General features: G+C 42.9%; 1 protein-coding gene across 2 annotated transcripts; it reads right to left on the bottom strand.

The window, feature by feature from the left end:
- Positions 1 to 26731: 26731 nt before the first annotated feature.
- On the bottom strand, positions 26732 to 70071 carry LOC141078926 (aldehyde dehydrogenase, mitochondrial). Of its 2 annotated transcripts, none has more exons than XM_073565274.1 (13): positions 69931 to 70071; positions 55535 to 55639; positions 41810 to 41950; positions 40710 to 40789; positions 39149 to 39260; positions 38845 to 38973; positions 37476 to 37589; positions 36528 to 36630; positions 35455 to 35639; positions 34532 to 34696; positions 33871 to 34028; positions 27276 to 27390; positions 26732 to 27100 (listed from the first exon to the last, which is right to left on the bottom strand). In XM_073565274.1, exons 3-13 carry the CDS (start codon positions 41882 to 41884, stop codon positions 27068 to 27070), a joined length of 1269 nt encoding a protein of 422 aa, XP_073421375.1. In that variant the 5' UTR covers positions 41885 to 41950; positions 55535 to 55639; positions 69931 to 70071; the 3' UTR covers positions 26732 to 27067. The 2 variants fall into 2 exon arrangements, with proteins under 2 accessions (XP_073421375.1, XP_073421358.1); XM_073565257.1 differs by lacking the exon at positions 69931 to 70071 and adding an exon at positions 69092 to 69432.
- Between the last annotated feature and the right edge of the window lie 2018 nt (positions 70072 to 72089).

Raw genomic sequence — 72089 nt, 5'->3', positions numbered from 1 at the left:
CCCAAGGCAGATTTAAGAAAACCCGGCATGGGCTTTTATTTTCGGAAGCGCGATGGTGCAGTCGGCCATGACAACCGGTCTCTGATACAGACTGTCTTGATTCCCAGCTGCGATCCAGAGGATACCATGTGCTGTTTATTTTACCTCTATCCCTTTGGCCTCCTTTACCCTTTGTGTTCCCCATTTTTTGCCCATGTACTCTTGTGGTCATTTGACTCACATCCCATTGTTTTCCGGTTTCCTGTTAAATCATAATAAAATTGTATTTTATATTTTCCTAAATATGTGGTTTTGGACTTTTTTGATCGCTTCTTTTCTCTCATATTTTTGATTTGTTTTGCAATTGTCCTCTTATGTCCATATGCAAACCCATTATATATGACTACACTTCAATGTATGCTATATAATTAATTTGTCACAATTGTTTTAATGGGTTTTGTTTCCATGAAATGGTTATGATTAATAAAAGGCTGTCTAAAGTAGAAAATCATTTTATGATCGCTATTTCGGACTTGTTTGCCTTTATTAGTGCGTAAATCTATATATATAAAACTGAATGTATGTATGTGTGTATCACCAACCGATCACGAAGCAACTTTCATTTCACCAGAGCTGTTCAAAAGAAGCTGAGCTGTGATTGGTTGCTATGAGCCAGTTTTCCCACTTGACAACACCTCAGCAGACACTGACATGGTGGGAGAAATCTAGCATCCCTGGGAACATAAGCTTTCAGCCAGTCTGCTCCCCAAAAAGGAGCAGAGAGCACATGACAGAAATGAATCCCCCCTCCCGTGCCCATATGCACATCACATATCCTCCATCCTATAGGCACATCTTCCCTCTTAAAGGGATCATTGGTATGGAAGTCAGAGCAAATCCATCCAGTGCTTTGGTTTTGACCCCAGGTCTCTCTTAAAGGGATCCCTGGTATGGAAGTTAGGACCGTTCCACTCAGCTCTGTGGTTCTGACCCCAGGATCTTTTAAAGGGATCATTGGTATGGAAGTTAGGGCAAATCCACTCTGCGCTTTGGTACTGACCCCAGGCTCTCTTAAAGGGATCTCCTGCATGGAAGTTAGGGCAAATCCCTCAGTGCTTTGATTCTGACCCCTGGGTTCTATTAAAGGGATCATTTGTATGCAAGTCAGGGCAAATCCACTCAGCGTTCTGGTTCTGACCCAAGGCCCCTCTTAAAGGGATCATTGGTATGGAAGTGAGGACAAATCCACTCTGCGCTTTGGTACTGACCCCAGGCCTTTCTTAACCCCTTCCTGACATGAGACGTACTATCCCGTCCACGGTACCCGGGCCCGTATGACCGGGGACGGGATAGTACGTCTACCGCGATCAGCGGCGCCCACGTGGTGAGCGCCGCTGATCGCGGCCGGGTGTCAGCTGATTATCACAGCTGACACCCGGCACAATGTGTCAGGGGCGGTCATGGACCGCCCCCGACACGTTAACCCCTTGCACACCGCGATCAAACATGATCGCGGTGTACCGGGGGTTAAAGGGAAGCATCGGCAGGGAGGGGGCTCCCTCCGTGCTTCCCTGAGCCCCCCCACGGCAGCGCAATGTGCAGCGCTGCTGCGGGGGGCTCCTTTCCTCCAGGCCCCCGAATCCAAGATGGCGACGGGGGCCTTCGGGGGCCTGGGGAAGCTGGTTTCCTCAGTGTCTGCAAAGCGCAGGCATGAGGAAGCCTTGTGCACTGCCTGTGACAGATTGCTGATCTGTCACAGTGATCTGTGATGTGACAGATCAGCGATCTGTCACAGGACAGTGATGTCCCACCTGGGACTATGTAATAAAGTAAAAAAAAAATTAAAAAAAAGTGTAAAAATAAATTTAAAAAAATCGCCAAATAAATTAGTAAAAAAAAAAAAAAATATTCCCCAATAAATTCATTTTTTGAAAATAAAAAAAAAAAAACAAAAACAATAAAAGTACACATATTAGGTATCGCCGCGTCCGTAACGACCTGCCCTATAAAACTGTCCCAATAGTTAACCCCTTTAGCGAACCCCTTAAAAAACAAAAATAAAAAACGAAGCAAAAAATAATGATTTATTATCATACCGCCAAACAAAAAGTGTAATAACGCGCGATCAAAAAGACGCATATAAATATCCATGGTACCGCTGAAAACGTCATCTTGTCCCGCAAAAAACAAGCCGCCATACAGCATCATCAGTGAAAAAATAAAAAAGTTATAACTCGCAGAATAAAGCGATGCAAAAATAATTATTTTTTATATAAAATAGTTTTCATTGCATAAAACCGACAAAAACATAAAAAAACGACCTAAATGAGGTATCGCTGTAACCGTACTGACCCGAAGAATAAAACCGCTTTATCAATTTTACCGCACGCGGAACGGTGTAAACGCACCCCCCCCAAAAGAAATTCATGAAATGCTGGTTTTTGTTCATTCTGCGTCACAAAAATCGGAATAAAAAGCGATCAAAAAATTTCACGTGCCCGAAAATGGTACCAATAAAAACGTCAACTCGTCCCGCAAAAAATAAGACCTCACATGACTCGGTGGGTCAAAATACGGAAAAATTATAGCTCTCAATATGTGGTGATGCAAAAACTATTTTTACAATAAAAAGCGTCTTTTAGCGTGCGACAGCCGCCAAACATAAAAACCGCCATAAATAGTAAATCAAACCCCCCATTATCACCCCCTTAGTTAGGGAAAATAATAAAATAAAAAAAATGTATTTATTTCCATTTTTCCGTTAGGGCTAGGGTTAGGGCTAGGGGTGTGTTGGGGTAGGGTTAGGGGTAGGGCTAGGGTTAGGGCTAGGGTTAGGGCTAGGGTTAGGGCTAGGGTTAGGGGCGTGTTGGGGTTCGGGTTGGAGTTAGAATTGGGGGTTTCCACTGTTTGGGCACATCAGGGGCTCTCCAAATGCAACATGGCGTCTGATCTCAATTCCAGCCAATTCTGAGTTGAAAAAGTCAAATGGTGCTCCTTCCCTTCCAAGCTCTGCTATGCGCCCAAACAGTGTTTTACCCCCACATGTAGGGTATCAGCCTACTCAGGACAAATTGCAAAACAATTTTTGGGGTCCAATTTCTCCTGTTACCCTTAGGAAAATAAAAAATTGGGGGCAAAAATATAATTTTTGTGGAAAAAAATGATTTTTTTATTTTCACGTCCGAGCGTTATAAACTTCTGTGAAGCACTTGGGGGTTCAAAGTGCTCACCACACATCTAGAAAAGTTCCGTGGGGGGTCTAGTGTCCAAAATGGGGTCACTTGTGGGGAGTTTCAATAGTTTAGGTACATCAGGGGCTCTCCAAACGCACATGACACCCGCAGACCATTCCATCAAAGTCTGCATTCCAAAACGTCACTGCTTCCCTTCCGAGCCCCGACGTGTGTCCATACAGTAGTTTTCTCCCACATATGGGAAATCAGCGTACTCAGGACAAATTGGACAACAACTTTTGGGGTCCAATTTCTCCTGGTACCCTTGGGAAAATAAAAAAATGGTGACTAAAAGATCATGTTTGTGGAAAAAATACGAATTTTTTATTTTCACGCCCGGGCGTTGTAAACTTCTGTGAAGCACTGGGGGGGTCAAAGTGCTCACCACACATCTAGATAAGTTCCTTGGGGGGTCTAGTTTACAAAATGGTGTCATTTGTGGGGGGTTTCCACTGTTTAGGTACATTAGGGGCTCTCCAAAGGCAACATGACACCCGCAGACCATTCCATCAAAGTCTGCATTCCAAAACGTCACTACTTCCCTTCCGAGCCCCGACGTGTGCCCATACAGTAGTTTTCTCCCACATATGGGGTATCAGCATACTCAGGACAAATTGGACAACAACTTTTGGGGTCCAATTTCTCCTGGTACCCTTGGGAAAATAAAAAAATGGTGACTAAAAGATCATGTTTGTGGAAAAAATACGAATTTTTTATTTTCACGCCCGGGCGTTGTAAACTTCTGTGAAGCACTGGGGGGGTCAAAGTGCTCACCACACATCTAGATAAGTTCCTTAGGGGGTCTAATTTCCAAAATGGTGTCATTTGTGGGGGGTTTCCACTGTTTTGGTACATCAGGGGTTTTCCAAACGCGACATGGTGTCCAATCTCAATTCCAGCCAAAAACGTCAAATGGCGCTGCTTCCCTTCCGAGTTCTGCCATGCGCCCAAATAGTGGTTTACCCCCACATGTGGGGTATCAGCGTACTCAGGACAAATTGCACAATAACTTTTAGGGTCCTGTTACCCTTGGGAAAATAAGAATTGAGGGTGAAAAGATCATTTTTGTGGAAAAAAATATGATTTTTTAATTGTATGGCTTTATGTTATAAACTTCTGTGAAGCCCATGGGGGTTCAAAGTTCTCACCACACATCTAGATAAGTTCCTTAGGGGGTCTATTTTCCAAAATGGTGTCATTTGTGTGGGGTTTCCACTGTTTTGGTACATCAGGGGTTTTCCAAACGCGACATGGTGTCCAATCTCAATTCCAGCCAAAAACGTCAAATGGCGCTGCTTCCCTTCCGAGCTCTGCCATGCGCCCAAATAGTGGTTTACCCCCACATGTGGGGTATCAGCGTACTCAGGACAAATTGCACAATAACTTTTAGGGTCCTGTTACCCTTGGGAAAATAAAAATTGGGGTGAAAAGATCATTTTTGTGGAAAAAATATGATTTTTTAATTGTACCGCTGTACGTTATAAACTTCTGTAAAGCCCTTGTGGGTTCAAAGTTCTCACCACATATCTAGATAAGTTCCTTGGGGGGTCTAGTTTCCAAAATGGGGTCACTTGTAGGGGGTTTCCACTGTTTAGGTACATCAGGGACTCTCCAAACGTGACATGGCGTCCAATCTGAATTCCAGCCAATTTTGCATTGAAAAAGTCAAACTGCGCTCCTTCCATTCTGAGCTCTGCCATGCGCCGAAACAGTCGTTCCCCCCCACATATCAGGTATCTGCGTACTCAGGACAAATTGCACAATAACTTTTGCAGATCAATTTCTCCTGTTACCCTTGGTAAAATAAAAAAAATTGAACCTGAAGTATTTTTTTTATGAAAAAAAGTTAGATGTTCATTTTTTTTTAAATATTCAAAAAATTTCATGTGACGCACCTAAAGGGTTAATAAACTTCTTGAATGTGGTTTTGAGCACCTTAAGGGGTGCAGTTTTTAGAATGGTGTCACTTTTGGGTATTTTCTATCATATAGACCCCTCAAAGTGGCTTCAAATGTGATGTGGTCCTAAAAATAAAATGGTGTTGTAAAAATGAGAAATCGCTGGTCAACTTTTAACCCTTATAACTTCCTAACAAAAAAAAATTTTGGTTCCAAAATTGTGCTGATGTAAAGTAATCATGTGGGAAATGTTAGTTATCAAGTTTTTTGTGTGCCGTATCTCTGTGATTTAAGGGCATAAAAATTCAAAGTTGGAAAATTGCGAAATTTTCAAAATTTTCGCCAAATTTCCGTTTTTCTCACAAATAAACGCAAGTTATTTGAATGAAATTTTACCACTAACATGAAGTACAATATGTCACGAGAAAACAATGTCAGAATCACCGGGATCCATGGAAGCGTTCGAGAGTTATGACCTCATAAAGGTACAGTGGTCAGAATTGTAAAAATTGGCCCGGTCATGAACGTGCAAACCACCCTTGGGGGTGAAGGGGTTAAAGGGATCTCCGGTATAGAAGTTAGGGCAAGTTCACTCTGCGCTTTGATACTGACCCCAGGCCTCTCTTAAAGGGATCTCCGGTATTGAAGTTAGGGTAAATCCCTCAGCACTCTGATTCTCACCCCAGGCTTCTATTAAAGGGATCATTGGTATGGAAGTCAGGGCAAATCCACTCAGCACTCTGGTTCTGACGCCAGGCCTCTCTTAAAGGGATCCCCGGTATGGAAGTTAGGACCATTCCACTCAACGCTCTGGTTCTGACCTCAGGCTGATGTGGGATATTAGGGGGAGAAGTCTGGTGGCTCTGGCTGACGGGATGATGTGGGATATTAGGGGTAGTAGTCCGGTGGCTCTGGCTGATGGGATGATGTTGGATTTTAGGGGTAGTAGTCCGGTGGCTCTGGCTGACGGGATGATGTGGGATATTAGGGGTAGTAGTCCGGTGGCTCTGGCTGACGGGATGATGTGGGATATTAGGGGCTGTAGCCCGGCAGCTGTGACGGGATGATGTGGGATATTAGTGGTAGTTGTCCGGTGGCTCTGGCTGACAGGATGATGTGGGATATTAGGGGTAGTAGCCCGGCGGCTGTGACGGGATGATGTGGGATATTAGTGGTAGTTGTCCGGTAGCTCTGGTTGACGGGATGATGTGGGATATTAGGTGTAGTAGTCCAGTGGCTCTGGCTGATGGGATGATGTGGGATATTAGGTGTAGTAGTCCAGCGGCTGTGACGGTATGATGTCGGATATTAGGGGTAGTAGTCCGGTAGCTCAGGCTGACGGGATGATGTGGGACATTATAGTGAATGTGGCTATGCAGAGTGGGTTGGGCTCTACACTCAGCTTTATATATATAGATATAATCATTATAATTTTTTATAACTAACCGTAGTTAGTTACTATGCCCGGGCACCACCGGGCTCTTCAGCTAGTGAATAAATAATGGTGATATCAAGTTGAACTTGAGGAACCTCACATTACTGGGTACTGTAGTCTGCAGGGTTTACTTAACAGGAAAAAAATCCACAGACAGGACATTGTTAGCTTTTGTTTTCGTATTCAAATAGAAGCAGATAAGATTCATAAGAGGATCGGTTCGAATGTGTTACCAGATAATTATAACAATAGAATTCAACATAACAAAATTATGTTCTTTTCCAAGGTACAAAACGTCCTCCTAACATCACAACCCACCACAATCTTTGTTTTCTTTCTCTGCCTTTTTATGTCTGACTGCTCAGCTTAAATGTAATCTAATCATGTTCCTGTTATGCACACAATGCAATAATTCATTTATTTTGCAACAGCACTAGAATACATAACAAGACTAATTTAACATTTTTCCCAGCGCATTCAGTACTCAAATGTATGCATTCAAATATATTCAAAGGCCAACTCTTCCCTGCCCAGAGTGTACTTCTGGCCTTTATGTGTTGGCAGGGGCAGGCTTGGCCGAGAGACAAATGCCCATTGGGCTGCCCTGCTAGTAACAGTTCAGGGATGCCCGACCCCCGGGTGCCCCAACAGTGCTGCACTGCGCATTAAATCACCTGAGGGTGAATCACTATCTGTGTATGATCCCACTATGATGCAACTGCAGGTGATTTAATGCAAGGTACACCACTGCTGAGGCACTAGGTGGGCCCGAACAAGGATGTAGCGATCGAGGTAAGAGAGGATGCGACCGAGACCGTGCAGTAGCCAGATGTCCGACGGTATGGGGAACATTAAACCTGGAAGGAACCCATGATGGGAGACATTATTGCTTGAAGCTGCCAAGGATGGTGGACAATACAGGAAGGAGCAAAGGATGGTTGAGATTATACCAGGTAGGATGCAGGACAATATGGTAGGATGGGACAAAAGGATGGGAGATAGTACTAAATAAAGGGGCTATGATGGGGGACATTGTTACAGGAAAGGGCTCACGATGGCAGACAACATTACCGGAAGAGACCCAGGAAGGGCCTCAGAATGAAGGATATTATACCAGGAAGGGGCTCAGGATGGGGAAGATTATTACAGAATGAGGTGCATTATTACCGGAAGAGGCACCTGATGGACAAATTATACCAGGATGGGGGACATTATACAATGGAGGGCTCCTAGACGGAGGACATTATTAGATGAAGGACAAACATTAATGGGGTTGTCCGGTCTTCAACAACAGGTCTGCACTCTATGTGACTGTAGACTTGTGAATAATCATGTTGCATGCAATGCAAAATGGCCCAGCTATGCACTGGATCTTTTGGGATAGGAATATGGCAATTGAGTATGTTAAAATGTATATACACACACACACACACACACACACACACACACACACACAACGCACTAGGGCTGCACTAGCATCTCTGCAACAGAAATTGACATTCTGGGGTCTTGATAGATGCACTACATGTCAGTGTCCGCGGGTGATCAAAAGGAGACTATGCACGCTTAGTGGACATGGGATTTCTAGAAATCCCATCCACTATGCTGTAACATCGGGCCGATGCAGGTTTGATGTTGCATAAATAAGCAAAGTCAAACCCCCAGCAGTTTCTGATCGTGGGCGCATACCATTATATTGCCAGTAAAGCACTCTTAAGGCCCTGTCTCACATAGCGAGATCGCTAGTGAGATCACTGATGTGTCACCGATTTTGTGACGCGCCAGTGATCTCGCTACATGTGACACATAGCGGTGACCGCCCCCCGCTGGATACCATTGATCGTGCTGGAATGTCCTGGGCCATTTTTTCATCGTCGGCGTCCCGCTGGCCAGCATGCATCACTGTGTTTGACGAGTGACCTCGTTGGCGATGCAGAACTCAGGGACGCAGTTTGGAATCGTTCCGAATAGCTGCTGTGTGTCAACGCACCAGCGATCCTTACCAGGTCGTGTCGTTGTCGGGATCGCTGGTGCATCGTTGAAAAGATGTGCCTGTTTGGCAGCTTACTAGCGACGCACCAGCGACCCCTATCAGCTCGTAGCATTGTCGGGATCGCTGGTGTGTCGCTATGTGAAACAGGACCTTTACACAAAACAGGAAGTTCCTGTTCACTCTGTTTAACTGGAGCTCATTTTACTTTAACTTTGTATGCTGATAAACAAGATGGTAAGAGCTAAGCTTTAAGAAAAAACAATTGTAAGCGGTCTTATCTTTGTGCCTGAATCAATATACACTCCTAAAAAAAAATAAGGGAACACTAAAACATCTTCGATATCACTGAATTAAATATTTCAGTTGCAAGTTTCTATTCATTTCATAGTGGAATGTGTTGAGAACAATAAAACATAAAAATGATCAGTGTAAATCAAAATTAACCCCTTTACCCCTCAAGGGTGGTTTGCATGTTAATGACCAGGCCAATTTTTACAATTCTGATCACTGTCCTTTTATGAGGTAATAACTCTGGAATGCTTCCTTGGATCCTGGTGATTCTGATATTATTTTCTCGTGACATATTGTACTTCATGATAGTGATAAAAACGGAAATTTGGCGAAAAATCTGAAAATTTTGCAATTTTCCAACTTGGAATTTTCATGCCCTTAAAACAGAGAAATATGTCACACAAAATAGTTAATAAATAACATTTCCCACATGTCTAATTTGCATCAGCACAATTTTGTAACCAAAATTTCTTTTTGTTAGGAAGTTATAAAGGTTAAAAGTTGTCCAGCGATTACTCATTTTTACAACACCATTTTTTTTTTTAGAGACCACATCACATTTGAAGTCACTTTGAGGGGTCTATGTGATAGAAAATACCCAAAAGTGACACTATTCTAAAAACTGCACCCCTCAAGGTGCTCAAAACCACATTCAAGAAGTTTAATAACCCTTCAGGTGCTTCATAGGAATTTTTGGAATGTTTAAAAGAAAAAAAATGAACATTAACTTTTTTCACAAAAAATTAATTTCAGATCCCATTTATTTTCACAAGGGTAACCGGAGAAATTGGACCCCAAAAGTTGTTGTACAATTTGTACTGAGTATGCTGTTATCCCATATGTGGGGGTAAACCACTGTTTGGGCGCATTGCAGAGCTCGGAAGGGAAGGAGCATCTTTTGACTTTCAACACAGAATTGGGTGGAATTGAGATCAGACACATCGCGTTTGGAGAGCCCCTGATGTGCCTAAGCAGCAGAAACCCCCCAATTTTACCTCCAACCCTAACCCCAACACATCCCTAACCCTAATCCCAACCCTAACCATAACCCAACCAGAAACCTAACCCTAATCTTAACCCTAACCCTATTCCCAACTTTAGACCCAACCCTAACTTTAGCCCCAACCCTAATGGGAAAATGGAAATACTTTTTTTTTAATTTTATTATGTTTTCCTAACTAAGGGGGTGATATTTTTATGTTTGGCAGCTGTCACAAACTAAAAGACGCTTTTTCTTGCAAAAAATAGTTTTTGCTTCACCACCTTTTGAGTGCTATAATTTTTCCATATTTTGGCCCACAGAGTCATGTGGGCTCTTGTATTTTGCAGGACGAGTTGACGTTTTTATTGGTACCATTTTCGGGCATATGACATTTTTTGATCGCTTTTTATTCTGATTTTTGGGAGGCAGAAAGAACAAAAACCAGAAATTCATGAATTTCTTTGGGGGGGCGTTTATACCGTTCTGCATGTGGTAAAATTGATAAAACAGTTTTATTCTTCGGGTCAGTACGATGACAGCGATACCTCATTTATATTTTTTTTATGTTTTGGTGCTTTTATATAATAAAAACTATTTTATAGAAAGAATAAAGCGATGCAAAAATAATTATTTTAAGAGCTATAGCTTTATTTACTTTTTCAGTAATGGAGCTATAAGGAGGTTTGTTTTTTTGCGGGAGAAGATGACGTTTTCAGTAGTATTTATGTTCAATCTATTTTATTGAGCATTTTACAAACAAAAAATATATTATATGCAAACAGATAATATATATAGAATCATAGAAAATATCTAGTATTCAAAAATGAGAATACAACCATCTATCAGTAAATCAAGCATACCATGGTAGACAATAACAGTAGCCATACGGCGAACGCCAACAAGGTATTCAAGAGAGGAAGTATCCTCTATATTATGCAGAGGACAGACATAGGGTAAAAAAAGCAGGAAAGACAAGGGAAGAGGGGGAAAAAAAAAAAAAAAAAAAAGGTTATGGATAAAGCAGTCCTTAAAATCATGTATATATTAATGTGCAAATTCCTATGTAACTGAAACATTCAGCGGAACACATTATGGAAATCAGGTGAGTCCTGAAACAAAATCCATCCACTCCAAATCCTTCTAAATTTATCGTTTGTGCTATTGCAGTCTGCAGACAGCTCCTCCATTCTACACAGATTGACCATTTCCTTATACCAGTCTAATATGTCAGGGGGGTTTGTAAGTTTCCAAAACCGCAGGATTACCATTCGTGCTGCTGTTAGACAAAACCGAAGAATATCTCACTTGTGAGTCCCTATTGAAGGTGGTAAAATTGACAGAAGAGCTATTTGAGGGGACCTTGCTACACGGTTTCCCGTGATTTGTTGATAATTGTCGAAAACCTTCTCCCAGAATGGCTTGATCTTAGAGCATTGCCACCAAATGTGAATCATAGAGTCCACCTCCCTCTCGCATCTCCAACAAAACCCTGAAACTGCTGGATATATTGCATGTAGTTTAGAAGGGTAATGATACAATCTCATAAGTATTTTATAGTTCTTCTCTTGTGCAATCCCAGCGCTAGCAAGTTTATGAGTGAAGAGAAACCCCCTTTCCCATTCCTCAGGAGACAAGCTTATCCCCAAGTCTCTCTCCCACGCCTTTCAGCAGTATTTATATCCATCTTTTTGATTGCGTGTTATTAAACTTTTTGTTCGGCGGTATGATGATAAAGTATTGTTTTTTAATGGTGTTCACTAAAGGGGTTAACTAGTGGGACAATTTACGGGTCGTTACGGTTGCGGTGATACTAAATATGCAAACTTTTGTTTAGATTTAATACAAATGGAGATTCAGTGGCGCTTGTGTATGAGTGTAATTCCAGCAGCAAACACTAAGACACCTGTCACAAGGGTGTCAAAGAAATAAGGTAAAATAACTAATAATATTAGTGTGCGCTTGGAACACTCAAAGAAGAGGGAAATCTAAATTGGGTGGTTATAGAAAAAAAAACAAAAAAAAAACCTCTTATAAGTGCTCTTTATGTAGCTGGATAATAGCGAGAAAATAGCAATTAGTAATAGTCAATTGTAAGACCTCAGAAGAAGTGCTTAAGGGAAAAAGAATATATATAGATGCTGGTGGCAATCTTAGTTCCAACCTGAACAATCACAAACTAAAAAGGCATGAGTGAGGGTAAAAACCTAAAATCACTGAACAGGTTATATACTGCAGGGTAATTCTCCCTGATAGTAGCTTAAAAAAAAAAAAAAAAAAAAAAGTCAAATTGCAGCCTGTGAACGGCTGTGCAGAGTAGCCGCAATACTAAATGCACAAGTCAGAGAGCGGTACCTGTAAAGATAATGCGATGCGAAGTCCTCACTCCAGTAAGCGGTGCAGGTTAAAATAGCGCTTTTTGCTCCAGTGATGTGAGTCAACACATGACCACGTCAGTTTCACTTGCTGGTGGTTGCGACGGGGACCAATGGACTTTCCAACATGTTTCAAAGACTAACTGTCTTCTTCCTCACGGATCCCTGAGGAAGAAGACAGTTAGTCTTTGAAACATGTTGGAAAGTCCATTGGTCCCCGTCGCAACCACCAGCAAGTGAAACTGACGTGGTCATGTGTTGACTCACATCACGAAGGTCCTGTATACCTGGAGCAGCTCACAGATGCCGGGAGCACGAGAGGCCGCTCACGTCTGCTCCACAGCTGGAGGTACACTGACAGGAGGCTGCCACCGGCCGGGGCAGGCCCTGTAACTCGTCTATACCCCAGTGTACAAACCCCCCCCCCTCTTTTTCCAAGCGCTGGAGCAAAAAGCGCTATTTTAACCTGCACCGCTTACTGGAGTGAGGACTTCGCATCGCATTATCTTTACAGGTACCGCTCTCTGACTTGTGCATTTACTATTGCGGCTACTCTGCATAGCCGTTCACAGGCTGCAATTTGACTTTGACTTTTTTTTTTTTTAAGCTACTATCAGGGAGAATTACCCTGCAGTATATAACCTGTTCAGTGATTTCAGGTTTTTACCCTCACTCATGCCTTTTTAGTTTGTAATTGTTCAGGTTGGAACTAAGATTGCCACCAGCATCTATATATATTCTTTTTACCTTAAGCACTTCTTCTGAGGTCTTACAATTGACTATTACTAATTGCTATTTTCTCGCTATTATCCAGCTACATAAAGAGCACTTATAGGAGGTTTTTTTTTTTTTTCTATAACCACCCAATTTAGATTTCCCTCTTCTTTGAGTGTTCCAAGCGCACACTAATATTATTAGTTATTTTGTTTAGATTTGTTTATTCAAATATTGATTTAATGATATCATATTGATTTTTTTATTATTTTTTACATTTTAACAATTAAAGTTTTTTTTTTTTAAATTTCATTCTTTTACACTGTGTCCCATTACAGTTGTGGCCAAAAGTATTGACACCCCTGCAATTCTGTCAGATAATACTCAGTTTCTTCCTGAAAACGATTGCAAACACAAATTCTTTGGTATTATCATCTTCATTTAATTTGTCTTAAATGAAAAAACACAAAAGAGAATGAAGCAAAAAGCAAAACATTGATCATTTCACACAAAACTCCAAAAATGGGCCAGACAAAAGTATTGGCACCCTCAGCCTAATACTTGGTTGCACAACCTTTGGCCAGAATAACTGCGACCAACCGCTTCCGGTAACCATCAATGAGTTTTTTACAATGCTCTGCTGGAATTTTAGACCATTCTTCTTTGGCAAACTGCTCCAGGTCCCTGATATTTGAAGGGTACCTTCTCCAAACTGCCATTTTTAGATCTCTCCACAGGTGTTCCAGGTCTTTCCAGTGCTTTCTCTCAAACCATTTTCTAGTGCTTTTTGAAGTGTGTTTTGGGTCATTGTCCTGCTGGAAGACCAATGACCTCTGAGGGAGACCCAGCTTTCTCACACTGGGTCCTACATTATGCTGCAAAATTTGTTGGTAGTCTTCAGACTTCATAATGACATGCACACGGTCAAGCAGTCCAGTGCCAGAGGCAGCAAAGCAACCACAAAACATCAGGGAACCTCCGCCAAGTTTGACTGTAGGGACCATGTTCTTTTCTTTGAATGCCTCTTTTTTTCTCCTGTAAACTCTGTGTTGATGCCTTTGCCCAAAAAGCTCTACTTTTGTCACATCTGACCAGAGAACATTCTTCCAAAACGTTTTAGGCTTTTTCCGGTAAGTGTTGGCAAACTCCAGCCCTGCTTTTTTATGTCTCGGGGTAAGAAGTGGGGTCTTCCTGGGTCTCCTACCATACAGTCCCTTTTCATTCAGACGCCGACGGATAGTACGGGTTGACACTGTTGTACCCTCGGACTGCAGGGCAGCTTGAACTTGTTTGGATGTTAGTCGAGGTTCTTTATCCAACATCCGCACAATCTTGCGTTGAAATCTCTTGTCAATTTTTCTTTTCCGTCCACATCTAGGGAGGTTAGCCACAGTGCCATGGGCTTTAAACTTCTTGATGACACTGCGCACGGTAGACACAGGAACATTCAGGTCTTTGGAGATGGACTTGTAGCCTTGAGATTGCTCATGCTTCCTCACAATTTGGTTTCTCATGTCCTCAGACAGTTCTTTGGTCTTCTTTCTTTTCTCCATGCTCAATGTGGTACACACAAGGACACAGGACAGAGGTTGAGTCAACTTTAATCCATGTCAACTGGCTGCAAGTGTGATTTAGTTATTGCCACAGGTAAGTTATAGGTGCTGTTAATTACACAAATTAGAGAAGCATCACATGATTTTTCGAACAGTGCCAATACTTTTGTCCACCCTCTTTTTTATGTTTGGTGTGGAATTATATCCAATTTGGCTTTAGGACAATTCTTTTTGTGTTTTTTCATTTAAGACAAATTAAATGAAGATAATAATACCAAAGAATTTGTGTTTGCAATCATTTTCAGGAAGAAACTGAGTATTATCTGACAGAATAGCAAGGGTGTCAATACTTTTGGTCACAACTGTATGGGACACTCATTTTGTGCAGGCTGATCGCTTATATGGCATGCAGATCTGACATCGTGACACTATGTGAGTGATCGGGACCTCGCGTCATACCGTGGGATCTCTGATCGAAAGGCAGAGGGGCTGTCAGAGCTGACAGCCCCTCTGCCTGCTCTCGGACGCTGCAATCATATTTGATCGGTGTTCCGGGGGGTTAAAGTGCCAGGTGTCAGCCATAGCTCCCAACCGTCCCGATTCTCATGGAACAGTCCTGTTTTTGACCCCACACCCGCGTCCTGCCTGGGACGCTATTTTTCCCACATTGCACTGAGCCGCCACGCTCCCCCAAGCACCGACCCCTCACCGTCCCAGAAAGCCACCGCAGCCTGCAATGATGTGGCTGGGATGCTCTGTGGCTGCGCACACAGGACCTGTGATGAGGTCTCAGGAGGGGAGGCGTCAGGGGTCACATGATCAGGGGCCTGCGTGTCTGCAGGACTCTGCTGTGCTGGTTGTCATGGTTGGTGCTAGATGAGGTGAAGTTTCTGTGTGGGGTCAGGAGGGGTTTACAGTGTGGATGTAGCACAGCCACGTGTGTACGAGGTGTACAGAGCAGAGCCGCTTGTGTACGATGTGTACGGAGCGGAGCCGCATGTGTACGAGGTGTTCGAAGCGGAGCCGCGTGTGTACGAAGTGTACAGAGCGGAGCGCCGTGTGTACGGGGCATAGAGTGGAGCCGAGTGTGTACGGGCGTATGGAGCAGAGCTGCGCGTGAACGAGGTGTACAGAGTGGAGCCGCACGTGTACAAGGTGTACAGAGCGCAGCCGCGCGTGAGCGAGGTATACGGAGCGGAGACACGCGTGTACGAGGTGTACAGAGCGCAGCCGCGCGTGAGCGAGGTGTACGGAGCGGAGACACGCGTGTACGAGGTGTACAGAGCCACGTGTGTATGAGGTGTACGGAGCAGAGCTGCATGTTTACGGAGCGGAGCCACGCGTGAACGAGGTGTACGGAGCGGAGCCGCGCGTGTATGAGGTGTACGGAGGGGAATCATGTGTGTACTTGGTGAACAGAGTGGAGTTGCGTGTGTATGGGGTATGCGGAGCAGAGCCGTGTGTGTACCGAGTGGAGCCATATGTGTACGGGATATACGGAGCGGAGACAAGTGTGTACAAGGCATACAAAGCGAGCTTTTCCCGCGGACATAGGAGTACACAGCGGAGCCCCGAGGAGCACTTTAAAACTCGCACATGACGGTCCACCGGAAGTGATGTGCTGGAAGCTGACCAGAAATTAGGTAATTTCATGAGGAGATTGTGACGGAACCAGGAATGCTTCAGATCCATCACCATGTCCTCCTCCGACAGCGCAGACAGCAGGATCGCATTGGAATCGGGGAAGCCGGCCATGTGAGCGGATCATGGTAAGTCCTGCATCGGGAGGCTCAGGTGGGCATTACAATGGGAGCCAGGCTGCTATATTATCTTTATAGAATCTTTATTTCTTTCGTTCTTTCTCGCTGTTTCTTTCTTTCTCACTCTGTTCTGTCTTTCCCTCTCTTTTTCTTTCTCTCTGTTCTTTCCCCTCTTTCTTTACTTATTTCTCTCTCTGTGTTCTTTCTCTTTCTATTCTTTTTCTTTCCCCTTTCTTTCTCTCTGTTCTTTCGCTTTCTCTGTTCTTTTTTTCTGTCCCCTTTCTTTCTCTCTAATCTTTTTTCTCTCTGTTCTTTTTTTCCCATCTTTCTTGCTCTCTCTGTTCTTTTTCTTCCGCTGATTTTTTTTCTTTCCCCTCTTTTTTTCTTTCCCATTTTCCTCTCTCTTTGTTCTTTCTTTCGCTCTCTGCTCTTTCTTACCCCCTCTTTCATGTTCTCTGTTCTTCCTTTCTCTCTGTTCTTTCTTTCCCCTTTCTCCCTCTCTCTGTTCTTTCTTTCCCCTCTTTCTTCTCTCTGTTCTCTCTCTCTCTTCTTTCTGTTTTTTTTCTAGTTGTGAAACTGGTCTGGTTGGGCGTGGCCTAAAATTTGCAGCGGCACGCTGCGCGCCCCTCAACCTTTGTCCCTCTTTCCCTTCAAAAGTTGGGAGGTGTGTCAGCTGTGCGAATCAGCTGACACCCGGCCGCGATCAGCCGCGCTACCCCCGTGAGTGCGGCTGATCGCGTATGACGTACTAATCCGTCCATGGGCATTAAGTCCCAGGGCACATGGACGGAAAAGTACGCCCAATGACAGGAAGGGGTTAATATCCCATGGAGCTTTAAATTTGGAATGATACTCAAACTGAAAGTGGAAAATAAAATTACAGGCTGATCCAACTTCAGTGGAAATGCCTCAAGACAAGGAAGTTATGCTTAGTAGTGTGTGTGGCCTCCACGTGCCTGTATGACTTCCCTACAATGCCTGGGTATGTTCCTAATGAGGCGGTGGATGTTCTCCTTTTTTTTGATCCAGTCTTATTTATTGGTGTTTAAACATGACAAAAACTGACATAAAAAGCATCAGTGCTACAACATTAGCACATAACATGTCAGAAGAAGACATAAGCATTAACATACAGTAAATGTCTTGCATTAAAATTAAAACAGGAATAACAAAAAAAAAAACTCAGGCTTATCTCCCGGAAGGATAGTGTAATAAGTCTCTTGCCATCGGATGTATTTCAAAGGTAGGACCCAAACCCCACATACTAAAACAGTAGAACCAGTTTTCAAACGTATGTTATACATCACATGACCTCGACACATTTGAACACCGGCTTTGCAGCCAGGGATCCCATATACGCTGAGTCTTCTTTTTTGCAGAGGCTGTTTGAGTAAGGGCTAATTCATGCTCACAGTGAAAGTTAATTTTTTCAACTACTTCTGTAATGGTCGGAACTGTAGCACATTTCCATTTAGCCACCACTAGCAATCTAACTGCTATCAGTATGTGAGATAAGGCCCCCCTAATCAAAACTCCTCTGTTCCAATATGTATAATTACCAGGCTAGGAGACAGCGTCAGGCCTACCCCAAGGACTTCTAGTATTAATCTGGCAATGTCCTTCCATAGATTATTCAGAGCTGGACAGTCCCACCACATGTGCTCTAGTGTCCCCTGAAGCCCACATCTCCTCCAACATAATGGGGATTGGTCCAGGCCAAAGTGAGCCACTGTAGTCTCCATCTGAATGGGAACCTATGAAAAATCCTCTGTTAGGACTGAAGTCTATATCTCTTTTTTTCTTGAATGTATATGAGTTGATGACTCTAGGTTAAGCACCTGTTCACACTATGCTTATGCTTGGATGTGACGGTCAGTTTTTGAAATTTGTATTCATTTAACTTCTGACTGAGCACTCCACCTGTTAGCTGCAGGCATTTTTAATCAAAGCAGGGCCATTTCCCCTCCACAGAGATATAGACTTCAGTCCTAACAGAGGATTTTTCATAGGTTCCCATTCAGATGGAGACTACAGTCTTAGTAAGGATTAGCATAGAATAGGGACCTGGAAAACGAGAAATGCCTTAACGTGGCTTCCAGGTACACATAACTTGGCCATTTTATGCACTAAACTTTCTCAATTTTTCATACTTCTAATGCAATTCATTATTAATTTTTCATGTTTGCATGGTTTGGCGCTACAGTGTGCTTCCTTTTTTGCTTGAATGTATATGAGTTGGTGACTCTAAGTTAAGCACCTGTTCACACTATGCTTATGCTCGGATGTGACGGTCAGTTTTTGAAATTTATATATGAAATATGTGCCTCAAGAGCTCTCAGAGACACAATACTTAGGGGGATTTAATTAGGGACGGGGCTAATTTCCTCCATTACTGTAATGCGGCTACCATTGTTGGCAAACCTGGTGTAAACTGGCTAATCTTAATAGCTTCAGCTTCCAAAACTAGGTGAGGAGAGTTCCTTTTAGCATAGAATATTTCAATTTGAAGCCATCTGTGGTCCCTGTCCATATGCCACCAGTCCCTGAGTCCAGTTAGAACAGATGCTCTGTGATATGCCAAGAGATTTGGCATGCCCATCCCTTCAAGATCACATGGATAATATAATAGGTTACTCGCTATCCTTGGCCGTTTATGTGCCCAGATATAACAATTGGCCATTCGTTGAAGTAACAGGATATTCCTATTAGGGTTTTTAAAAGGGATGCACCTAAAGAAATAGATAATACTTCCCAAAATTATCATTTTAAAAATATTGATTCTCGCTATCCATGAGGTCATAATATTATGAAGTTTATCTAACTCTTAATAGTTTTAGCTAGATTAGATAAGTTATTCACTACATTTTGGGAGCTTGTTAGTGTAATTCCTAAATATGGGATACCGTCTGGCATACACTTAAAGGGGAATCTATTCTCAAAAGATCTGCACAGTGCATCTGGGACTGCAACTGGATATATCAAGGATTTCGTTTCTAATATGATATTTTACCAAATTCCTCCAGCACGGACATGACAGCTGAGAACGATTGCCCAATATTCACACACGAGATTATGACATCGTCTGCACAAAGTCCCACTTTATGTGTTACCAGGACCCGATATTGGAATCTAATCTTATGCGCTCAGCCAATGGTTCCATACATAGTGCAAATATAATGGGGGATAGGGGGGCAGCCTTGTCGTGTTCAGTTTATTTGGAAAATTCCAGACAAGAAACCCGACGACAGTACCCTAGCACAGGGAGTCGAATACATTGAACTAATTGCTGAAAAGATGGGACCCACAAAGCCAAATTTAGTCAAGACAGCCCGTAAATATCCCCAGTGCACCCTGTCAAACGCTTATTCAGCATCCAGTGACAGGAATGCACTGGGGACACCAGAAAGCTCCGCTACCCCTATCAAATCCAGCATTCTCCTTGTACCATCTTTTGCTTCGCGTCCAGCCACGAACCCTACCTGGTCTGGAGAGATCAGTGATGGAATAATCAATTTCAAACATGACGCCAGAATCTTTGTGAATAGCTTGACATCACAGTTCAAAAGTGCTATAGGTCTAAAATTGCCTGGGACCGTGGGGGACTTCCCCGGTTTAGGGAGGGTAGTGATCGTAGCCTCCAACCCAGGCGTAGATACTTTGCCCGTTTCTTTCCACGCTGTAAATAGACATAATAGAAAGGGAATCAAATTTTGTTGAAAACATCGGTAATAGACATTTGAGAATCCATCCAGACCAGGGGCCCCATATCGTTTAGTATGGTTTATAGCAAATTGAACTTCTTCCTCAGTGAAAGGGGGATTCAAAAGCGTTAATTGATCTGGGGAAATATGGGGCAGATTGATTGAAGATATTTGTCTATTTCTTGTTGATCAGGTTGCGGAGTAGATGTATCGTCTTTTAAATTATAAAGATGGTTATAGTATTTGGAAAATACCGTATTTTTCGCTTTATAAGACGCTCCGGATTATAAGACGCACCACAAATTTTGAGGAGAAAAATAAGAAAAAAATGTTTTAATAAAATGGTGGTGCCTCTTATAATCCTTGCATCTTATTGCTTACCGGGGTTGGTGGCTGCGGTGTAGCGGGGTCCCAGGCTCGCTGCTGGAGCAGGCGTGGAGTGATGCTGCAGGCCGTATTCAGGGATGAGGGGGGGCTCCGATGTGTGCCGTTGCTGCAGGGTCTTGTGCTGCTGCAGGGTTTCTCCACTTGTCCGGCGGTTGCTGGCCAGTGCTGCGGGTGTCTCCGGTGCGGCGTTGTGTGCCCGTCGATGCCCGGGGCTCTGCCGACATTGTGTGACATGCCAGAGCCCCGGCATTTCCTCGGTTCCCTGTGTGCGCGCGCTGTGGTGCCTGCAAAACAAATGGCACCACCAAATCTGAAATCTCATCTCTCGAGAGCTGGGTCCCGAGATCCCATCTGCACACGCGCCGGCGGCCATTTTTTACCGGCACACAGGGAACCGAGGAAATGCCGGGGCTCTGGCCTGTCGCACAATGTCGGCAGAGCCCCGGGCATCGACGGGCACACAACGCAGCATCGGCTAGCAACCGCCAGACGCCCCCAATCACAGCCTAGGTAAGGCATGTCCGCTTTGTAAGACGCACCCTCGTTTTCTCCCCAAATTTTGGGGAAAAAAAGTGCATCTTACAAAGCGGAAAATACGGTACTTCTACAATTTCAAATCGGATTTCTAACAAGCCGTCCCTCAGAATCCACTAAATATTCCACTCTAGATTTCACTTCCCTATGGCGAACTCTACGAGCTAGCAGGGCACCCGCCCTATCACCTGTGGCATATACTTTAGTTCCAAATTTCTTTAGATTATGGGCATATATAAGACAGGAAAGTTTCACGTAGTTTAAATCTAATCTGGAAAATTTATTTTGAAACAGCAAGAGAAGGATTAGACATATTTGTGGACTCTAGATGGTGTAAGCGGGATATAAGGTCATTTCTGCTTTTTTCCCTTTTACGTTTTAAAAAGGACGCCTGTTGTAGTAAAATTCCCCTAATCACTGCTTTATGAGCGGCCCATAGAGTCTCATCAGTGATCTCTTTGGAATCATTTGTCTGGAAATAATGCTTCAGTTCAGATTTAATCTTTGCAACTACCATTCAGTAATAACAACTCATTCAATCGCCACCTGAAGGCTGAGCTAACCTGATCATGAGAGAGTGCTAGCTGTAGAGAAATAGGCGCATGGTCAGACCATGTGATTAGGCCTATGTCCGTAGATATACACCTCCAGAGGACAGCACTGTCTATCAAGAAATGATCTATCCTGCTGTATGTACGATATCGGAAGGAATAGAATGTATAGTCCCTTTCACTCGCATGGGAGTATCTCCAGAAATCGTGATAGTGATATTCATGTGTAGCAATCTTAGCTCCCTCCGACTTCGCCTTTTTCCTTGTGAACAATCCAAATTTCTATCCATAGGGAGATTAAAATCCCCACATACTATTTTCCCCCCCTTGTTGGAGGATGTGGCAAGCAGCAGAACGTTCTCCTTGGCATCTCTAAACTCTGTCACATGTGCTCAGTGTGAATCTGCTCTCGTCTGTGAAGAGCACAGGGTGCCAATGTCAAATCTGTCAATCTTGGTGCTCTCTGCCAAATATCAATCACCCTGAATGTTGTTGGGCTGTAAGCATAATACCCACTTGTGGACATCGGGCCCTCATGGAAATCTGTTTGAGAGTTTGAGCAGACACATGGATGTTAGTGGCCTGCTGGAGGGTCACTTGGCAGGGCTTTAGCACTTCTCCTCCTGTTCTTCCTTGCACAAATGAGAAGGTATCCCTTTTAAGGCCCCCTCCATGTCTCCTAGCATCTGCTAGATGCTCTGGACACTGTACTGATAGACACAGCTACCCTTCTTGCCACAGCTAACATTGATATGCCATCCAGGATGAGCTGCACTAAGTGTGCAACTTCTGTGGGTTGTAGACACTGCTTCATTCTTCTGTACATTACGTCTAGGTGTGAGAGCAATGGCAAAATGCAAATGTGACCAACACAACAGCAAAAAAAGGATGAGAACAGAGAAATGGTCTTTGGTCACCCCCTGCAGAACAATGCCTTTATAGGGACGGTCTTGCTAATTTCCTATCATTTCTACCTGTTGTCGGTTCCATTTGCACAACAGCAGGAGAAATTGATTCACAATCTGTGCTGCTTCATAATTGGACAGGTTGATTTCACAGAAGTGTGATTGACTTGGAGTTACATTGTGTTAAGTGTACCCTTTATTTTTAAGCACTATATATTACACATACAGGTGTGAAAAAGTGTTTGCCCCCTTTCTGATTTCCTATTCTTTTGCCTGGAGCGCATGCAAACGTCACTTCCACCCACATGATGGGCTCCATGGAGACGCGTCCTGTGGCGGGTACTGATGCCGGCAACACCATGCATAGTATACCGCACAAAGCACCAGCTGCTTCCGATTTGTCAGTACACATGATTGGCTGCTTATGATTTAACACACTTTCCCTCCGTCAAAGTTCAGGCGAAACGTGCATCGGGCAGGTGCAGGCTGCTGCGGGGGTCTTTCTTTTGGTCAGTATACTGCTCCTTATTCCTTGCATATGCACTTTAATATATACAGTCACCTTATATGCTATACACTCTTTCCACCACAGCTGGCTTTTACTGCCATAAGTTATCCCTCATATATGGATTTGACTCTGATCTACTGAACATCTTCATTACCCGGTGGTACTAACATTTATTCTGTTAACCATCCATACTGTGGTCCTTATTATACATAGTCAGTGCTTTTATTTTCTCAGTAGCTGACTGTGTTCTTGCCAACTTTGCATAATTATCGTACACACTTCTGACCTCGACTCACATTGATCCAGTACACTTGATGCATTTTAGATTTGTGCCGTTTCTTTACCAAAACCATTTATTGAATTATTTATGTATAGACTGTCAGGTCAAATTAATCATCATTTACTATGCCTATATTTGGATCACGCATGTGATTTTATCTTTGGTTTTTGCTTATATTTTATTTTTGCATATACTTATCCCGCACTCCCCTGCACATTTTTTCCACCTGTTGGTCTTTCCCCTTATTCCTTTTTCTCTGTTATGCCTCATAATTTAAAAATTTTTTTTTCCAGCAATTCAGTTGTGTATCATGTGTATAGGTTTTATAAATTTAAAAATTAGTCAAAGATAACACAGAATGCAGTTTTTAAATGGTCTTTTTTTTTTTACTAAGGGAGAAAGAAATCCAAACCAACAGGGACCTGTCTGAAAAAGTGGCTGCTCCCTTAACGACAGCCAATACGTCTTTTTACTATCCTGAGATTTATGGGGATGCTATTCTCTTATAAGTGATAATCTAGCAGCTGTCGGCAGTAGACTATAGCTGACACCATGCTGCATCAGCCACAGCCAATGTTGTCACCGTCCATATCTGTTTAACCCCTTAGAGGCTGCTGTCAATAGTGACTACATCATATAAATAGTGTGGGGGCTCCCTTTTTAACCCCATTGGCACCCTGAGATCATGATTCTGTGGTCCTGTTTGCCATGGCAATTCACAGCCAAATAGCAGCCTTAGAGTCTGCCGGCTATAGTGGCCTGTTCAAACGTTAGCGACATTTAGGTGGTAAAAATACCATTTTTCATTCCTGTTATGCCACTTTGCATTCATTCCTTAACATCACCTGAAGGGTTAATAAAATACCTTACAGCAGTTTTCAATGTCGAGGGGTGCTGTTTTCAAAATGATATCACTTTTAGAGATTTTCCAATATCTAGGATCCCAAAAGTCACTTCAAACCTGAATAGGTCCTTGAAAAAATAAGTTTTGTAAATTTCCTTGAAAAAATTAAAAATTGCTGCTAGGTTTTTAAACCTCCTAAAATGCTAACAAAATAAAAACATTTTACAAATGGTGCTGAAGTAAAGCAGACATGTTGGAAATGTAATTTATCAACGTTTGTGTGGTATGACTATATGGATTAAAGAGATAATCAAAGTTTGAAAATTGCACATTTTTTTTACATTTCTGTCAAATTTCTGAAATTTTTTTATAAACACAAAAACATAGAAATAAATTTACCAGTAACATAAAATACAACATGTCAGGAAAAAAACAACTTAAAATCATTGGGATCTGTTGAAGCATTCCAGAGTTATTACCACATAAAGGGACACTGGTCAGATTTAAAAAACTTTGGCCCTGTCACTAAGGGGTTTTAAAACATAAATTAAATGTTGTTTACCATATCTTTGGAAAGCGGTGTTCAAATTCCCTAGCCACACACAGGCCTGATTACTGCCACAACTGTTCTCAATCAAGAAATCACTTAAATTGGACCTGACTGACAAAGTGAAGTAGACCAAAAAATATCCTTAAAAGCTAGGCATTATACCACAATCCAAAGATTCTGGAAGAAATGAGGAACAATGTAATTGAGATTTATCAGTCTGAAAAAGGTTAAAGCCATTTCTCAAGCTTTGGTACTCCAGCGAACCACAGTGAGAGCCATTATCCCCAAATGGCCATAACATGGAACAGTGGTGAATATTCCCAGGAGTGTACGGCAGACCAAAGTTACCCCAAGAGTGCAGCAATGACTCATTCAAGAGGTCACAAAAGAACGAACAACAACCAAAGAACTGCAGTCCTCACTTGCCTCAGTCAATTTCGCTATTTATGTCTCCTTCATAAAAAAAAAAAAAAAAAAAAAAAAAAGAGACTGGGCAAAAATGGCCTGCATGGCAGAATACCAAGATGAAAACCACTGTGAGCAATTAGAGCATAAAGATTCATCCCAGTTTTGCCAGAAAACATATTGATGACCCCAAAGACTTTTGGGAGAATATTCTGTGGACTGACAAGACAAAAGTTGAAGTTTTTGGAAGGTGTATGTCGAATTATATCTGGCGTAGAAGAAACACAACATTTCAAAAAAGGAACATCATACCAACACAGTTAAATATGGTGGTGGTAGTGTGATGGTCTGGGACTGTTTTGCTGCATCAGGACCTGGAAGACTTGCTGTGGTAAATGGAACCATGAATTCTGATGTCTACCAAAATATCCTGAGAATGTCTGGCCATCTATTCGTGACCGCAAGATCAAGAGCACTTGGGTTATGCAGCAGAACAATGATCCAAAACACACCAGCAAGTCCACCTCTGAATGGATTAAGAAAAAAAAAAAAAAAAATTTAAGACTATAAAGTTGCCTAGTCAAAGTCCTGATCTTAATCCGATTAAGATGCTGTGGCATGACCTTCAAAATGTGGTTCAGTCTTGGAAACCCTCCAGTGTGGCCGAATTACAACAATTTTGCACAGATGAGTGGGCCAAAACTGCCAGAACGTTGTAAAAGACTTATTGCCAGCTATTGCAAGTGCTTGATTGCAGTTGTTGCCGCTAAGAATGGCCCAATCAGTTATTAGGTTTAGGGGCAATCACCTTTTCCACATAGGACCCTGTAGGTTTGGATTTCTTTGTCCCTTAATAATAAAGGCCTTCCTTTAAAAAAAACTGTATTTTGTGTTTACTCGTGCTATCTTTGTCTAATATTTTAATTTGTTCAGTGATTTTAAACATTTAAGTGTTATAAACATGCAAAAGAACAGGAAATCAGAAAGAGGGCAAACACTTTTTCACACAACTGTATACACGCACGCACACACGTCTCACCATTTTCAGAGAATTTTCTGTTAGGGCTTAAACAAAATTCTGGCATTTCAATTTTGCCAATTTTTTTTTTTTTTTTAAAAACAAACTTATTTTTTAGTTCGTACAGTGGATTTGAACATGCAATCGTCTTTTTGTACTATATACAGCAATACTAGTTTTGCTGTAGGTAGCAAAAATCATGGTCCATTGTGAACAACAGCCACAGGCTTTCATAGGAGTACTGTTATGGCAGGCTAAAGACCCTCAGCCGTCATGGTCCCCTGGGTCGTGAGTTGTAAATACCGCGGTCACAGACTGACTTAAAATATTAACAGCAGATGAATAACTGTGCCATCATCTGCCAGTAAAGATGAAATCTCAGTTCCTGGACCCGCATCAAGACATGGAAGGGAGCTATGACACACCAGTATGTCACATGTCAATAAGGAGTTGCGATATTACATACCCACACATGCTGCCGCCGCCGCCGCCCCCCCCCCCCCCCCGAAGAAAAACAAACCTAAAAAAACACTAGTAGGGCAATCTTGCGAATTGTTTAGGTGTACTAATAAGAGGTATACAGTACACATCATTGGCTTTGTGCAGATTGAGTTATTCCCTATTGGCTGTAGATGATAGAAGGCCAGACACTTGAGCTGGGTAATACATCCCAATGCATAATATACACTGCTCCTGTTCATTGCCCCAATGCCAAACACTAATCATCCATCATTGGCACAGAATGTCAGTAGGACTCAAATCTTACTTTTTACAGAAACCTTTTTCTAGTTACGTAAAAAGGATTATTAGTGCAGAGACAAGATAATTACATATCTGGTAAATGTCAACTGTACTTTATTGTAACAAAGTCATTTTTAAACTTGTACAAAGCTTTAGATACACAAGTGCTGAATATGCTACTTGACAATCCTACAATGCGTATATGAATCATAAAGACACCCCCCCTACCAGTGGAATAACCTACAGTATTCTAACTCCTGGTTCCTTTATACAAACACACATACTTCAGACAAGTTGAGGGACTTTGTTCTATTTATGTGAGCAAAGTGATCATGGAGAAAAGATTGAAAATATTAATGAAATAAATGCTTCAGTATCTTAAAAAAATGCTCCTGAACTTCACATTTTTTAGATGATGCAACTTTTCAAGAGTTTAGGAGTTCTTCTGAGGAATTTTAATTGTCACCTGTAAAAATAAAGAAAATGTTGGACGTTGCATGAGAATTTAAAAAAATATAACAGTAGAGTTGATGTGACAGCAGTGATATGACAATGGAGGTTGTATTCAAAACTACCATCAGAAAAAAAAAAAAAGTTGCATTACTGCCACATGAGCCACACACGGACACTTGCGGACTTACATTTTTCACTTCTGTATACGCCTCCAAGCCATACTCCCCAAGCTCTCTTCCGGTGCCTGAAGCTTTGTAACCTCCAAATGGTGCTTGAGCTCCAAAGACATCATAGCAGTTGACCCTGAAAAACGTAATGAAGAACCTCCATAAAAGTAGGATCCAAAATGCTGATGCTGTAAATTACCAAAGCTATGGCAGATATGTAACCAGCTGTGCAGTGATAGATTTTGTTAAGAAAAAGGGAAGATAAAAATAAAGTTCTAATTGATTGTTACAGTTTCAGCAACATTGATGGTTAGTTTGATTTTTTTTTTTGTTTTTTTTTTTTTTTAAAATAGATTATTTACGTTCGCTAAAGAAAAAAAGAACATGGTCATAAAATAGTGCCAGTACTTTGGACGGAATCTGGTAACAGCTCCATAATCGTGACGAGTGAACGTGCTCGGATGACGTCTTATAATCTTAAAAGGGAAGGTGCCGCAATTTTATATAATTTGCAAAAAAAAGAGTACCGTATATACTCGAATATAAGCCGAGATTTTCAGCCCGTTTTTTGGGGGCTTAAAGTCCCCCTCTCGGCTTATATTCGAGTCATGTACACCGGGGGGTCGGAGGGGCGGGGGTGTCAGTTCATACTTACCTGTCCTGACGCTGTCTCTTGAGCCCCCAGCTTCTCCGCGCTCTCTCTTCCTGCCTTCAGCGGTCACGTGGTACCGCTCATTAAAACTCATGAATATGCGCATATTCATGAGTTTTAATGAGCGGTATCACAAGACCGCTGAATGCAGGAAGAGAGAGCGCGGAGAAGCTGGGGACTCAAGCGACAGCGTCAGGACGGGTAAGTATAGCGATACTCACCTGTCCTGCGTCCATGGCTGCTTGCTGCTGTCTGTCATCGGTCAGTGACTTCAGACAGCAGAGGGCGCGGTGATGTGATTAGTGCGCGCCGCGCCCCCTGCAGTCTGAACGTCACTGACCGATGACGTGGCAGATAGTGGTGAGCAGCCATGGACGCAGGACAGGTGAGTATCTGACACCCAGCGATGGAGAGGTATGTCATTTTTTTTTATTTTTACATGCAGCAGCAGCACATGGGGGAATAATCTAAGGAGCTTCTTATGGGGGCAGTATATGGGGGAACAATCTATGGAGCTTCTTATGGGGGCAGCATATGGGGGAACAATATGGAGCTTCTTATGGGGGCAGTGTTATGAATGAGTCACCGTAGGAGGCAAAAGCAGAAATACAAGCTAAGTCCAGAAAACCAGAGAAGTTGGCAACTATCAGATTGCAGACCCCTGAACCTATCAACACAACTAGCAGTAGCCGTGGGGGGTTCCTACGATGCCCTAGACCCCTCGATCACAGCCGGAGAAATACATAGGCCTAAAGAAAGAAAGGGGAAATCTAAACTGCCCCAGAGCAGACCCCAAAGCAATAGGCAGCCCCCAACATATAATGACGGTGAAGCAAGATGAAAATACTAACACAGACAGAAAGATAGACTGAGCAAAGACGGGGCCCCAAAACTACCTAGATAGGAAAGGACAGGAAGGCTGCTGTCTGCAATCTGCCAAAACCCTATCAAAGACATAAGCCAACCAGCTGATATGAAAAAGGCCCTGAAGCAGCTAGGCTTCAAAAACTGAATCAGCACTCAGGTATTTTCAGAAGACAGAGCTAAATGAATTCAGCACACCCCAGCAGGGAATGGCAGAAATCCAGAAAAACAAAGCAAAACAAAGTCAAAGCACAAAAGCAAAAGGCCGAGCAGCAAACTTAGCTTTGGAGGAGCAGGAATTCAGACTGGTCTCCAAGGATCCCACAGAGAAATCACCCGCAGGGCAGAAGGGCGTCGGCAGCATTATATCCAGTCCGTAACTCCACTCAGCCAGTCACAATCATCAGCCTCAGGTGTTTGACAATCAGGCTCACTACCTTTCTTTACCAGAAGAGGGAGTTCCTCGGGCCTCAGTAATGAAGGGGAAAATGAACTCACAACAGGGCAGCATATGGGGGAATAATCTATGGAGCTTCTTATGGTGCAGCATATGGGGGAATAATCTATGGAGCTTCTTATGGGGGCAGCATATGGGGGAATAATCTATGGAGCTTCTTATGGGGGCAGCATCTATGGAGCTTCTTCTGGGGACACCATATGGGGGAATAATCTCTGGAGCATTTCCCACCCTAGGCTTATACTCGAGTCAATAAGTTTTCCCAGTTTTTTGTGGCAAAATAAGGGGGGTCGGCTTATACTCGGGTCGGCTTATACTCGAGTATATACGGTAAGTAATAAAACATGTTGTTTCAGCAAATGTTGTACTAACCAGGATTTATGGTTTGTTTGTAATAATGTTTTAATGTAGCCACTGGGAGCTGCCATCTTGATTTGCAGATCTGTGGAGGACTAATACAGTCTGCAAATATGGCCGTCCCTGGACATAGGAGACTGTGGTCGGCTCCCGACCCCACCATGCAGCCTCATTAGCAGAGAACTGGGCACGCCCCTGTGGGCTGCACCATTCACTGCTGTAGGTGTGGCTCGGCGCCATTTTACTGTAGCCCAGTGCTATCCCCTGAGCTCCACTTTCTGCACCGTGCTTCCTGCACCAGCTCCACTGTCCTCCTGCTCTGTCTCCGCCTCCTGACACACAGCCCCAGTGATCTCCGGTAATCTGACACCTTTGCTTTTATGAGAGCTTTTATGGCTGTCTGAGGAGGACAGTGACATATACAGCCCATAGTCTAGTGTATAATTGGGGGGGGGCCTGGAAGTTTCACCAGTGTGGGCATATCTGTAATACTGTCTCCTGTGATACTGCCTGCTGAGCCGTGTATCTAATCCTCTCCTGTGTGATACTGCCTGCTGAACCGTGTATCTAATCCTCTCCTGTGTGATACTGATTGCTGAGCCGTGTATCTAATCCTCTCCTGTGTGATACTGACTGCTGAGCCGTGTATCTAATCCTCTCCTGTGTGATACTGACTGCTGAACCGTGTATCTAATCCTCTCCTGTGTGATACTGTCTGCTGAGCCGTGTATCTAATCCTCTCCTGTGTGATACTGTCTGCCGAGCCGTGTATCTAATTCTCTGCCGTGTGATACTGCTCTCCTGAAATACTCTGTGCTGCTGTCACCATGCTGGTTTTATGTGTGATCTACATGGTGGTATTGTGTATGATCTATATGGCGGCATTGTGTGTGAAGTATAAGGCGGTATTATTTGTGATCTGCTAAAAGGGGACCCATTCTGGGGTGGTTCTGGCTGAGCACCCGCACACGGGTCGGGGTAATAGGTGCAGTCAGGGGAGGGCTGGGGAAGCAGCTGAAGAGAGGGGTCTCATTTTTATCGTTACTGTATGGCTCCATTCCCCCCCAGCGTCACCCTGGACTGCGCCTGTCGCCTCGCTTTCACACATCGCCAGGACAGAATCTGAGGAGGGGAATGGGGTATTTGCATGCAAAGTCTGGATCAGAACAGGCCATCAATCAGCAGAAATGTTTCCTGGATTTCTGTGCTGCTGTCTCCCTGCTCCTCCCCCATAGACCAGCGCACTGCTCTCCTGAAATACTGTGTGCTGCTGTCACTCTGCTCCCTCTACCATATATCTCTGTGTGCCCCCCATAGACCAGCACACTGCTCTCCTGAAATACTCTGTGCTGCTGTCACCCTGCTCCCAGAATCCTTGCTGTCTGCCATCCTCAGTGACCGAAGACCCCAATCCTCTCCTCAGATCCTGTCCTGGCGATGTGTGAAAGCGAGGCGACAGGGGCCTGATATATGGTGGAAGGAGCAGTGTGCTGGTCTATGGGGGGCACCCTGTTCGGTGCCAGGGATTGTACATAGAGCGCTGTGTTTTATACACATGGATGGACCGTCTTCTTGTCTGCTCCACAGAAATCTAGGACACATTTCTGCTGATTGATGGCCTGTTCTGATCCAGACTTTACATGAAAAGACAGTCAGTAACTTTGCAGGCCCCATCAAAATGGCAGCTCACTGTGTTCCTAGATGTCATCCTCTCTTTTCCCTCAAACACCCAGAAGGGGAGGAGAGGAGTGACACTACACCCATGTCAGCAGATTCCGCCCATACAGTGTCCATTTTAGGGCATGATCATATATCAAAATCAAACATCATGGACACTGTATGCCCATAATTACTGCAGGACAGTAATGTGAGCTAGTTGTACACTAGGTTTTTGTGCCAAATTTCAGTATCTGCTCCCCCTAGTGTTAACAAGTGGAAATGCCAAACTTTTTAAAATTATTTTTCATATTTTACAAAATTAAAAACAAAATGATAATATTTAAGAAAATGTAAACATTAATTCTTTAAATTTTTTCAATTGCTGAAAAAATTTTTTTGGGATGGCACCTTCCCTTTAAATATCTTTGCAATCTGGCCAGCAGGATGTGTCACGTGTTGCCTTACCATCTATACCCATAAATGTAATAAGGTGATGCTTTCTCATCACATATAAGTTTGCAATCTGATTATACATAATGTTTTTTTCCTCTGCGTGTGAACTGTTACCTTATCATCTATAATCAATAAATGAACTTCGGTAAGGCTTTAAATCAACAGCTCCAGACTCGTCCTGGTTTTTTAATGAACCCAAGCAATTAGGTGTGCCTTATGTGGCTGGTTTCTCTATTTAAAATAATGTCTGTATCACTATATTCATAACAGGACTAAGAAAAGTTAGATGTCCGAAACATGTGGGTTTTTGCCTTTAAAAATATTGCATAATGTACCTGGAACCTTTTAGTCTGTACTAATAAACTGTAGAAATGTCATATCCAAACGCCTGGATACCTGGCTTTGCTTTGTCTACAGTCCTGTTTTACTCTTCAATCTTGTCATCTAGAAGGCTATATTTTGGTTTTTGGTAAAGGAAAACAAGGCATAGAATATGAGTAAAATGTTTTCCTTTATTGATTAAATAGTAATACCAAAATGTACGTGCAAACTTTGGCTGCGTTCACACGTCGCGTTTTTGCGGCAGTTTTTAACGCGAAAACGCAAAAAAAAAAAAAACCAGCATCCCATGCATTCCTATAGGATTGCGCAATGCTGCTGATTTTCCCACGGCGGAATCACATCACGGAAAAATAAGCAGCATGCTCATTAATTTTGCAGAATCACATAGAATGCATTGTTCTGCTTACTTTCCGCATGTGGCTGTGCCCACCATGCAAAAAGTAAGCAGAACATTTGCGGATGGTACCCAGGGGGTGGAGGAGAGGAGACTGTCCTCCAGGCTGTGGGTACCATATAAAATAAATCAATAGGTGGAAAATAAGACATAACTTTTAGGCTGAGTTCACACGTGGCGTTTTTTTCGCGTTTCCGCGGCAGTTTTAACCGCGCGATTTTGCCGCGAAAACGCAAAAAATAAGCATCCCATGCATTCCGCAATGCTGTGCTAATGCTGCGGTTTTTACCGCCGCGGAATGGCTTCACGGTAAAAACCGCAGCATGCTCATTAATTTTGCAGAATCGCGGCGATCCCGCATCCATAGGAATGCATTGTTCTGCTTACTTCCCGTATGTGGCTATAGATCGCTTGGAAAACACTAGCATTCTGCAAGCTAATTATGCTTGCAAATCACTAGTCTTTCCGCGGGATTTAAAATGCAAGCTACCGCGGGAATTCCGCAACGTGTGCACATAGCCTAAAAAGTAAATTTCTGGCAATACGCACTGTTCTGTCGCCGACATTTAATTCATGATCTTCGACTGTGTGTGTGTGTGTGTGTGTGTGTGTGTGTGTGTGTGTGTGTGTGTGTGTGTGTGTGTGTGTGTGTGTATGTATATATATATATATATATATATATATATATATATATATATATATATATATATATATATATATATATACACACACATACACACAGCGATTTGCTGAGAATATCCATAATGTTCAGTTTCTGCCATAGATTTAATGTTTTCATTATTTTTGGCTCCATCTAGTGACCAGAGTCATAACTGCAGTGTTATTGTGTTTTAGTTTCATTTTCTATTTCCCTCCCTTCACAATGCATTTGGGAAATTTGCAAGGCACCCTGGTAAGTTTTGCAAAGGATCATGGTTAGTCCAGCCTGCCATTTTTCCTTCTGCCTGCATACTGGAAGCATCTCATTTCTCTCCTCCCTCTTTTTGTCAGCATCGCTGGTAAGCAAACATGCTTCCTATATCTAATTCCTTTCTCAGATCAACCTGCTCAGTTAGTTCCCCTGGTTAGCTATTAGTGCAGATAATGTATGTTATGTATATTAAGTATTCCCATGTACCCCATACTGAGTGATAATATATACTATGTTTGCTTGTAGTTTCACCACGTCAATATACAACTACGTTCAATAAAGCACAGATTCAACCTACAGTCTCCTTATTGGACCCCCGGTATAGCGGTTTAGCTGCCTGTATAAGCTACATGAATTCCGGTTCATTTAGTGAGGACAGAAAACGTACAACAAAAAGGTCAGAATTCATAGATTGGAACGTTCAAGAAAGTGACGAGGGTCAGATATGTTCCTCTGTAAATAGGGACCTAAAACCATTTCTATAAAATTATTTGCCGGCAAACTTACCAAACTGTTCCTGCCCGCAGTCCTTGAGAAACATAATTAGCTTTATCAATATCTTTTGTGAACACAGCTGCAGCCAAACCGTACATTGAGTTGTTTGCCCGCTCAATAACATCCTCAATGGACTTAAATTTTAAAATTTGCATTACTGGTCCAAAAATCTAATAAAAACAAAAAGGAAAATTAAACGAGCACATTATCAGAATCCTGTATGATCAAACAGTTTTAAATGAAGGGCTTCATTTTCTGGATAAGTTTAGTTTTGACTTAGGTGTACAATTTCTAAAATAAATGCTTTATCTTCGTTCTGGGCGCAAGGCTGTGTTACAGCTCTTTGGATTTAGTGCCAGCGAAAGGATTGGGTTTCAATCCTGTGAGATCAGGCAAGCCTTTCTCAAGCTTTCTGATCTGACAGGACAAAAGCGGATCCCCAAACCTTAGGCTTTAAATAAATGGCTCCTGCTGTTATAACTGCTGTGTGCAAAGAGCCTTAATTATATTTAATGTATTTAGAAAGGTTAACTAGAGGGGAAAAATGATTACAGGTCCGCAATTAAATATATATATACACACACACACATACACATACATACAGTCAGCCTAATGGACATCAAGGATGCACATTGTTCTGGCGGGAAAAAAAAAAAAAATCAAGATGTTTTACCTCTTCTTTAGCAATGGTCATATTATCAGACACCTCTCCAAAAATTGTGGGTTGAATAAAGTACCCACGGTCTGCAGCAGGGTTCCCACCACACAGCAACTTGGCACCTTCTTGTTTGCCAGATTTGATGTAGCCCAAGATCTTTTTGAACTGCTCCTCATCCACCTGAAAAGGTCAAGTTGTCTTTTTACTGATAGTTACATTTAGATTCAGAATGATTTCTCAGCATGTAAAAAAAAAATTTACACAAAATTATGTTACATACTAAATTTGTTTTCTGCTAGATTTGAGGCTTGTGCACATAGATGTATTCTATCACATCAGAGGAGAGAGAAATTAAATGTGAATTCGTCAATATTCTGTTAATAACGGCGATTGCAACACAGGGGTCAGTAAAAACTGACCGAAATCATTATCTCTGGGATCTCAGCTACCCTGGGGGGCGCCGTACACTTATTTCTCAGCGTCATTAAAAAGTGGCGCTGAGGTACAAGTACCCTTAACTGCCGCTGTTAAAAGGCTTATCCGCGGTCATTAAGGTGTTAAAGTAGTCATATAAGCTCACATGTGGCAGTTTTGCTGCAGATTTCCTATGATGAAAAACTGCAGGAAAGTGCAACAAAATGCAAGATTTATACATCCCTATTCACATTCTGCAGAAATCTCATATGGCAGCATGTTGCAGATTTCAACTCTAGAATAAACACTCTATTCTGTCACATATTTGTTCCGGATTACACCGTACACTATAAATTGTAACTATTTGCACAAAAAATTACCCGTCTCCACCAAATCTTTATCGATGAATCAGTATGAAACATTTTTTGGGTCATTACATTTGTTGGACACGCATATGATGAGTCATTATTGGTGATGACATTGTATTCCGTATTTTTACTCATTTTTCCCCCCCAGATCCTTACCTGGGGTCCTTGCTCAGTTTTGAAGTCAAATGGATTCCCGACAATTCTGTTCTTTGCTCGTTGGACACTTCTCTCCACAAATTCGTTGTAGATATCCTCCTGAACATATGTGCGAGAGCCGGCACAGCAGCACTGTCCTTGGTTAAAGAATAGGGCAAAATGGGACTGTTCTACCGCCCAGTCCACTGTGCAGATGAAAAAATATTGAGTGTGAATGTTAAAGTTTATATTGTTTGGACACAAAACAGGTAGTGTGTTTTATCAGATAAAATAGTATAGCAAAATAGTATTTATCAGACAATTTCTATTAGACTGAGTGGGTGGATTTCGAGCTTACATTTACAAAAAAAAAAAAAAAAAAGGATCTTCTCTTATAACAATTCTGAAATTGATTTTTCAAAACAAATCAGTCTTCAACATTTCAAAATCTAAAATCTATAGTTACAGAATGTGATTTCTCTCATTAATGTCACTTGGGATTTTCCCTCCTACCCACCTTTCAAAAGTTTTCTACAAATGAACAATACCTTCTTATCAACTTAAGTGTGTAACAAAATTAAGAGAAAGGAGAAAAAAAAAAAAAAAAAGAAAAAAAAAAAAAAACTTACCTCCCAGACCAGCCTTGTTCAGTCTATGACAGCACCGTGTCTCCTGGCAGTCAAGTGACATATATAATGTGAAAATTGAGGCCGATTATCTGCATGCTTTATTATACAGCCAGAGAGGATGTGGATACTGACTTAATACTGCAGCCGATCAGTGACCGCTGATTGGTACATCACGTGACCACTGTAGCCACTCCGTCATATGAGAAAGTCAAGTGACCGCCAGGAGAGACAGTGCTGAGATTGAAGTAATGGCGCTGGTTCATGAGGCAAGCACACGTTTATTTTTTTTACATTGCACAATATCAAAAAGGGCTTGTCTATTAGCGGACAACCCATACTAATAACTGGCCATGAGGCACCATAACGAAATCTGCAATACTTGAACAAAGTACTAGGTTTTTAAATGAATTAATAAAATAAGAACCGAACTGAATAAAACACAAGATATGCAAAGTGCTAACTTACAATCAGCATCTGACAGTATGATGTTAGGGCTCTTGCCACCAAGCTCAAGCGTTACCTTCTTCAGGTTGGATTTTCCAGCTGCCTGCTGGATTAAACGACCCACCTACAGAAAAAATGTTTTTTTATAATTATATATATATATAATATATACACACACACACTTTATTGCCACACTATTGAAAGTAAACTATTGGATGAATTATGATCCAATAATGTCTGAAGCGCTGTGGAATTAATGGCGCTATATAATTGAGTAAAATAAATAAAAGAATTACAAATTTACAATCCATGGGTGCAGTCTAGGTTAGGCTAGGCTCACACTTGCATTGGAGGCTCTGCTGCAAGATTTTTTATTTTTGCCAAAAAAAAAAAAACAAAACACAGCATGCACTGTTTATCTGTTATAAGGCGGAGTCTGCTTTTTTTCTGTTCTTATTATTCTGTATGAATCAAAAACAAGTAAATCTGATGCAAGGATTAATCTCCAGATAGACCTGTCAAACTCGTTACAGTTGATGGATTACGTTGAAAAACTTTCCAGCAAAACCTTGTCCAAACTAAAACACTTAAACCATTATGGCCGAGCCTTAACCTTTCCCATCTGGTAGGTCTTCGGGGCAGGGTCACGTCTATTTCCCTTTTTCTGTTGATTTATACACTGCATTACAGTTCTTAAAAGGTTAGCCTGTAAAAGGCTCAAAGGATAACAGGATTGTCCTTAATTATAAAAAAGCCTACAACAAATCACATTTTAGAGCTGCTCCTAAAACCTTTACCAACTTAAGGCGCTTCCGTACTACAGGTAACTACAATATGGAAAAGCAATTACCTGTGCTTCTTCATAACATGTTTAAACCTAGAAGAATACTTGAGACAATAAAAGTTGCTGATATAAAGATCTAGTATGACCTCGTTCAGGCAGGTCTAAACAGAGACCAGAGATTTTACCTCTGTAGAGCCAGTGAAGGCAACTTTATCCACATCCATGTGAGAAGAAAGGGCAGCACCAGCTGTGGGACCCATGCCAGGTAGGATATTAACCACGCCCGGTGGGAATCCAGCCTGAGAAAAAACAAGATTTGTTTTAGAGATTATTGGTTCAATACAAAATATATTTGTGTGTGACTGAAAGGCTCATCCCTTCTACAGGGCAAGTGGGCTAAAATGGCCCTCTAGTTCTATACCTGGCAAATCATTAGATTAGAAGGTTTGGTAGGAGACAGAAGACCGGAAACAGGTCTATTTACGTGCTAATACTCGGACCATACAAACAAGCTGCAGCTTCAGAACCGGATAATTGGTTCAACCAAATAAAGCTCATCCAATTTAATGCCTATAACGTAAAACTATACTAGGCAATAACCCCATTACTAGGTCTACTAAACAAAGTGGGAATTTAGACTACATTTAGAAGCTACAGCCGGATTTTCTCTAGACCGAGAAAAAAAGTATTTTACAGCCCAGTGATAATTCCACCATGATCCCTTTAGAGGTTTTACAAGCAGCATTCAGTTAATGTTTAAGGAAAAAAAAAAGAAAAAAAAAAAAAAGTCATGTCCCAAGTACACGTTCTTTATTGAGGCCATCATCTAACGCAAAGTGGAAATAATCTATATAGTTTGGAAGTGTGGAAATGCCACAGCATACTCTAAAGCAGGGATGTCAAACTCAAATACACAGAGGGACAAAATAAAAAAAAAAAAAACTTGGACAAAGTCGTGGGCCAACCTTTCTATTTACTGAAAAAAAGGTCTATAAATCGAGGACTTTTTTTCTTATCAAACATAACAAGCTTTTACATACGGAAACAAACTTAAAGGGCTTGTCCTACGAACAATGTACATTTTAATGTTCCCAGAAAACGCGCATCAAAAACGCGCAAGAAACGAGTGGAAAAAAGACGCGCGTTTTCTGGGAAGGGGATCAGCTTCCTGAGCGTTTAAAAACGCTAACGTGGGCACATAGCCTTAAAATGTTCCCCTGTGAACGGATGTGTCCGACTGTACAGGAGCATGGTTGAGATACCACAGAAGGGGGGGGGGGGGGGGGGGGGAAGGAATGGGATAGTGGGGAGGTATATGCACAAAATAGTAAGGGGTATGAAAACACAGTGGTATAATAGGTCTGGATGTCTGTAAGCACCTGCTAAGAGTGAGGTATAGGAAAGGATAAGGTTATATTAACCCCTGCTGAAATGACTGCTGTATATTTTTTTTTACAATAATATGGTGAACCTGTGCAGTGCATGGGTAAAGATATGGGGGGCCTGAGTTTGACATATATACTCTAATGGAAACAGCAACCAAGGAAGAGTTACCTCCTTCACCAGACTGGCAACATGTAGAGCAGTGAGCGGTGTCTGTTCCGCAACCTTCATGACTATTACATTCCCAGTAGCCAGTGCTGGGCCAAACTTCCAGGCCAACATCAGGAGAGGGAAATTCCACTGTAATAAAGCATATTAATTAGATCTGCTAAGTAAGTTATTAGAGGAGAATTTCCACATCGGGTTGCATTAGGAATTATACTAAATGATCTAGTATGCTTGTTTTAAAGTTTAATTATCAAGCTAGCTATAAGCCATATTTTCAGTGGAAAGTCAGGGACCGAGCAAAGCCTACCGGTATGATCTGTGCGCACACACCAACTGGTTCATGTCTGGTGTAGGTGAAATAGTCGCCATCAATTGGAATGGTTTTTCCGTGCCATTTGTCAGCCCATCCAGCATAATATCTTAAAAACAAAGACATTACACATTGAGCAAAACACATTATCTTATAAACCAATGAACATTCCCATATTGTGTTGACAAGCCCATAATAAAATTCAGATTGAGGCTAAGTGCACACGTAGCGTTTTAAAACGCTCACTAAAAACCGGACTCCTTCCCAGAAATCGCGCGTTTTTTTCCGAGCGATTTCACCGCGATTATGATCGCGATTTTGCCGCGATTTTCGCGTGCGATATTCAAGCACTTTCCAAGCCATTTGAAGCATCGCTTGGAAAGTGATTGACAGGTTGGTCACACTCGTCAAACATAGTGTTTGACAAGTGTGACCAGGTTTTTACTATTGAGGCTGCCTATGCGGCATCAATAGTAAAAGATAGGATGTTAAAATGAAAAAAAAAAAAAAAAAAAAAAAAAAAAAAAAAAATCGGGGTATATTTACCTTCCGGCGTCCCGCGCTGCATTCCCGGGCCTCAGCGTTCCCAGTAATGCCTTGCGAGACCTGTGATGACGTAGTCTCTCGTTGCTATAGCGATCTCACGAGACCGCTAGAGTCACGCGAGACTACGTCATCACAGGACCTTGCCGCAAGGCATTACTGGGAACGCTAGGCCGGGAATGCAGCGCGGGACGTCGGAAGGTAAATATACCCCGATTTTTTATTTTTTTTTTTTACAGGGGAATGGTACCCAGGGCCTGGAGGACAGTCTCCTCTCCTCCACACCGTGGGTACCAACCGCACATGAGACGCTTAACTTCCCGCATGGTGGGCATAGCCACATGCGGGAAGTAAGCGGTTCTCATGCATTCCTATGGGTGCGGAATCGCGGCAATTCTTTGCGATTCCACACAAAAGAATGAGCACGCTGCGATATTTTCCGCGTTGCGATTCCGCCGCCGAAAAAAGCGCAGCATTAGCACAGCATGTGCGGAATACCATAGGAGTGCATGGGGTGCGTTCTGTACACGATTTTTAAGCGTTTTCGCGCCGAAAATCGCGGCAAAAATGCTTAAAAATCGCTACGTGTGCACACAGCCTAAAAGAAATCTGTCAGCAGGTTTTTGCTATTTAATATGAGGGCAACTTGAGGTAGAGGTTGAGATATTGATTTCAACGATGTCACTAATTAGCCTGTGTGCTGTTCCAATACAATGAGTGTTTTACCAGCAGGAGATAATCACTGCCGATCTAGGTGCCCTTGTGAATCGTGGTCCAACTTCGTGGAAACAGAGTGCACCAGGAATATGCAAAACAGATCGCAATTTTTTAGTCACTTAAAACAATTGTTGTACAGTTTGTATGCAGTTAAAATTATTCTGCATCTCTGTAAAAGTTATTGAAACATGTATGCCAACTATAGAAGAGCATCAAGAAGGCATTGCTGGTCCATCCATACAACCAACGAATATTAAAATCAATAAGCATCAACTAGAAGTTTCCAAAACCGACTTACCGAATGCATTTTATTACAAGTTCCAGATCTACTGCATAGGATATGGCATAGGGCTTTCCATTATCCAGCGTTTCCAAATTCTTAAAAACAAAAAGAATACACAAGCCAACTATTTAAAAAGTTTTAGCAGAAACAAACCAAAATTCTCCTTTTTTTTTTATGCATTTTAGGAATAGTGTATGGCTGCAGCATGCATTCACTGAACGTCTACAGCAACTGCCAGGATCTTATTTATGGTCTTCTAAAACAAGAAATTTGACTTCTCCAATCTTCCAACCTGAACCCATCCAATTTGGTAAAAGTCAATATAATAATGGCTGTAAGGCTACATTCTCCTTCTGGCTCACCAAAAATTCATTTGTGTTCCTTTAGGGCACAAATATGACACAAAGCTCAGCAGAGCATATTTTTGTAGAGGGTGGGGGGAAGATGGCTAACAGCCAGACAAGGGTCTCACGATGCGACTTAGTAGGGATCGCTGGTGCGTCGCTACGAAGTCGCTGGTGAGATGTCAAACAGTCAGATCTCAACAGCGACGCAGCAATGATACGACGGTCGTTGGGACCCTGTCTCTCAGACCTGTAGTATTGAGGTCGTTCGTCGTTGTCCCTGTCAAACACAGCGATGCATGCTGGCCAGCGGGACACCAGCGATCAAAAAATGGCCCAGGACATTCGAGCACAATCAGCGACATCGCAGCAGGGGCCTGATCGCCGCTTTGTGTCACACGCAGCGAGATCGCGGTTGCGTCACAAAATCAGTGACGCAACAGCGATCTCGCTATGTGAGACGGGGGGCTTTAGGGTCACTTTAGAAAAACTCATATCTGAGCTTCTATGAAGATGTAATTAGCAAAGGGCCTGAAGAACTTACTAGTGTGATGTGGCCTCTTCACTTTGAGGATTAGTGAAATCCTCAGGGTTGGACCCTCAAAGATCAAAACCTGGTGTCTTATCCTAATGGTAAGCCATTCATACTTTACGTCAAGAAAACCCCCAGACATTTCCACCATTGTAGAAGATGCAGCAATAACAGACTAGGTAACACTTAACCATTATGCTTTTTTTTTTTAACCTACTGCATATGATAAAGATACTTACAGCAAGTACAGCTATGTCCCTCTCAATAAGATCAGCCAGTCTATTCATCAAGACTCCCCTTTGGGAGGCATCCATTCTCCTCCATGGTGACCCCAGTTTAAATGCCTCTCGTGCAGCTTTCACCGCCTTGTCAACATCCGCCTAGATAGACAATAATTACACAACCATCATATAAAACCTGTACTGAGCACAGCATTTACACTTAAGGATAGGGCATTATGAAAAGCAGAATATTGCAAATACAGTAAAATCTCTGGTACTAATAAATCACTAAAAACAACCCAAATTCAAATAATGTGAGAAATGGGAATACCTGGATATGCTCAGGCCCATAAAGAGTGCAAAGGGTTATAATAAGTAGGTACAAAGATCTGCATTAGGTGTGACCTCTGAACTTTAACAGAGTTGCTGGCCCCAGTTAGGGTAAAATTATCAGAAATATTGGCCAAGTCAGGAAAAAAAAAAAAAAAAAAAAAAAAAAAAAAAGAGAAAAGAAAAAATCCTAGTACAAACATAAGTTCAAGGCAATGTGGTCACCAGTAGGCCTCGTAAGAGTTGGTCAAGCTCAGAAACAACTTTGACTACAGTACTTCAGGACCAACCACACACTATAAACATCCGGGTGGTTCATGATCTATTCTGAAGTTACGTTCTAAAATGTCACTGCAAAACAGAGCTGCTGCACACATAGTACAGCTGTGAGGGCAGGGACCCAGCTGTCAGACACAGGGAAACTCCCTGGAGAGAAGCTAGACATTATTGATCAGTGTTAACCATTAGTGATGAGTGAACATGCTCGGATAACGTGTTATCTGAGAATGCTCGGGTATCTTGGGTGTGCTCAGATAATGTTTGAGCCCTTGCGGGTTAGGCCTCTTTCACACATCAGGTTTTCGCCGTCAGGCGCGATCCGGCGCTTTTGACAAAAACCGGATCCGGCGAAATGCAATGCCGAATCCGGTTTCCCCCCCATTGACTTGCATTAGAGCCGGATCGAGCCGGATGGCCATGCGTTTCATCCGATTTTCGCCGGATCCGGCAATGTGACGCGATCCGGCGTCTGGAAAAAACGGCTACTGTAACGTTTTTTGTCTCCGGCGAAAAAGCCGGACACGCCGGATCCAGCGTGGCCGCCTACATTACATGAAGCTGCTGGTGAGGAGATCGCTTTCCCTTTACCCCACCCTTCTGCCCCTGCCACCTCTAGTACACCTGCGGGTACTGGGCGGCAGCGGCAGAGGGGTCAGGAAAAGAGTTATGCGCCAGAGTTCTTGCATCTGAATGCATCTTTCCAGAACTGTCTAAAAGTCTTGTCAGAGCAAATCTCCGCAGGCTTTCAGCAGATCAACTCCAGCATTCTGGAGGTGAAGACACTTCTGCAAACCATGCATTCAGAAGCAAGATCTTCGCCAAACCACACCTTTTTCAGGTCTGTTGTGGAGCGCATGGCAACACTATCTCCTACCCAGCAGATGCATGTAATGCATTCGTGCCACGGTGCTCTACAGCAGGTTACCTCCCAACCTCCACCTCCCACCACTGTAGTTCCTCCACCTGCACCCCTACAGCCACTTTCCATCCTCCCCCTCCTATTACATCTGCACCCCCTCCAGCCACTTTCCATCCTCCCCCTCCTATTACATACCAGCAACCTCCCCAGTACCAGACATCTCTCCACTTCCAGCAACCTGCCCCGTACCAAACTCCTGCCCCGTACCAAACTCCTTCCCCATACAACTTTCCATCAACATCATCTGCTCCTACAGTCCCTGCCCAACCCTCCACTCCACCGCCCACCACCTCTTCTGCCTCCCACATGTCCACCCATTCTGTAGCTTTTTCCACACCATCACCTCTAACTGTTCCTTCCCCACCACGAACCCAGTCCTCTCTCCACACTCCCATTGTCGAAGTGTCCCGCAGCCCCTCCAGCAGTATTTCCACCCCACACTACACAGATTTATGATGTGTTTTGTAATAAAAATGCCCAGTTGGTTTCAAACCTTTATTAAAAAAGTTTTTTTAACTTTAAAAACAGTTTAAAAAAAAAAATATTTTAAATAAAAGTTAAATTATTGTTTACACTGGTTGTCTGTCATTTCTTTCTGCGGCGAAATATGTTTAAAAAAAAGGTTAAATACAGGGTATTTAAAAGGTAAAAAGGTATTCAAAACAAGGTATATAACTGTGGGTAAATTTTAGCTTTTTGCCACAGTTGTGTTCTGGTTGTGTTTGAAGCAAAGTATTTCACCTAAAAAGTTGTGTTTATTGTTGGTGATTTCCTAACAATGTACACAACTTTTGTTAAAAGGTGAAATACTTTGTATCAAACACAACCAGGTACACACCTGTGGCCTAAAGCTAAAAATAGAGACCATGACAAGATAGCCAACTTTGGTTGGCAAAAGGTATATACTGTTGGTACAGAAGGTACACAAGTTTGGTTAGGGCACAAATCTTTCACACACTGTCATCCTGCCAGTGTACGCTGCCTTGAGGTGACAAAGTATAGTGCAAAATTGTCCCTCATTACTGAAACCGTCACAGAACTTCTAGTGGTAATGTCATGGTAATCTTGCAAGGTGGTTTCTTCAGAGGTGTCCTCAATGGAAATGGGTTCCTTGCAGATAACAAAATTGTGGAGTACCACGCAAGCTTTGATCACCTCGTCCACAGTTTCTGTCTTGAGGTTGATCGCAGTCAATAGGACCCGCCATTTGGCTGTCAGAATACCAAAGGTACATTCAACCATTCTTCTTGCTCTTGTGAGGCGGTAATTAAAAATGCGTTTTGTTCTTGTCAATCCTCTGCTAGAGTACGGTTTCAAAAGGTGTTCTGACAGCTGGAAGGCTTCATCCCCTACACAGACAAATGGCATAGGTGGACCAGATGTTTGCGGCAGCGGTCTAGGTGGTGGGAACTGGAAGGTGTTTCCATACAGTTTACGCCCCATGGCAGACAGTTTGAAAACTTGAGAGTCATTGGAGCGGCCATAGGCCCCAATATCAACAGCAATAAATTTGTATTCCGCGTCAGTGATGGCCATGAGGACAATTGAAAAATATTTCTTGTAATTGAAATATTCCGATCCCGATCCGGCTGGCTTTACAATGCGGATATGTTTCCCGTCCACAGCGCCCAAGCAGTTGGGAAACTGACATATCTGTTGAAACTTGTCAGCAATTTCAATCCACCTCTCTGTTGTGGGCTCTGGTAAAAACTCTTCAGCTAAGGAGTCCCACAGTGCACGGCATGTGTACTTCACTATTCCAGATATGGTGGAAATCCCGAGTCTGTACTGGAAATGCAGTGACGAAAGGGATTCTCCAGTTGCAAGAAATCTGTGGGGAATTAAAAAACAATTAGTTTTAAATCACAGCATTACATACCAAAACTCAGCTATAACACTTGGAGATACAAACTACCACCAACAAGATTGCAGCGAAAGTGTGCTCTGATGCGATCACATCCAATAAATGTGGCTTACCTTAAAGTCACCATCAGACGCTCTGCGGGTGAAACAGAGAAGCGGCAATAGGTGTCCGCTTTTCTTATGAGGTGTGCAATGCGCTCCACCAAGTAATCAAAATTCTCCATTTTCATCCGAACATATCCAAAAAATGTATCCGGGTTTCGTCGAAGGTCCATGCAGAGTGTAGAATAGACCCCACGCGTCATTCTCTTGGCTGTGATGGGGTGGATCCACAAATGTCATCTACGATGCCTGATGCGCTGCTGTCTCGCTCTCTCCTTCTCCAGAACAATCACCCTCAAACGATTCGCCTCCGCTATAAAATCCGCCAAATTCTTCAAAATATTTCCAATCACAGCATCCATCTTCGTCAGTAACTTGCTCTTCTCTCCAACCTGCACTTTCTGCTCTACAACCTGTCAAAGAAGGGCTGTAGGAACACGCTATATATAGTTTTCCAGTAGCCAATCCCGTTCGGAAGGCCTCAAGGGTCAATTTTAAAAACCGGATCCGGCGTAATCCGTCGAAAAACGGATGAACCGGATGAGACGGATCCGGTTTTGTCTGTCAAGAACAAGACGGATCCGGCAGAAAACCGGATCCGGCACATCAGGTTTTACAAAACATTTGCCGGATCCGGCGTTCCGGCACGACGCCGGATCGCGCCTGACGCCGAAAACCTGATGTGTGAAAGTAGCCTTAGGCAGCAGCAACACATGCGGGGGAGGATTACCTAACAAAAAGAAAATATTTTCATAACCAAGCAAGAACATTTTTTAGACGCGTTAAAGGAGGTTGCTAAATCTGAACCTGTGCTTGATCAGGAACAGGAAAAAACTGCCGGTCATAAATTGGTTTATATTCACTCAATACTGTCCTATTTTCCATCTTCAGAACACAATGTAAACCTTAAAACTTGCCTTCGAGAACAGAGATAATAGGTGAACAAACTAAATAAATTACTTTGGAAGTTTACACAACCAGAAGATATACAAATAGGGTAAAGCAGAAAACACTCCTTGACATGCAAATACATTTGCACAAAAAAAACATAATAGATGCATTTCTGGGTTAATGCCATTTGTATAACAGCCAAGCGTAACAACACCCCCATGATTAGGAAAAGGGCTCTGCCAAGAATAACTTGTTCATACCAAGGGAAGTGTGCAGAGCACCGGTGTGTCTGGGTGAGGCCTGTTGTCTCCAATTCACTTTAAAACTGAGTGTCTATAATTAACAGTAAAACTGTCAGCAGGTTTTTGCTATTTAATCTATTACAACATAATATAGTGTAAGGCTAGGTTCACATTAGCATTTTTGTGCGCACTGTATCATCTGCATGCAGAAACGCATGCAAACGCATGTTTACACAGCATTTATTTCCATCATCTTACGCGTGACGCCAAAAAAAACGCTGCATGTGCATGCGTTTTTGCGCATGCGTTCGATATTTCCAATGGGCGTGTCTCATGGGATTTCTATGTATAGACATACTGCACTGATGAAAACCTTATCTTTTGCTTCTATATCTAGCTGCAAGATGGATCTTAGCGTGGAGAGTTTCATTATTAATCTTGATTTGCAATTGAAATTGGCCGTTGCCTTTGCTGTGGCTTGTGAAGAAGAAAGAAGAGAAAGACGGAGAAGACGTCATTGTCACTATTGGTAACACCCCATCGTTGAAGTCCGAGAGCCATGGAGTCTACCACTCATTGTATACAGAGCTGCATGAAAACTCTGAGAAGTTTTTTCTGAGTACACAAGAATGTCGGAACAGAGCTTCCATGACTTGCTGCTACATGTCCGAAGATCCATCACCAGGCAGGACACACAGCTATGTCGAGCAATTCCTGCTGAGGAACATCTGTTGGTGACCCTACAGTACGTAATTTTGAAAGAAACACCTGTCATTAATATGACTGTTCTAACAGCCATGTACTGATTCCCTCCCCGCCCCCCATTTTCTGTTCAGCAGATTCCTGGCTACCGGAGAGACCTTATCTCTACATTTTGAATTCCAGATTGGGAGTGTCCACACTTTCTGGGATTGTCGGAGACACCTGCCGTGGTTTATGTGACGTTCTTCATGAAGAATTCCTCCCACAACTGAACTCTGGCTGGAAAATGCTGCAAAATTCCAGGACATTTGTAATTTTCCAAACTGTTTGGGGGCTTTGGACGGCAAACACATTCGGATTATGAAACCTGCTGGAAGTGGATCTGAGTATTTCAATTACAAAAAAATACTTTGTTCTCATGGCGATTACAGATGCTGACTGTCGATTTGTCGCCATGGACGTTGGCTCATATGGATGAGGAAATGACTCACAGACTTTCAAAAAGACTGACATGGGCCAATGTTTGTATGGAAAGAATTTCAATTTTTCACAGCCACGACCTTTCCGAACACTGAAGGACCGCCAATGGCATTTGATGTGGTTGGGGGATGAGGCATTTCAAATGTATGCCAACCTTATAAAACCATACTCCAGTCGGGCCTTGAATCACACCCAAAAGATTTACAACTACCGACTGACAAGGGCACGTAGAACTGTAGAGTGTGCCTTTGGATTGCTGGTATCTAAATGGTGCATTTTGAGAACAGCCATTTAAAAATTGAGAACTGATGAGGTAGTGAAAGCATGTGTTGTTATGCACAATTACATCCTGGTGAAAGAGCAACACCACTTAGAACTTGAGGAACCTGTTACTACCACATTGCAGGATTACCAAGATCACCCTCTGATGACTACAGTTGCTCAAATGAGGGATAAATTTGCTGCCTACTTTGTTTTGGACATTGGACGTGTGGCATGGCAAGACGAAATGGTTTAAGCCGCTAAGTAAAATGTATCTGTAATGTTTGCTGACTTTAATACTAAACACCTTGACTTAACACCCGTTAATACTTCACTCAACAATACACACACTTAAATAAAGTGAAAGAAAACACAGGGAGACAGGGATTGTGAAAAAAAAAAAAAAAAGAATTTTTATTAACAAAAATAAAAAAAATGTTTAATTTAACACTTCCTGGACCTGCTCATTCTGAAGTATGCATGCAGATCTCACCAGCGACATAACAGCAGTCGGCAGTCGCTACTTACCTGTCAGACGAGGCGATGAAGTCGTCCTCCCGCCCACACGTTGCTCGTCGCCACAGCAGGAAGCCCAGCAGGAAGCGGCCGACGAGAAACGGCCCAGGACGTTCTCACGCGATCAGCTATAACCAGCGGGGGAGCCGGTCGGAGGCAAGTATCACACATAGCGATATCGCTAGCAATATCGCTGCTACGTCACAAAACCAGTGATGTTATAGCGATACTGCTAGCGATATCGCTTAGTGTAACGGGCCCTTAACTCAATCCCGACTGGATTGACAGCTTTCTGTGAAAATGGCCAGCAAGCTGCCAATCAGCATTTGTGGGCGCAGTTCTACACAGCTTAGCACTTCTGCTAGATATACAACAGATTAAACAAGATATCTATTAAATCTGCACCGTGCGCGCCAAAATCAAACTTTTCGGATTTTGGCGCGCACGGCGCACCGTCAAAAGTGCGCAGCGCAGGTCAAAGCGCAACTAGCGCACGGCCTGCGCACCCTATGCTAAAGATAGGGTGCGCCGATCGCAGGCGCCGCTGTGCGCTAGGAGGCGGCGCTACAAGCAAGGGGCGGGCACGCCGGGCAGAGAGCCGGCTCGGGGGCGGAGCTACCCCCAGCCGTGCGTGCGCTTAAAAAGCGCTAATGTGAAACCACCCTAAGTGATACAACAATGAAATCAGGTTCTCTTGCCCTATATTATGCTGCTCTCAGATTACACAGTAAAAACCTGCTAACAGATTCCATGAAAAGTCAAGATGTGGCAGCCTCATGAAGAGGGTTAAAAATGTAATGCTTACAGGAGAACAACAATGAGCTCTTCTGAGGGGAGAAGATCATGTGCAACAAAAGGCAACATAAGAATGGTTAGTTTATTAATATCCATAAATCCCACCAAGATTTCAGAATTAAGTGTTTGACAGATGCCACCGTTTAAACCACAGACTTACAGGAGCATCCACTCCCCATAAGATCAAAAGCACATCAGATAAATGGTGTATGATGGATGCATGCATCTGGATCTTCTGTGACACATATGGCAGACAAACACCGCAAAGTGTGAATGTGGGCTAGGTCTTGATGATGACAGTTGATGATACTTTGTGGAGTTGGGCACCAGTTCATTTTCAGGGACACATGTTGGTGATGTATTGTAGGGTATCCGAGCATGTGAGCACTTCAATGATCATAATGGAGAGAGTTCAGAAGAGCCCCATTAGGATCTCGGAATGGTGTTGACATCACAAATGGGGTTTTAGATATTGAATCGGTGGCACACTGGGTGCAGGCTTCCACTCGAACTTGTTATCGCTTGGAAAATAAGGTAAGAAGCAAACAATTCCACTTTTTAATCGATCACAGTCATCAGAAAATGTTGCTAAAGGTATATGTGGGATAAAGGCTGAAGACGACACTAGGATTAGGAAAAAAATAAAAAAGGCGAAATAGTGGAGTGATTTACAAATAATGGTGGTTGCAGCATCTGTACCTGCAGTACTAGGGAGAACTTTTACAACACCACTTACTTGGCACCAAAATAATTATGAAAATTTGGACTTTAAGAATAAGCCATCTTGTAAAGGTTTCATTATCTGTTCTAATGCTTCATTGTCCGGCTAATCCCGGATTAGAAGATCTTTAAATAGTAGTAGAAAACAAAATTAGCACAAAAGATGAAGTTGAGATCTTTGCACCTAGACCAGATGGAAGGCAGCAACACAAAGCAGATTACCGGTAATCGGACACATCTGCATGTAAGTCACTCCAAGAAAGAAAAAAGTAATTGAAAGATATCACACGGCTGAAAATACAGGGTAATCATTAAATACATCCATTTCCAATAATCCATTCTCCAGGATGTCAGCCTGTTACAGTGGAATAGACACTGACAACTGAGGACAATATTTTAGGTGATATGGGCCGATGGCTAGAAGGCCTCTAGTGGCATTCTTCTCTCTGACCTTACATTGAGTTTTTGTGCTGTCACTTTTCATCATAATGCCCTAATCTGCAAATATTAGGGGAGATTTATGAAAGACGATATCTCATTCACTGAACTGTGAGCACTTTGCTGGTAAAGATACACATTACACTTGCGCAAGGAGCTTTCAGATATAGCTAAACCAATAATAGAGACTTTCAATGAAATAATGGTGGAGCAATGGCCGCAGAGCATGTGTAAAGTGAATACAGCTCCATCCATGATAAAGTAAAACTTCAAAAACTGGCTTCAAAGTTACGCAATTACAGGAAAAACAAAAATTGCGAAGAATAAGCATTACTGGCAGCGTGACAACCGATGTGAGACCATTGGGGCTTCCATGCTGGATCGATGGGGAATTGAAATCGCAAGGACTGTAATTTTTGCTATATGATAGTAGTTGGACGTGTTGAATGAAAAACCCTGCATGTGTCAGTCATTTCAGAATGGAAACTTTTCCTACCTTGTTAAATTGTCAAATACTTTGCTTGACTAAGGAATTTTGTACTTATCAGCCCAGCACCGTTCTGCGATCAATTGATTATTTTTAAGCCCTACACTAGATAAGTTTATCAGGATCTTTAAAGAAAGGCATCTCAAAAGAAATCATGATTTCCCCCCCCCCCCCAAAAAAAAAATGCTGTGTTTTTTAGCCTCCATGCATTTTTGTATGACCAAACAACTCAACCTTTGTTTCATCAGTCCACAGGACCTTCTTCCAAAATGTAACTGGCTTGTCCAAATGTGCTTTTGCATACCTCAGGCGACTCGGTTTGTGGCGTGCCTGCAGAAACGGCTTCTTTCGCAACACTCTCCCATACAGCTTATCCTTGTGCGCTGTATTGTTGACCGATGCACAGTGACACCATCTGCAGCAAGATGATGCTGCAGGTCTTTGGAGGTGGTCTGTGGATTGTCCTTGACTGTTCTCACCATTCTTCTTCTCTGCCTTTCTGATATTTTTCTTGGCCTGCCACTTCTGGGCTTAACAAGAACTGTACCTGTGTTCTTCCATTTCCTTACTATGTTCCTCACAGTGGAAACTGACAGGTATTAAATCTGAGACAACTTTTTGTATCCTTCCCCTGCAAAGCTATGTTGAATAATCTTTGTTTTCAGATCATTTGAGAGTTGTTTTGGAGGAGCCCATGATGCCACTCTTCATAGGAGAATCAAATAGGAGGACTACTTGCAAGTGGCCACCTTAAATACCTTTTCTCATGATTTGATACACCTGGCTATGAAGTTCAAAGCTCAATGAGGTTACAAAACCAATTTAGTGCTTCAGGAAGTCAGTAAAAAGTAGTTAGGAGTGTTCAAATCAAGAAAATGATAAGGGTGCCCATACTTTTGCACCGGTCAAATTTTGTTTAAATGCAGATTGCACATTTTCTGTTAGTACAATAAACCTCATTTGAATCCAGAAATATAACTGAGTCCATCAGTTATTAGATATATGAAACTGAAATAGCTGTTGCAAAAACCAAAATTGTTATAAAGAAAAAAGGTTAACATTAATAGGGGTGCCCAAACTTTAACATATGACTGTACACTAGGGTGACCGGATCTCATATGGGGGGGAAAAATGTCGGAATTTTGTCCGTCTGGACCCCACAAAACGATTCCCCTTTCCAGATATTGAGATAGCCAAAATTTGAGCTCGATCAAACGACGTTAACCCGTGCCGCTCGTTGCTCAAAGTTTGAAAAAATCCAAATAGAGGTTTTTTAAGATTTAGGTATTTTGCATAGTCTGTTAGACTATAAAGAATGTGACAACAACATTGCAGAAATAGCCCTGCCCAAATTTTCAAACCATTTGTGGTATTTGAATGCAGAGTTGGTGGGATTATCGTTTTTTGATCCCACCATTACAGACAATGAAAAGTTGCTAATGGCTAATAAATTGCTCAGTAGCACAGATGAACCATCAGAGCACGCTAACCTACATGAGTTGATAATTTTACATAGTTATCTAATCTATTCTATAGCTTTTGTTAAAGTAGTTTTTGAAACGTCAGAATATAATGCTCGGCATTTGCTTACAACTTGCAGGACATATTGCTTTTGTTCTTCATCTTTTGTCAGAAGGTCGCTAAAGTCGGTAACTTCCTACCTCTTTTAAATTTTTCTTTCCTAATTTTTGGCTTTACAACCCTAGCGTGCTCTGATGGTTCATCTGTGCTACTGAGCAATTTATTAGCCATTAACAACTTTTCATTGTCTGTAATGGTGGGATCAAAAAACGATAATCCCACCAACTCTGCATTCAAATACCACAAATGGTTCGAGAATTTGGTCAGGGCTATTTCTGCAATGTTGTTGTCACATTCTTTATAGTCTAACAGACTATGCAAAATACCTAAATCTTAAAAAACCTCAATTTGGATTTTTTCAAACTTTGAGCGACGAGCGGCACGGGTTAACGTCGTTTGATCAAGCTCAAATTTTGGCTATCTCAATATCTGGAAAGGGGAATCGTTTTGTGGGGTCCAGACGGACAAAATTCCGACCGATTTTTTGCAGTCACCCTACTGTACACAGTAACATCCTGATGAAGTTGAGAGACTCGGGATACCTATCTGCACATGCAGCATATACAGATTGGGAGGAATAGGGCTAAGCAACAGCACATGTGAAAAAGATTTGGGTATACTAATAGATCACAGACTGAACATGAGTCAATAGGGTGTGACGCAGCAGCAAAAAAGGCAAATACAGTTCTGGGATGTATTAACAGAAGCATACAGTCTAGATCACATGAAGTCATTATTGCCCTCTACTTCTCTTTGGTCAGACCTAATCTGGAATACGGTGTCCAGTTTTGGGCGCCACATTTAAAAAAAAAAAAAAAAAAGCATAAACAAACTGGAGCAAATTCAGAGAGGAGCTCCCAGAATGGTGACCGGTCTGCAAACCATGTCCAATGAAGAAATGTTACAGGATTTGGGAATGTTTAGCTTGCAAAAAGACTGAGAGGAGACTTAATAGCTGTCTACAAATACAGTGCCTTGCGAAAGTATTTGGCTCCCTGGAACTTTTCAACCTTTTCCCCACATATCATGCTTCAAATAAAGATACCAAATGTCAATTTTTGGTGAAGAATCAACAAGTGGGCCACAATTGTGACGTTGAACAAAATTTATTGGTTATTTTAAATTTTTGTGGAAAGTCAAAAACTGAGGCGTGCAATATTATTCGGCCCCTTTAACTTAATACTTTGTTGCGTCACCTTTTACTATGATTCCAGCTGCAAGTCGCATGGGGTACGTCTCTATCAGTTTTATACATCAAGAGACTGAAATTCTTGCCCATTCTTCCTTGGCCAACAGCTCGAGCTCAGTGAGGTTTGATGGGAGATCGTTTGTGAACAGCAGTTTTCAGCTCTTTCCACAGATTCTCGATTGGATTCAGGTCTGGACTTTGACTTTTCCATTCTAACACCTGGATAAATTTATTTGTGAACCATTCCACTGTAGATTTTGCTGTATGTCATCCTGGACAAGATGGTGGGAGAGAAGTGCTCATCCCTCTTCCCTGTGTTTGCCGGGACCTTGCCTCACATTAAGTCGTAAATCATGCAGCTGAGACACGAAGAAATAAATCTCCGAGCACGCCAAAATACTCGGGAGATCACCCGAGCATGCTCGGGGAGACCCAAGCCACAATGCTACTCGCCCATCACTAGCAGTGACCCACAAAGTTCAAACATAAAAGTCTCTTTAATGTGTTATCTTCACACAGAAAAGATTCCAATCCACACAAATGCATATAACCTCAGTGAATATTAATAGTGTTCAGTTCACACCAGTTCATAGCACTTCATAGTACACAGCATCCTTTAGATTGCAGTCACTACACACGCTAGTCCTCCTCTGACTAGTTCCTGTGGGTGTCGTACACGGCTTGTATCACAGTCTCTTCTCACGGCCGTACACAGTCCAGGTTATCCTCTGGATCGCAGCCGGCCACCATATCCACCTGTTTTGCAATCGTTACAAGCCAGTCCTCTTTCGGGCATAGAATATCCACCTCCGGTTCACCTCCAGGAATAGGACTGTCCACATCCGAGACAGTTACTGTGGACGACTTGCATCACTGTGTACGCTGTGAGTGCCAGACCTATTGGCTTCGCTCTGTCCTGTGCTCTGCACAACAACAAGCACCAACTCACTCTGGCCCTGACCCTGACACACCCGAGACTCACTCAGAACTCCTCACACCTCTCTAACTCTCACAGTAGCTTAGTGCTGTCCGATTTTCAGGATGGTTTAATAAGAGAAGCTTAAGAAACCACCTGGACTCAAGATACAAAAATGATAAAAACTGTACCAAATTACACTGTTCAGAAAAAAATAGGACAGCTGGAGGAGTCCTTGCAATAAGGCCACAGGCACACGTAGAGTATTTGACCTCAGTATCTATAAGCCAAAACCAGGAGTGGGTGATAGATACAGAAGTGGTGACGTGTTTCTATTCCACTTATCCTCTGATTGTTCCTCTCCTGGTTTTGGTTTACAAATACTGAGGTAAAAAAAAAAAAAAAAAAAAAACACCTCGAATACTTAACGTGTACGCATAGAATGCAGACGTGGACAGCAAATGCCCAAACATAGGACTGTAGACCTGGAATGGGAAATCCTCACATAAACTGAAGGGTTATCCAGGAAGTTGTGTAGATGACATTTTAGTGGCGGTGGAGTGTTTATTTTTATCATCTGCCAGTGATGGAGAATGGGGGAACCGACATAATTGAACGTTGGTTGGCGAGTCACAAGAAAATTTGGTTGGTTCAGTTAACATTTGCCTTACGACAAGACATTAATCCAACAATTGCTGGTATGTAGTGAAGCGATGACTGCAGGGACTGATTCCTGTAATTTTAGGCACCAAACAGCTCTGTGTCGCCTTCTAGCAGTAAAAGTAGTAGGAGTAGCAGCAGATTTATCATGAAAACCTGATAACGTACAGTCTAAAGTACACTGGCATGCCCAGAGGTACTGGCAGCACTCCGGGATATTAAAATATATTACAAAGGAGAAGAAAAAGTTACTAAATGCCTCATTTCCATAAGGTGGATATTTATTTACTGCTTTTGCAATACCAATTAGATTTCTTTCTAGAAAAAAATAAAAATTATCTGCCATTTTAACAATACACATTAACAAGTTACCTTATCTGCCTCTGCAACGTGACAGATGACCTCTCCAGTGGAAGGGTTGATTGTAGGGAATGTCTTCTTGCTGGCGGCATTTTGAAACTCATTGTTTATGAAGAGCTGAAAAGAGAAATCTTAATATTTTACAAGTCCGCCAAATCTGATATTTAATATTAAACGGCATTCATGTGTTTAATGAGCAATAATGCTATATCCCCGACACACTGGAAACAGTGGAGAAACAGGGTCATACAGTGTCAAACGTCAAACCATAGACAATTTATAAACTTATTCACAGTTTATGAGGAGGTATATTACATCAGTAAAAGTTGAAGCTTATCGTTGAATATTAGTTTTTAACCAAGTCAAATTTTTCAAGTCTGACATGTGTCACCTTATGCGGCAATAACTCTGGAATGTTCAAACGTATCCCAGTGATTTTGAAAACAATTGTTCGTGATACATAAAGTACAATGTAAGGTAAATTTAGGTCGATATGTTTTGCGTTTATTTATACAAAAAGACATTTGACATATTAAAGAAAAAGAGCAATTTGCAAACTTTGAATGTTTATACCATTAATCCAGATAGTCAAACCACACAAAATATATCAGCACCATTTATAAAATGCCTTTTAATCTGTGAGGATGTTAAAAAGGCTTAAATAATAATAATCTTTATTTTTATATAGCGCTAACATATTCCACAGCGCTTTACAGTTTGCACACATCACTGTCCCGATGGGGCTCACAATCAAAATTTAAAACATTTAAAAGCCTTTTTCCAAGGAAATTTACAAAAAAAATAGAAAATTTTTAGTGACCTATTGGGGGGGGGGGGGGCATTTATTGGAAAAAGCCCAAAAGTGATCCCATTCTGAAAACCGCACCAGTCAACATATCCAGAACCACAGTCAGGTGGTGTACTAATCCTTGGAGGTGCTTTCCAGCAATTAATGGGGCAGCACTGTGGCTCAGTGGTTAGCACTGCAGTCTTGCAGCACTGGGGTCCTGGGTTCGAATCCCACTAAGGACAACATCTGCAAGGAGTTTGTATGTTCTCCCCGTGTTTGCGTCGGTTTCCTCCCACATTCCAAAGACATACTGATAGGGAATTTGGATTGTGAAGCCCCATCGGGGACAGTGATGATAATGTGTGCAAACTGTAAACGGAATGTGTTATTTAAAAAAATAAAGATTAAAAATAAAGATTAATGCACAGTGCAATTACGGGACGGAAAAAAACATATTTACCACTAAAAAAGCTGCTAACATCTGAATAGGCCCATTTTGATTAAAAAAAAAAAAAAAAAACAGCATGTGATATTATTGCGTATATTGTATAGAAAACAACTGACATGTTTCTGGTGTGTAGCCACCCTTAATCATATTCTCAGGTCAGAAGAAGGAAAAAAAAAAAAAAAAAAAAGGGATTGATGGTTGCTATGGGGTTAAATTTTAAATAGCTAAAGACACAATATTCATCTGAGTAGATTTTCTAAAAGGTATTCACACTCGGCTTGCGAGACCACCATCACAATACTCCAGGCTTATGATATTGATTATCTCTACTGTAATGTGTCGTCACTCATTTCTTTTGGTGTCCGACAATTACCATCCCCAATCAGCTGTTTTTAGCTCTTGCATTGTCTAAGGGTACTTGTACACGATCTGGAGTTACCGAGGGTTGGACGCTGCTTACTTATGCAGCGTCAAACCCACAGCGGCCATATGTTACAGCATAGTGGATGGGATTTCAAGAAATCCCATGCCCACTAGGTAACCACAGATGCCCAAGGATCACCCACAAAGACTGGCATGAGGCATGTCAGTTTCTCCTGCGGAGACACTAGTCTTGGCAACAGAAATCTCACCCGTACAGTGTATTGAACACTGTGAATCCGCATAGTTCAGTGAACACATGCGGATTTACCTGCGTTCAATAGACGGCAGCGGTTTGGAAGCAGTTAACATGCGCTGCTTCCAAAGCGCTGCTACTTCTGGATCATATGCATCTGGCCTAATAGTCGAATTGTAGTCCTCGGCAACTAGACAGTGAATGGATCTGTGCAGTTCCGGCTCTAGTCACCTGTTGTCAGCTTCTGTGGCAGCTGGATGTAAACTGTGATCAGAGGGGGTGCCAAGTGTCATACCCCCCACCTATCTTATACAGATTACCTATTTGAAGATTAGATAATCGAAGTCATGAGCCCGGACAATGCCTTTAATATCCTCACACTTTGTATATTGCAATAAGAAAATTATCAGAAGCACAATGAAAACCCTGCAGACTGTCAAATATTTGACACATTTTTCAATTTTCTATTGATCTCTTGTATGTGATGGAGCTCGACATTTCCCCAAAGTGTTTGTTTTCAGTAGGCCCAAAGCTTTGTTCCTCTAGATCTCGGCCTCATTCCCTAACAAACACAAGTTCTGAGGATAAATAGTACTTTCATGGATTCGAAAGTCCGACCCTGCTTACCCGACAGCCCTAACTTAAAGAGGTCTACACCTTCACACTCCAAACCTGAAAACTGTCAGGAAGGAAGAGAAGGTCATAGCCTCACACACACTCGCCTGCGCTGGGGTGCCCACCCTCAGACTTTTCACCCATTGTGTTATCTACTGCTCACCAGCAATCACTTTGCGAGTTCCCTGATCACTCTGTGCTCGGTGCACCCATGGCATGCCCAAACATTTAGGCTGTGTACTCACGTAAGCGTTTTTTTTTTTTGCGTTTTTACCGGCAAAAACGCTTAAAAAAAACACTTACAAGAAGCATCCCATTCATTTTAATGAATGCCACACTTTGTGCATATTGATGCGTTTTATTTCCCACGAAAAAGATGCAGCATGCTCATTAATTTTGCGGAAAAATCCGCATTTCTAACTATATTCTATGAGCAGGAGGATGCTCCTGTAAAAAGCGCATAAAAAAAAGCGCAAAAAAAACGCGTGTTTTTCCTGGGAAGGAGTCTGTTTTTTTTCTGCATACTTGGGTACATAGCCTTAAGCGCATTTTCTCACCCACTTGTTTTCCATCCATATCCACCCTTCTTAGGGTCTAAAATGCCATGTTGCCACGATGAACTTCCAGTGTGTTTTTATGTTGTTTGTTTTTTGCTGAATCAAAAATGCAGCGTCTTACAGTTCTGTCAACATGGGATGAATGGGATTATAGAAATCTCATGACCACTAGGCTTCTTTTTAATGCTGCGCAGACGGACCTGCGGTGCATTTTTCAAGTCTGCAGCATGCCAACTTCTCTTGCGGGTACGCTGAGTTTTTTTTTTTTTTTTTAGAGGAATTTCTCCATAGCCTTGCTTTAAGTGGTGTGCAAATTACACAAGTAAAAATGCACAAGTGGCAGAAACACATTAAAACTGCACCTTAGTATGCCAATAAAGTTGTCAAAGAAAAAAAAAAAAAAAAAAAACCAGGAAGTATTAAAAACAAAGCAGCTTTATTTTAAGCATGACACACCAAACAGACAAAAAAATCATGTCAGAAACAGGATAAAATGTTTGGCCACGACAAGGGTGCACCAAGTGCCTGTGCGTGGTTTGAACAGTCACTTGGAGTGGACAGAGTCCCTTCATAAGGAGCCTGTCACCAGGTTTCCCCCATATAAAGTAGGGTCAGCATACTTCAGCCCTCTATTACAGCATTCTAATATGCTGTATATATGTCCACAATCCGCTCTGCAAAAAAAAAAAAAAAAAAAAGGGCTTTTATTGTACCCACAGACAGCACTGAGCAGCTCAATGGGTGTCTCCGATCTTGATCCAGGGCCTCCTGTCTTCATATTAACATCGTCCTCCTTTCCCGCTTCATACGGATGACGCCTCCTCTGTCCTTCACAGTGTCCCCCATTGTGTTCCTGTACAGCTGAACTGCCCTCCACAGAGTAAAGTACCATAGTGGACATGCGGAGAAAGGCCAAGGCGCGCCAATGACCCGCAGATAAAGTTGGTGCATGCACACTACAGTGAATGTGCTGCTCTGTTTGGGTATAAAAACAGGTCCCTTTAAATAAGAGAATTCATAGGTAAAAGTAGATTGAACATTCCTGAAGTTTGGAGATGAAAAGCAGATTAGAGACAAGTTTTTCTGCTACTGGTTCAAATGCTGTTTTACTAGCTTAGTTATACAAACTTGTCTGAGTAACAACAGGAGTGGTGTGCGGGAGTACAGCATGCCCAATGTGTAGTGAGCAGTAACCGTTACACCCTCCCGCATCGCTCAATGTGTAGTGAGCAGTGACCGTTACACCCTCCCGCATCGCTCAATGTGTAGTGAGCAGTAACCGTTACACCCTCCCGCATCGCTCAATGTGTAGTGAGCAGTAACCGTTACACCCTCCCGCATCGCTCAATGTGTAGTGAGCAGTAACCGTTACACCCTCCCGCATCGCTCAATGTGTAGTGAGCAGTAACCGTTACACCCTCCCGCATCGCTCAATGTGTAGTGAGCAGTGACCGTTACACCCTCCCGCATCGCTCAATGTGTAGTGAGCAGTGACCGTTACACCCTCCTGCATCGCTCAATGTGTAGTGAGCAGTAACCGTTACACCCTCCTGCATCGCTCAATGTGTAGTGAGCAGTAACCGTTACACCCTCCTGCATCGCTCAATGTGTAGTGAGCGGTGACCGTTACACCCTCCTGCATCGCTCAATGTGTAGTGAGCAGTAACCGTTACACCCTCCTGCATCGCTCAATGTGTAGTGAGCAGTAACCGTTACACCCTCCTGCATCGCTCAATGTGTAGTGAGCAGTAACCGTTACACCCTCCTGCATCGCTCAATGTGTAGTGAGCGGTGAGCGTTACACCCTCCTGCATCGCTCAATGTGTAGTGAGCAGTAACCGTTACACCCTCCTGCATCGCTCAATGTGTAGTGAGCAGTAACCGTTACACCCTCCTGCATCGCTCAATGTGTAGTGAGCGGTGACCGTTACACCCTCCTGCATCGCTCAATGTGTAGTGAGCAGTAACCGTTACACCCTCCTGCATCGCTCAATGTGCAGTGAGCGGTGACCGTTACACCCTCCTGCATCGCTCAATGTGTAGTGAGCAGTAACCGTTACACCCTCCTGCATCGCTCAATGTGTAGTGAGCAGTAACCGTTACACCCTCCTGCATCGCTCAATGTGTAGTGAGCGGTGACCGTTACACCCTCCTGCATCGGCATGATGGCTGGAAGGCAGCGGCTGCAGGGAGAATAGACCTGCGTTTTCTTACTGTAATCGTATTTCCAATTAGAATACTGCACCTTTAAAACAGTAGTTGCCTGCAGATTTCTATTGTGGCTATAGGTAATATAATTTTCTCTCTTTGCCGACAGGTTTCCTTGATCAGTAAGGCGGGGTGTAACATGAATCATAAATTCAAATGAACTTCAATAAATGTATTAGTTTAAAGGTGTGCATATTTTGGTTCTTTACGTTTTTTTCCATCCTAAAAGATCTCAGTTTATTTTTATATTGAAGTGTACAGAATACGAGTGACAAAGATAAAACAAGTTTTAAAATGATTCTTCTTGGTAGGATTTGGTTTTTACATGACAAAACAAAACACAGGCATTTTAACAGGGATATGCAGGCTGTGTAGATCTATTGTACCTTTCAGCTGAAATACCGGGAGACATCAGGTAATTGTTGCATTTGTACCATACCTTTATTGAGCCACCCTCGTTGTGCGGCAAATATTAGAATTTCATAAACAAGTAATCTGAGGGCAGCATTGCCTAAGGCAACACTGACATCGGAGGAAGGGGGTGCGGAGGAGCGTGAAAATAAATTATTGCGCCATATACCACAGTAAGTATGTGTACCTCTAAGGCATTGGAGAAACAGACGCAACACTAAGAAAATATATTAAACCTGAAAGATCCCTTTAATGTGAACACGGGAAAATAAAGGCAGTCACAAGTCTCTGGCGCTGCTCATCTGCTAGGGAAACAAAAGTAAATGGCCTGATAACTCACACGTGATAGTCAGTGGGTGCTGATGAAACTACTAAGAACTGCGGACTAAAATCAAAGGTCTTTTGTGACTTCTGCCTACAGCCAGTCCAAAGCTCCAGTAAGAGCAGTAGTATTCATAGGATATTTAGCCAACAGTCAATGGAAAATGGAGTACAACTTCACCCCTCAAATTAGTTACATGCGCATACAAATTTAGGAGAAAAAAGGGAGCAAACGAATCCAAGTAGTATAAAAATATCAAAATCCTTGATTAAATGCGAGCACAGACAATATACATAAATAACCAGCAAAGTTGCAGATGACAAATAGACACCAATATTAAGAAGGCAGGTTGGGGTAAAAAAAAAAAAAAAAAAAAGAAAGAAAAAAAAATGACTGCACCTGTATACAACATTAGCCAGGATAGTTTGTAAAATATATAATAATAATAAATAATAATAAGCTGACACAAGGGCTGTTAAAATGCCAAATAATTGCTGGACAAAATATCCTCAGGGCAACCAGCCGATGTGTAATCAGGCAATAGGGCTAATGACGGCAAGCAGAATCCATAACATTCATCATAAGTTACATCATGTGACAGTCATATGGAAAAAGCTTACCAGGTGGTGCACAGTTACCCCCAGCCGTGGAACAAACTTTTTCTTTTTTTTTTTTTCACCCCCACCTGCCTTCTTAATATTGGTGTCCATTTGTCATCTGCAACTTTGCTGGTTATTTATGTATATTGTCTGTGCCCGCATTTAATAAAGGATTTTGATATTTTCATACTACTTGGATTCGTTTGCTCCCTTTTTTCTCCTAAATTTGTATGTTTATGGAGCGGAACATAATATTATTTTGGCGGCTTATTTCCAAGGATTGCCGCATTGTGTTTTGTTGAAAGTATCGGGCTCATGTTTATTTCTAGTTACATGCGCATGTAGCTTTTTCAAAGACAAGTCCTGCAATAACTTTACGTGGCCAGTCTGTTCCTGTGTTAGAGAAATCAGCGTTTGAATTGATATGGAAATGAGGGCTGAAGAGCTACTGTAGTTCTTAAGCCTCTGTCACTCCAGCTCTATTTCCAGTCTAGCACCACATGCTCCTGCTTAACTGACAAGTAATTTGCAAGACCCCTTTGCCCAAAGTGACATAGTATAGAGGATGTCAGTCAAGCAGGAGATGGTACTGGGCGAGAAATAGAGCTGGTGTGACAGAGGCTTAAGATCTACAGCCTCATTTACATGTCAATTTAAACACCGATTTCCCAGTAATAGAAGAAATGACAGACCATGTAAAGGTATTGCTGGAACTGTCTTTGAAAAACCTAAATGCTCATATAGTTTGGGGTGTGAAATTATGCTGTCAGATTCCCTTTAAGAGGGCTATAAACAGATAGCTGTTGGGACAATTGATCATTCATCCAACAGATATAATATGGGTCAAAAGATTGGACACACACCTGTTTATGCAATGGTTGTCCTTATGCTCATTGTGCACATTGTAGACTCAAACTATAGGCAGCAAAACCAGTAAGGATCACATGTGTAATTAACACGTGTGAGACAAACCTGAGTGTATGATAACCCACCTTAGATTACTCAAGCTACCCCATTTTTCTATGTTGACAGCTTTACACACCCTGGACATTCACTCAAGCAGCTTCATGTGGTAGTGATCTGGAATGTCTACTTAATGAACAGGCCCAGTCAAGAGTTCATTTGTGGAATCGTTGGCATTCAGAATGTGTTTGCAATCAGGAGTGTTTTGCAGACGAAATATTGGTACACAGTGCCATACAATGCTGAGCCATATACCACAACTGTTGTAAGCCAGAATATGGCAACAACCACTCAACTTAATAAAGAGAAATGGTCATCACTACAAGACATCAAGGCTAGTCAAGCTGGAAAATTCCTTGAATCTTGAAGATCTCAAGTGCAAGTCATATAAACCATCAATAGCTATGATGAAACTGGCTCACATGATGACCACCCCAGAAAACAAAACAAAGAATTACCTCTACTGCAGAGGATAAGTTCAACAGATTTACCAGCCTATTAAACTGTACAGTTGTGGCCAAAAGTATTGACACCCCTGCAATTCTGTCAGATAATACTCAGTTTCTTCCTGAAAATGATTGCAAACACAAATTCTTTGGTATTATTATCTTCATTTAATTTATCTTAAATGAAAAAACACAAAAGAGAATGAAGCAAAAAGCAAAACATTGATCATTTCACACAAAACTCCAAAAATGGGCCAGACAAAAGTATTGGCACCCTCAGCCTAATACTTGGTTGCACAACCTTTAGCCAAAATAACTGCGACCAACTGCTTCCGGTAACCATCAATGAGTTTCTTACAATGCTCTGCTGGAATTTTAGACCATTCTTCTTTGGCAAACTGCTCCAGGTCCCTGATATTTGAAGGGTGCCTTCTCCAAACTGCCATTTTTAGATCTCTCCACAGGTGTTCTATGGGATTCAGGTCTGGACTAATTGCTGGCCACCTTAGAAGTCTCCAGTGCTTTCTCTCAAACCATTTTCTAGTGGTTTTTGAAGTGTGTTTTGGGTCATTGTCGTGCTGGAAGACCCATGACCTCTGAGGGAGACCCAGTTTTCTCACACTGGGCCCTACATTATGCTGCAAAATTTGTTGGTAGTCTTCAGACTTCATAATGCCATGTACACGGTCAAGCACTCCAGTGCCAGAGGCAGCAAAGCAACCCCAAAACATCAGGGAACCTCCGCCATGTTTGACTGTAGGGACCGTGTTCTTTTCTTTGAATGCCTCTTTTTTTCTCCTGTAAACTCTATGTTGATGCCTTTGCCCAAAAAGCTCTACTTTTGTCTCATCTGACCAGAGAACATTCTTCCAAAACGTTTTAGGCTTTTTCAGGTAAGTTTTGGCAAACTCCAGCCTAGGTTTTTTATGTCTCGGGGTAAGAAGTGGGGTCTTCCTGGGTCTCCTACCATACAGTCCCTTTTCATTCAGACGCCGACGGATAGTACGGGTTGACACTGTTGTACCCTCGGACTGCAGGGCAGCTTGAACTTGTTTGGATGTTAGTCGAGGTTCTTTATCCAACATCCGCACAATCTTGCATTGAAATCTCTTGTCAATTTTTCTTTTCCGTCCACATCTAGGGAGGTTAGCCACAGTGCCATGGGCTTTAAACTTCTTGATGACACTGCGCATGGTAGACACAGGAACATTCAGGTCTTTGGAGATAGACTTGTAGCCTTGAGATTGCTCATGCTTCCTCACAATTTGGTTTCTCAAGTCCTCAGACAGTTCTTTGGTCTTCTTTCTTTTCTCCATGCTCAATGTGGTACACACAAGGACACAGGACAGAGGTTGAGTCAACTTTAATCCATGTCAACTGGCTGCAAGTGTGATTTAGTTATTGCCAACACCTGTTCGGTGCCACAGGTAAGTTACAGGTGCTGTTAATTACACAAATTAGATAAGCATCACATGATTTTTCGAACAGTGCCAATACTTTTGTCCACCCTCTTTTTTATGTTTGGTGTGGAATTATATCCAATTTGGCTTTAGGAGAATTCTTTTTGTGCTTTTTCATTTAAGACAAATTAAATGAAGATAATAATACCAAAGAATTTGTGTTTGCAATCAATTTCAGGAAGAAACTGAGTATTATCTGACAGAATTGCAGGGGTGTCAATACTTTTGGCCACAACTGTACATTGACAATACCTCTGATAACACCATAAGTACACAGATGTTGAGATGTGTCTGCTACTTTACATCTAGTGCTCAGCTAAAAGCAAGACTTTATGGGCAAATTGCTGCAAAAAAGTCACTACTGAGCTCTGCAAACAAGAGACTTTTTTGAGACAATACAATAACTGGATATTGGATCAGCAGAAATATGTACTTTGGTCTGAAGAGTCAAAATATGAAGAAAAAAGAAAAAAAACACGTCTTTGCAAAAACGTGAGCAGATAGTTTTGTGCCCACCATGAAGCATGTAGGGGGAGGTGTAATGGTGTGAGAGTTGTTTGCTGCTGAAACTTGTTGATTTATTCCAAATTCAAGGCATCTCTTACTCAGCATGGCTACCACAGCATTCTGCAACAACGTGCATTCAGTGGGATCATTATTGGTGCTGCAACAGGACAATAACTCCCTACCCTATAAAAAAAACAACAAAAAAAACCCCTCCAGGTTATGTGACCAAGGAGAGGAATGGAGTGCTGCATCAGATGACAGGACTCCACAGTCACCTGACAGTTTAGATGGTTTGGAATGAGTTGAACACAGAGTGAAGGAAAGGCAGCCGACATGCTCAGCAAGTTATTCAAGGCTGTCAGAAAGCTACTCCAGGGACTGCCTGATGAGGCTGCTTGCAGTCCAGGGGGTGTAAAATTGGCAGAGTAAAAAGGGGGTACTTCCAGGAATCTAAGGATTAACACATTCTGGTTTGTTTTACACGTTTCTTTACCCTTTGATTCCATATGTATGTCTTCACAATTTTGCTGCCTTCAGTCTGAATCTACAATGTGTGCATTACAATACATTCAGGAAAAACCATTGCATTAACAGGTGCTTTTGATCAATAAATGTATGTCTCCCAACTCAAACATTTTCAGCACTTTGAGCGTTTGCATTGTCTGTCGACGATGTACATTGGAAAGATGCCACTTTCTAGGCAGAGTGACGAGATCCTTATCAGTAAAGGAAGATCATACGGCCATTAAAATCAACTGACAACTTGCAACTTTTATTGAATTGCACCAATCATTCAGCACTCGCCCGTTCCTTAAAGAACACGTGTTCACATTCTATTACATGGCAGTTTTGGTTTTGTCTTTAGTGTCTGAAAAATCAGAAAAAGACCGATTGTTTAACCCCTTCACCCAAAGTGACCTATTGTTTTAACCCCTTCACCCCGAGACGGTTTTCATCATCACGTTCAGGCCAAATTTTACAATTCTGACTAGTGTCACTTTATGTAGTACCAACTCTGGAACGCTTCAACGGATCCCACCGATTCTGAGACGGAGATTGTTTTCTCGTGACATATTGCATTTCATGATAGTGGTAAAAATTTCTTTCCTACAACTTGCTAAATTTTCATTTATTTAATTTTTCCCCCACAATAATGTTTTTTTAGCCCCAAATTTTGCATTTTACAAGGGTAACAGGAGAAAATGGACCCCACAATTTGTTATGCAATTTCTCTTGAAAACGCCAATACACCATATGTGGGGTGGAAAACACCGTTTTGGTGCACGGCAGGGCTCGGAAAGAGAGGGGTAACGTTTTGGAATGCAAACTTTAATGGAATGGTCTAAGGGTGTCATGTCACATTTGGAGAGCCCCTGATGAGCCTAAAAAGTGGAAACCCCAAACAAGTAACCCCATTTTGGAAACTAGATTCCTCAAGGAATTTATCTAGATCTGTGGTGGTGTGTGGCTCTTTGACCTTTCCTGGAGCCTGCGCTCTGCCGTACTTTGCTCAGCCCTCAACAGGGAAGAAACGTACGCCTGCGCAGAAGCGCGATGCCAAGGAGACTGTGTGGCTGATGCAGGGTTGCGTCGTCCACATGAAGCAAGCAGGACGACAGCATCACATGAAGATGGGAGGCGCCAGACCAGTACCTAAGACACCCCTTGGACCGCCCCACAGGTGAGTATAATTAAAAGTTATTTTTCTTCTCTTACAGGTCAGGTTGTGGGCAGATATACTGCATTATAGAATGCTGTATATCAGCCCCAAAAGGTGGTGGGCCTTCACATCGGCCACCTGGTGACAGGTTCGCTTTAAACCCTGGACCCCAGAGCTGCAAGGCTGCAGTGCTAACCACTGAACCACCATGCGGCCCGACAGCGAGTCTCTGTACTGACACCCCCAGTTGTCAACATACGGTAAGTAAATGTCCAGGAACAACAGAAGAAAAGCAATATTCTCCAAAATGGTTTTATGGTGGGAATGTAAATATTTACTAATATTTACTAGGGTGTATGCACACGTTCAAGAATTGGCAGCGGCACATGTCCACTGCATCCAAAGTGCTGCTGTCTATTGAACACAGGTGAATAAGCATCACAGAACCAGTGGTTAGCACTGCAGACTTGCAGTACTGGGGGTCCTGGGTTCAAATCCCACCAAGGACAACATATGCAAGGAGTTTGTATGTTCTTCCCGTGTTTGTGTGGGTTTCCTATAGGTTCTACGGTTTCCTCCCACATTCCAAAGACATACTGATAGGGAATTTAGATTGTGAGCCCCATACGATAATGTGTGTAGAGCGCTGTGGAAGTAATGGCGCTATATAAATGAGTAAAATAAATAACAGTACGGATTCACTGCGTCCTATACACTGTATGGGTGAAACTTATCTTGCGGAGGCTTGTGTCTCCACAAGATAAATAGACAGTCTGCATGTCCGTCTTCGCAGTCGTCTGTGGACGCATAGTGGGCATGGGATTTCTTGATATTCCATCCACTATGCTGTAACATCTGGACGCTGTGAGTTGGAAGATGCACAAGTACGCAGTATCCAACCACCAGCATTTACTGACCGTCTGCACATACTCTAATAGGAAATAAACTCACTAAATATTAGTCATTCTTCCATTGCACATCTCCACAGTGTAGATGGAGGCTTAGATGTGGCTGCTACTCCGGCTCGGCCCATCACTCCCACTGTGTAAGGCCTGTTTCACACTTCCGTTTTTTCAAATCCGTCAAAATCCGTTGTTTTCCGTAAAAAAACGGATCCGCCATTTTTTGCAGGATCCGTTTTTTTTGTCTCATAGACTTCCATTACGGTTACCGCGGATCCGTCAAAAAAACGGATCCGTTTTTAAAAAAACGGATCCGTTTGCATCAGTTTCCGTCAAAAAAACGGAAACGGATCCGTTTGGCGGACACAAAAACGGAAGTGTGAAACAGGCCTAATACTTCTGATCACTGTAAGGGTATGTGCACACGTAAGCGTTTTTTCGCGTTTTTACCAAATAAAACGTTTAAAAGCAGCATCCCATTCATTTTAATGAATTCTGCACTTTTTGTGCATATTGATGCGTTCTTTTCCGCGAAAAAAACCACATCGTGGTAAAAAACGCAGCATGTTCATTAATTTCGCAGAAAAATCCGCATTTCTAGCTATATTCTATGAGAATGGGGACGCTCTGGAAAAAAAATGCATAAAAACGCGTGTTTTCTGGGAAGGAGTCCGGTTTACAGCCCGGAATTTTCTGCATACGTGTGCACATAGCCTAATGGCTGATCTCACCCGCCATCATTACAACATTCCTATCAAAAATTATTTCAAAGCTGCAAAGAGTGTAAAACATCTGACACTGCAACCGATCAACCCGGTGCTAGCAAGTAATACCAGAGGCGCGGGGCTGGGTGGATACACTGCAGCCTCCACAACCAGGAAGTCGGAGGGAAATCGCAGGACTGAGGCCGAGATCTGCAGCAGATCACACTGCACAGAGAACTAAAGGGGAGATCGGTAGAACGATCAACTCTAGCCCGACATCGCAGCGATTTCAGGCTCAGCCCGTACATTTATCACAGACTTCCATTGTAGCCAATGCACAGCACAATCATGGGGTGATTACCTGGTTATAGTGGACGTCGGGCTTAGGGTTGGGGGCAGGAATGGCTGCAGCAGAAAACCTGCCGATCTGGACGCCCAGGGGCACCTGTGATGCCCTGGAGCAGACCTTCCCCAGCACAGCTCGGAACATGGTGCCGCCGATCGATGCCTCCTCGTACAAACACAGAGCAGCTGCAGTCCGGTCACCAGGGGGGAAACTTCTGCAAACTCGGAGTCGCGCAGACCACGCCCTCCTGTCACGGAGAGCAGGAGCTCAGGATTCTGACCAATCGGCGCGAAGATTAGACATGAGCCCCACCAATGGGAAGAAGCAAGAGATGAACTTCCCCGCAGCTGGGCTTACAGGAGGGTCAGTGCGTGCAGTGGAGGAATGCGGTGTTTATATGCTGGTGGTCTGCGGTCTGTCACCCAGTCACTGAGCGAGGGAGAGCTCCTGCTCCTCAGCCTGTAGGGGCCCGTGCTCCAAAGGGTTAAATGAGTTTGGCCTATTGGTGCAGACACGCTGATAGTGATGCCCCACATATCTAATGCCGGTCACTCCAGCCCGGCCCAAACGGGTTCTGGGCATCAGAGTGGGCAGTCAATTTTAACAATTTGCATAACTATTGAAGGGTTAAATGACTTTGGGCCACTGATCTCACACCGCCATCACATGGAGAGTGATTCCCAGCATAAAAGTAAGGTCTCTCCAGCCCGGCCCCAATGGGGTCTGGGCACCAAAATTGCCATCAGACACAGCAGCCGCAAATGTACACTAACCTGCAGCTTTCCCCACTATCATCAAGTTAACCCCTTTACGACCTTTGAGGTATCCATACGCCCAGGATGGCTGCTACTTACCGACCTTAGATGTATGGAGACAGCCAGGAAATTTTGCGCACAAAGAGGTGATGCATGCGTGATCACCGCCGGTCAGTGCAGGAGTAGCGCCCACACCAGGCACTTTAACCCCTAAATACTACTGCTAGCGATCACAGTATTTAGCAGGCATGCAGAGGGAGGAAGTCCCCCTGTGTACTCCGACCAACGCCCCCGCGACGTCATCGTGGTTAGTCTAATCGTTGCCATGGTGACCTGATGTTGTCATGATGACATCTGCGTCACCAGGCAATAGCAAGTTAGTTAGATCATGCACAGTGCATGATCTAACTATTGTGTCTGCACAATTCTGACAGTTCTAACGCAATAAAGCCATGCAGTGCTCGTGCATTGTAATGCATTAGAACTGCGATCAGACTGCAGAAAGTAAAAAAAAAAATAAAGTAATAAAAAAATTGTAAAACAATTTTTTAAATCACAAAATAATAATTGAAAAATAAAATCAGTCCACAAAAAAAACAAGTCCCAAATCAGGTCCATCATCTGTCAATGAAAATATTGGGGGTTTTCACTTTCATGGTACTGGTAGTGTGGGGAAGGTGACTTGACGGACAGACGTGACTGGTGTAAGGAGGGGATGGTTTGTGCACAAGATACGGAGATTGACAGGATAGAAGGGTGACAGCTAGGAAAGGTAGATAGGAGAGTGCAGTACCGAGAAATGACCACAAGATGGCAGGGGGGAGTAGTTCAGGACTTAACAGCAGCTGAGGGCTTGAGAAATGCTTAGTCATGGGGGGTGGTGATAGGAACCCAGGAGGGGAAGTCCCCATGAGAGAGGGGATAAATAGAACAGGATAGGGTTCCAGGCAGGTTAGTCACGGGAGGAGCTCGGCAGAAGATGGAGAACAGCGAAGAGCTCGGCGAAGGGACTGACAGGAAAGAGAAAGTCAGGGGGGTGGCCCTGACCCGACGGATCGCAGGACAGACGAGGCCCCGGGGGTACCGATTGGACGACAACCTCGGGCAGGTGAAGCGCTGGCGGTAGATTGGTCTAGGACAGCCCCAGTGCAAGATCTGCGAGGGACATTACTTCGACTGGAGCAAAGGTGCAGGTACCGGGCCTGGAGGTAGAGAACTGTAAAGAGGCTGCGGTGCGTTGTTCTGGTCGTCAGGAGGACGACGAATAAATCCGGAACTGTTACAACTGTAATCTGTCTCCGCCTCGTACTTGCATCGCCTGGTGTCTGTGTCATCCGAACAGGGTAAGCAGCGGTCCACCCCCTAATCCCGACCCCCACCACATTTGGCATAGTCGGCAGGATCGCCGCCGCTAACACGACATCTTCCGTGGCAGGCCTGCGTCTGAAGAATCCAAAAGAACTTGGACTGCTCCCCTGTGGATTACAAATACCTGTGGATTACAAATACCTGTCGATTACAAGACAGCTCACCTGGGGATTATAAATTGTAGACTTTTTTCCGGATCATCACTGTCATCAGAGGATCCTGGGCGGCACCAGAAGCGGTCCAATATGGCTGTGGTACTTCAAACCCGGGGAGAGGCCCGGGCGTTTGCAGTTGTTCTGGACGGACTGGGGCCATCTCCAACGTACCCCAGGGGGGAGCGGTGTGGGTCTGGAGACCGCCGCCCCCTCATACTGTACCCTGGCAGATGGGTGGAGAAGTCGGCCATTGGCCCACCCAGGAGCGGGAGTGGCCCGGGAGAGGAGACCGGCTGCGGCTGCTTGGCGCCATTCAACTGGTGCCCACTGGATGGGATGCGACGCTGCAGTTGCCGTGGCCTCGGACACCTGGAGTTGCGATGGCGTCGGGAGGTCGAGTCTCGTTGGGAGACCTGCTTTCTGGAATCACAGACAGTCCTCAAGACATTGGGCGGAGAGGAGGAGCGACTGTGGGCCCTGCGGGAGCAGCCGCCGAAGATATCACCTGGGAGCCTCCCCGCGGAAACCACGAGCCTGGAGGCTAGCCCCACCGGACGGCAGGGTGAAGAGTGGAGGCTGTGGAAAGAGGCACGGGGTGACATGTTGGAAGCTGGGGAAGGTGAGAGTTCCCCCGGCTCTGCCGGCGGCTCCGCAAGCAGCCCCCACCACCCGGCCGCACCGTGCGGCCTCCTGCGCTCCTGTAAGCCTGGCTGCAGAGGGCTCTGCGGCCTCCGC

The sequence above is a fragment of the Dendrobates tinctorius genome, unplaced genomic scaffold, assembly GCF_039654945.1.
Source record: "Dendrobates tinctorius isolate UK_male_01 unplaced genomic scaffold, ASM3965494v1 ptg000003l, whole genome shotgun sequence".
Classification (NCBI taxonomy): Eukaryota; Metazoa; Chordata; class Amphibia; order Anura; family Dendrobatidae; genus Dendrobates; species Dendrobates tinctorius.
The sequence above is the reverse complement of the archived record's forward strand: the minus strand, read 5'-3'. Positions and strand labels throughout refer to the sequence as shown.

Coding starts and splice junctions, on each gene's coding strand:
- LOC141078926 (XM_073565257.1), bottom strand. CDS start 69,220: ATGTTCCGAGCTGTGCTGGGGAAGGTCTGCTCCAGGGCATCACAGGTG. Junction 39,261..40,709: donor CTTGTAATAAAATGCATTCG/GTAAGTCGGTTT, acceptor TTTGTTTTTAAG/ATATTATGCTGGATGGGCTG. Junction 35,640..36,527: donor CATACTGTCAGATGCTGATT/GTAAGTTAGCAC, acceptor TCATCTGCACAG/TGGACTGGGCGGTAGAACAG.